Below are 69,498 nucleotides of genomic sequence, written 5' to 3'. Positions count from 1 at the left end.
GCCGACATTTGCTGTGCTGTTGTCGGGGAGACCCGGGCTAAGATTAAAGAAGATATTGACATCACACATCGTCTGGGTCGATATGACGACAAGCAAAGGAGACCGAGGACGACCATCATCCGCTTTGCCAACAGATCATCGCGTGACCTGGTGTGGAAAACGGCCAAAAACTGCAGCTTTCTCACAGAGAACAAGCTGAGATTCACGGAGGATCTTACTGCTACTGACAAAGCACTGCGAGAAAAACTTTGGCCCTTGATCGATGCTGCCAGAAAAGAAGGAAAGAAGGCACACTTTGCTGGGAATCGTGTGATAATAGAGGGGAAGGAGATACGCCCACCGGTGTCTCCACAAGAAATACATTCTGATTCTGCTCAGATGGACACGTCAAGACCTCCTTGATAGTCATCTTGCTGCTGTCTCCGTTTGAAGCTCATCCTGCTGCACCTACACCTGCACCTGCACTCTGCACCTGCTCGGATGGAGATCAGTTCACATCAAGATTTTCCTGATGGATGTTTGTGCTCTTTCTATGCACACACACACTGTTCATGGTACAGTCTCGTTTACAGCACTAGTGCCTGGGAATATAAGGTTATATTTTTATATTTTTGTTATATTGTTCCTGGTTAGTCAGACCTATTGTTTATTAAGGGGTGGAAATTGTTCACTTTGATTACAACACTTCTTTCACTGTCTTTATCAGTTTTTTCTCTCAATGCCAGGGGATTAAGAGAGAATGTTAAGCGTAAAGCTTTATTTTTATTTGCAAAACAGCAGAAATCTGATTTTTGTTTTTTTCAGGAATCACATACGGTGGTTAATGATGCTTCTTTTTGGAAAACTCAGTGGGGAAATAACATATGGTTCTCGCATGGCTCAGAAAGATCAGCAGGGGTCGCTATCTTAAAGAATAACTTTGATGGTGCTATCTTGCACTCAGAAAGCGACCCTGATGGTCGATATGTAATACTAATACTGAACATTGACAGCAACATTCTCCTTCTTGCCAATTTATATGGGTATAACTCAAAACCTGAAAATGACTATTTGTTTGATGCCCTAGATTCTCGTTTTTTACACTGGTTATCAAAATACCCAAATGCTATTTTTCTTGTGGGTGGTGACTTCAACGTTGCTCTGAATGGTTCTATAGATAGGTGGCCTCCAAGTACAAACAATTCCTCAGCTTCTCGTCTGTTACTATTCATGCAAAAATTCCATTTGGTAGATGTATGGAGGAAAAAAAATCCTAACGTTAAACTTTATACATGGAATAATAAGGCTTGCACTTCAATGTCACGCATAGATTATTGGTTAGTTTCTGATTGTTTAGATGAGAATAACCTTTCTGTTAATATAATAACAACTCCTCTAACTGACCATAGAGCTGTGTCGTTATGTATCTCTGTTAAATCTAGCACAATTCACACATGTAGAGGCGCTTATCGGAAACTTAATAATTCTGTTTTGAAACACGATTCAGTAATTAAGAAGGTCCAAACATTGATAAACTTTTTCTGGAACAAGGCTTTAAATGATAAATGCTTTTGCAGAAACTGGGAACTTTTTAAATTTGAGGTAGCTAAGTATTTAAGAGAGTATGGGTCCTTATTATCCAAATCTAGAAAAATTGAGGAGACAAATGTAATTTCTAGAATAACTGCTCTCTCGCAAATTTTACCTGAAAATTTATCAGAAAATGACATACAGGATTTAATCTTACAGCAAAATAAATTAAATGAAATATACAGGATGAAAGCGGAGGGAGCTTTTGTGAGGTCAAGGAGGAAATGGTTGGAGGAAGGGGAACAAAATTCTGCATATTTCTTTCAATTAGAAAGATCTCGTGGTAAAAGCAATTCTATTCGAAAACTCACTATCAATGGAATTACTACTGACGACCCCAAAACAATTGCTAATTACTGTTCCACATTTTATAGAAATTTATATGAGTCACAGTATAGTGAAGCTGATGCTAACAACTTCTTTGGATATCTCACTGAAACAAAATTAATCAAGAATGACCAAAAAAAGCTCTGTGATAGCCCTATAACTCCAGACGAAGTCCTGTTTGCCATTAAACACCTAAAGCTTAATAAATCTCCCGGAGTCGACGGCTTAACTTCTGAGTTTTATATTTCTTTTGCAGAAAAATTAGCCCCCTTCCTCCATGGTGTGTTTATAGAAAGCATTAAAAATCAAACTCTCCCTCCCACTTTATCTCAAGGCCTTTTAACCCTAATTCCAAAACCTGGAAAAGACCCGCTTTGTATTGATAACTGGCGACCAATTTGCCTTCTTAACGGTGACTACAAAATCCTGGCTCAGATTTTTGCCAACAGAATAAAAACTGTGTTGGATTACATTATCGATGAAACCCAAATTGGGTTTATGAGACATAGACATATATCTAATAACATCAGGCTTGTTCTCGACCTTATTGACTACGCCGATCTTTGCAATGATGATAGTTTAATTTTGTTTCTAGATTTCCGCAAGGCATTTGATACAATCGAACACAACTTTATATTTCAGGCCTTGGAAAATTTTGGTTTTGGCCCTTACTTTTGTGCCGCCATTAAGACCATGTATAATAACGCAAATTGTTCAATTAAACTGTATGCAGGCACCTCTCCCAGATTTGATTTAAAGCGCGGAGTCAGACAAGGATGTCCGGTCTCGCCGTACTTGTTTCTGATTTGTGCTCAATTACTCTCTGATTACATTAAGATCAGCCCCTTGAAAGGTATCACAATAGCTGAAAACGATATTATTATTAGTCAGCTGGCTGACGATACCACCTTATTTTTAAAAGATGCTTCACAGGTTTCAGTAGCCATTAATTTAATTCAGATGTTTTCCAATGCCTCTGGGCTCTGTTTAAACGTTAATAAGTGTGAGCTGCTGGCCCTCAAAAATTGTGATGTTTCCTCTATCTCTAACATTCCTGTGAAAGATTCTGTCACTTACCTCGGTATTGTTATTAACAAAAATCAAGACACTAGATGCTCTTTGAACTTCAGCCCTACCATAGGAAAGATACAGAAAAAACTCAACTCTTGGCTACAAAGAGACTTATCCATTAGAGGAAGAATTCTACTAACCAAGGCAGAGGGCATATCCCGATTGACTTATGCAGCTTTATCTCTCGATGTGAATAAACAGACCTCTAGAGCCATTGATAACATACTTTATAATTTTGTGTGGAAAAACAGAATACACTACATTAGAAAATCAGTCTTAATGAACTCCTATGAACATGGTGGCCTGAACTTTCTTGATTTTTTCACCCTTAACAATACTTTCAAAATAAATTGGATTAAACAGTTCCTTAGAAACCCAACTTCCATCTGGAATTTTATTCCCAACTACTTATTCTCAAAACTTGGAGGCCTTAATTTTGTTTTACTTTGCAATTATAAACCTGAAAAAATCCCCTTAAAATTATCTAATTTCCATAAACAAATGCTCCTTTCCTGGTCTTTAATCTATAAACACAACTTCTCCCCCCACAGATACTACATTTGGAACAATAGAGACATATTATATAAACACAAATCATTGTTCTTGGAAAACTGGTTCGTCCATGGAATTTATCTGGTTAAGCAGCTCCTCAATCCAAACGGCACTTTAATGTCATACTCAGAACTCCTAGACAAGTATAGTATTCCTATACCACCAAAAGAATACGCTATAGTTTTTGATGCTATACCTTCTGGTGTCTTAATGCTTCTTAAGAATTCATCTGAACTGTCTTTACCTCCATTGGATCCTGCTGTTACTAGTGTTGGTCAGATATGTTTCTCCTCTAAAAAGAGAAATAACAACTGTGATATACGTGCCTTATTTCAAAGAGAAGTAGTCTCTGTTCCAAATGCAGTCTCTTACTGGAATAACTTAACTTCAGATCTGAACTGGAAGAAAATATGGTGTTTGCCCTCTAAATATCTGATCATCAACAAGGTTAAAGAGGTGACTCTGAAAATGATTCATCGTTTTTATCCTTGCAAAGTTTTTTTACAGAGATACAAAAAGGACATTGATGTGGTCTGCTCATTCTGTAAACTGTCTGCAGAAGATTTATGTCATTTATTTTGGTCTTGTCCCGTCTCGTGTATTTTTTGGCAAGATATCTGCTCATTAATTTCACATCATATTGACTCTGATTTCTCCCTCTCATATGACAATGTATTGTTTGGATTTATTTCTTACACCTCTAACAAAGCAAATAAATACTACATCATCAATTTAATTCTGTTACTTGCAAAATTTCATATTCACAAATCAAAATTCTCTAATCACATACCATCTTTCCCGGCCTTTAAAAGTGAATTCAAACAATACATTTCAACAATCCAATATTCTAAAAATAGTAAAGCCATCCGAACCTCTGAGTTATGCACTAGGTATAAAATATTTTTGAACTGATCTATAATTTCTGTCTGTGACTTCCCCTGGCATCAAGTATTTCTATGTATGTTTTGTTTGTTTTATAATGTTCTGTTGACAATTTGAAATAAAGAAGTGAAAAAAAAAAAATAAAAAATAAAAAAAAAAATAATGAATGGGCGGCCATTTTCGATCCGGTATCCAGTTATCCACCTTATTCCTGGAGCCTCTACTGTAGAATCTGCTGTGGGAGTGACTTCCGGTTAGCCGCCGGAAGTTCCGTAACGCCATTGACTAACCATGGCAGCTGAGCATGAACAGCGGTTTATTTTAAAGCAATTTGCTTTCAATCTAGCAGAGAAGTTACGGTTTTGTTTTCTGACATTTAATGTTTAACATGTTTATCAACCGTAGCATTTACTAAAATGTCCTTGCGGAGCTCGGGTACGTCGTTTTGTGGAGGAAAACCTGCATCATACTTTGTGGCTCGGATCCGACAGACTGCCGGAGGAGAGACGGGAATCCTCAGAGGATTGACAGGAATATCATGAGAATATCAGGTATGATTTCAGGTTAATTTCATGAGAATATCAGGTATGATTTCAGGTTAATGTCATGAGAATATCAGTTATGATTTCAGGTGTATGGAGGACACAGCATTGTAGTATTTGTCCGGTAATGACAACCTTTAGTATTATTTATTATTATTTTCTGTGCAGTTAAAATACAAAGTGTTTTTATGGCACGGACTGCAGGGCAGCATTAGAATAAAAATACAATAGTTTCACTACAGACATGTTGATAAGAAAAAAGTTTTTTGTTAATTAAATTTTAAATCTTAGCTGTGATCAGTACTCAAGTTGTAAAAAAGAAACCAGGGGGGGATGGTGGATTTGATCATATGTGGACAGATAATTTGTGCTGATTACAAATAATATAATATATAACAAATAATAGCAGTGACCAAAACACCTGCAGAAATACTGCAGGAATGACATAGCAGCAGTTAAATGCAGCCTTCTGTAAGCTTTAAATATCCACTGGGCTTACATCAAATACATCAAAACACAACAATAAAAAACACTTTTCTGAACTTATCAATATGACTCTGTCCTTCACAGGATAAGTAACATGGATCACTGCAAAAACTCACAATCTTAACAAGAATATTTGTCTTATTTCTAGTTAAAATGTCTCATTTTAGTAAAAAAAAATCTCATTACACTTAAAACAAGACTCATCACTGGAAAAACAACAATTTTCACCTGTTTCAAGTAGATTTTCACTTAAAATAAGTAGAAAAATCTGCCAGTGCAACAAGATTTTTTTTCTTGTAATAAGAAGATAAATCTTGTCCCACTGGCAGATTTTCTTACTTATTTCAAGTGAAAATTTACCTGAAACAGGTGAAAATTGTCACATTTTTGTGGTGATGACTCTAACCAGAATGTTAAATGTTAATGTTGAAATAGCAGTAAAACCACATTCATTGATGAACTGACATAAGGGATGGAAAGGGGGGATGATTTGGACCGTTTTTATTTCAGGGGGGATGCCATCCCCCTCATCCCCCATCAACTCCAGTACTGGCTGTGATAATGTACCGGTTTTTTCCTAAACTTCTGGAGGGCTTAGGTGATGTGGTTGCAGGTGGGTCTTCCCCCAGGTACATTTGATGAGGGGGCTGGGGGTGTTAGTGGTTAATAATTGTGTACTGTATTGCTCCCTCAGATGAGCCTGACCAGATGGATCAGGAGGAGGAGCTGTGCTCAACACCAAAGCTTCCTGTGATGCCCAAACACAGTGGTCAGACCCAGGGATGGAGGACCACACCTATTCTATTATTTACGTGCTGGAGATGAGGTGATGGGTGACCGTGGTTTCAGTTAGAGACTTGCTGGAGGAGCGTAGGGGGAAGCTAATCATTCCAGCATTCACACGCAAAGGATGCCAGCTGACCAGTGAGGAGGTCACTCACACACGCCGCATTGCTCATGGCCACATTCATGTTGAATAAGGAACCTGGAGGTGTACAAGATTCTTTCTCAAACAGGACCAAATTAACTTTGTGCCCAAAATTGACAAAATGCTCAAGATTTGTGCTGGTTTAGTGAATTAAAGAGCTGAGTTTATTTCAAGTGAAAAGTGAGAAGACATTTAATATTGCACTTAAACATACTTACATATTTCATTCATTTAACATTTTCTGAAAACAATTGAGGTTCAGTTAAACTTACAGTATCTTTAACACATAACTCTCAACAGGTTAAGTGCTGTATGTAGTTTGTAGAGCTGCACTTACATATTTCATTCATTTAACATTTTCTGAAAACAACTGAGGTCCAGCTGCAATTGTTGTTTTTTTTTAGGAAATAAAAGTTCAAATAGTCCTCTGACAGTAAACTGAATCTCTCTCACTTAAGACACAAATGTAATGTGCTTTTGTTAAACAATATTTTTGTGTTAAAATGTTTTGATTCATGTCCCAATATTGTATGTCCTAATATGTCAGGAGGGGATCTTTCAGGTTCTGTTTTTAATAAAACTGAAAACAAAAATGAAGTCTGTTGTATTGTTTTCCCCCTAGCTTTATACAGAGGGGCAGAGCTGAATCTTCTTTGTACCAAATTCATCTACAAATGTTGGAAGTATGTGAAAGTTCTGGAGGTGTTTCATGTGTGTATCTGAAGTCTTTGTCAAATGAAATGTGGAACTCCAGGTGCTCAGTTGGTTTCCAGATAAGCAGCTTGCAGCTCTGCAGCCCCAGGAACATCACTGTCAGCTGGACCTGAAAGAATAAATATAAAAGATGGCTTACAGTTTGTCTTAATGAAGGTTCACAAGTAGCCTACCTGTCACATTAGTTCATAGATTATAAGCAGTACTCGAGTTGTAAAAAAAAAAAAAACCAGGGGGGGATGGTGGATTTGATCATATGGGGACAGATAATTTGTGCTGATTACAAATAATATAATATATTACAAATAATAGCAGTGACCAAAACAGCTGCAGAAATACTGCAGGAATGACATAGCAGCAGTTAAATGCAGCCTTCTGTAAGCTTTAAATATCCACTGGGCTTACATCAAATACATCAAAACACAACAATAAAAAACACTTTTCTGAACTTATCAATATGACTCTGTCCTTCACAGGATAAGTAACATGGATCACTGCAAAAACTCAACATCTTAACAAGAATATTTGTCTTATTTCTAGTTAAAATGTCTCATTTTAGTAAAAAAAAATATCATTACACTTAAAACAAGACTCATCACTGGAAAAAACAACAATTTTCACCTGTTTCAAGTAGATTTTCACTTAAAATAAGTAGAAAAATCTGCCAGTGGAACAAGATGTTATTGCTTGTAATGAGAAGATAAATCTTGTCCCACTGGCAGATTTTTCTACTTATTTCAGGTGAAAATTGTCAAATGTTATTTTTCTGGTGATGACTCTAAATGTTGAAATAGCAGTAAAACCACATTCATTAATGAAATGACATAAGGGATGGAAAGGGGGGATGATTTGGACCGTTTTTATTTTTCATCTCGAGTACTGATAAGTAACAATATTTACCCACCTGGAGGAGTATCCACTTTGCCCATTGGGAAGAATGAGATACTTCTCATCTTCTAAGCATTTCTTCACTTCTTCAGGTCGTCCTCCCATCCCTCAACAGCAGGAGGCAGCGGTAAGATGATATTGTCCCGTTTGAGCTGTGACAGGTGGTGTTTCCACATGTTTTATATCCCCAACGCTCGGAGAAAGAGGGTTAACGCGTTCACTCAGCATGTAAACAAATGCGGTTCTGGCAGCACCGGAAGGAGCTCCCACAATTCGCGCAAAGCCTCATGGGGCGTAGGAATAAGGTGGATAGGCCCAATCCCAAACTCCACCCTAAACCCTCAAGCCCTGAGCCCTCACAGACTTTCAGTGACGTCAGCGTCACGTGATCAAGTGTGAGAGGGTGTGAGGGCTCCAAATGGTATAAATAGGAATGGGACACACTTAGCAGAAACCGGAAACAAGTCAGATAAAAACGTCTGTTTTTTTGGGGGGTTTTTTCAATAAACTTTATTTAAAATTTCAATTTACAAAATTCCTAGTCAGATCAAAATGTTAGGTACCGGTATAAGTTTGGGAATGATCATCCGGATGTTTGAAAACATAGTGGTAGCCTATATAAAGGAGCATAAAATTCAACAAAGAACACAATTTAAACATGCGCACAGAGTACAATATGTATTTCCTTGTTAACATTGTCTTTCTTTCAATCTACCCATACCAGCGCATCCAGTATGCCAGGATCAATCACAGAGTAATTTCTTTTTTGTAAGCGCGTGTAAACTGAGTTAAATATTCCAGCTGTGTTATGACCATCTAATATTACTTTCCATTTTTCAGCATGATGTCATTTCATTTTTGTAAGAGAGCGTATAAATTGATGGTAACCTGAGCTAAATATTACAGTTATATTATTACTATTTACTGCAACGTTTTTGTTCAACTTGCTGAAATTGTTTAAATTTTGTGGTCATAAATAAATTAATAACCAAATAACTGCCTGACTTGTTTGTGTTGGATCTAAAACTATCTTGCTAGTATTTACATGTATGCATTTCTGTTAACATAGGGAATCTTAATTCAAACACTGTACTCAGATTAAAGAAAAGCAAGTCTTGTTTATTCAACACCACCAACTGAGGATTTGTCTAATCCAGTGCTTCTCAATCCTGGTCCTCGTGTTCCCTGTCCTGCATGTTTTAGATGTTTCCCTGCACCAACACACCTGATTCTAATTAAAGGTCCTCATTATCTTGTCACCAAGGTCTGCACAACTCTGTTGATGACACAGGTACTTTTATCACGGTGTGCTGAAGCAGGGAAACATCTAAAACATGCAGGACAGGGGCCCATGAGGAACAGGATTGAAAAACACTGGTCTAATATAAAATGAAAACAAATGAAATTGAACCTCAAATTATGAATGAAAAAATTATGAAGAAAACAACATTTTGTCCTCCATCTTCCCACAAATGTCAATTAACTTAGATAACTGGTCATCCCTCTTCCTTTCCCTCTCCTCCTCCTTTTCATCCAGCTCCCTCAGCCTCTTTTCCTGTCTTTAGTGTTGAAGAAAGTCCAAAACGTCATTTGTCCTTTTTTTGGATTTCTTTCCTCCGTTTGAATGAATGAATGAGTGAATGAAAAACTTTATTTCGAACATGCTCAAAAAAAAGAAAAGAGAAAAAAAAAAAAATATATATATATATATATATATATATATGTATATTTTTTTATTTTTTATATATATATATATATATATATATATATATATATATATATATATATATATATATATATATATATATATATATATGTATATATATATTTAAACCAAAGAACAATAGTTAAATAATATGTTTGTTGGTCGCTCCCTGTTTGTAAAGGAAATAATAGGGCCGTTGAAAAATCATCACGGGACAACAGTTTCTGAATTTAAATCACCAGTGGGATATGTATTTATACTTACAGGTGAACTTTCTTCTCGCTGTCGCACATGGTTCCTTTTCCTCCGCCCCCTGTTTTGTTTACATTCTCCCTGGTAACCTCCTTTCATGTCACAACGCAATGAACTGTGGGTAATTCCCTTTCCCAGAGTGTGCTGGGATGCTGACTTGCGGGAAGGGGGCAGTAAGGGCTGAAAATGGCTGCCGGGAGCCCTCGCGCACTTAACCACTTGAGGAATGGGACAGCCTTAAGCCCTTACGCAAGGTGCGGGAGCGCGCACGTAAGTCTACGAGTCTGCGAGGGTGGAGATTGGGGCCCAATCCCAATCTCCACCCTCGCAGACTCGTAGACTTACGTGCGCGCTCCCGCACCTTGCGTAAGGGCTTAGGGCTGTCCCATTCCTCAAGTGGTCAAGTGCGCAAGGGCTCCCGGCAGCCATTTTCAGCCCTTACTGCCCCCTTCCATGGATGTATTATATAACTGGATACCGGATCGAAAATGGCCGCCCATTCATTTCAATGGAGTTTGCTCACCCAGCGCATCCGCCGAAAAAATTTCTGACTTCCTGGTTTACTTCCTGGTACACGGGCCCATAGAGCATGCGCAGTTGAGTCACCTCCCATGATGCTCTGGGGCCTCCCATCATGCCCCGGGGCAATGTGAACGAGCGCTGCGCGCTCTGGACAAGCGCTGCGCGCTCATGAGTCCTTCAGACCGGTAATGATAGATGTACACAATGAAATTAGGGATTTATAGGGCAAATCAACCGATGCTGTTCTCAAAGTCATGGTTATAGACTATACATGGTTCATTTGTGTGTTTTTTTTAATTAAAGATAAAACGAGTCATTTTTATTTAAGATGAGACACCCCAGGTTAATAGGCTAAAATAGGGTAAAAATGTAAATAGCAGGTATCACCATGAAACTTCCCAAGTTTATTACTTACATTAAGACAAATATTTTTTGTATTACAAGTTTTGTCAAGTATTATGTTTAAATATGTCAAATATTATGTTTAAATGTGGTTAATTTACTGCGTTACACAGAGGCTACGCCGTAGGCTCCGCGGCTCCGCGCACCCTACGGCGTAGGAGCCGCGGACTGCCCACTGCCCACTGCCCTGCGGGCACTGCCCGGCTTCGCAGTGCCCGCGGAGCTGCGGAGGTGCAGCTTCCCTGGGAGCACTGTCATAAAATAAGCTGAGGATTAAGGGTTAAGATGATGTTAAACACATGACATCTAAAACCCCAGGGCACCGTCGCAACAACTACGACACATCTCTCTCCCTGCACGTTTGCTCAAACCTGATGGAGGTCAGTTTTATTGTGAGGTGGGGATCTCACGCCACAAGCTCATTTTGTTAATATTGACCCTCATTTAGTCCCGTGCAGGGCGCTGCCTCCAAATGAAAGAGCAACAGAAGAATACATATTTGAAGTGCGTTAGGTGTGTGTGTGCAGGAGGATCTCAGTGGAAACACCCACACCTGCGCCTCCGCGGAGCCGCAGATGATCTACAGGATCATTAGAATGCTTATGAATGTGGTCGAAAACGCAGATCTTCGGTTATGTGTGGATGCAAATGTTTTTATAAACGGAGGGGGGGAAATATTCGTTTTTAAAAATACCCGGCTACGTGTGGACAGGGTCTTAGACTTGTGTTATTCCTGCCTGATATCTTATTTTCACAAACCATACACCGTTGGCTACAACGGAAATGTTTAAGTACAAGAATGACAAACCATTATTATTCTTGCTATTAAACATTTCTGTTTGGTGCAAATTGGCAATGCAATGTGTTTCTGAGTGATTATTCCGCCGAACGGCTTAGTTTCAGCCATCCTCGTTCCCGAGACACACACGACCGCGCTTTGCGAGTCCACGGCACAGCCGTGACGTCACGCCCAGAAAGAGACTTTTCTTTGACTTTTCTGGCCGTTATAAAACATTTTTGACGGATATAAAGTCCATGACTTAAAAATATAGAATACAAAGATTAGTAATTGGTGGTGATTACAGCTGGAGGTGTCCTGTGAACAGTTTTAGAGGCTTCTCTTTTACTATTGCGGTCTATGGGAAAAAAGCTTTCTGGGCCCCATGGGATTTTTTGTTGCAGTACCGCGGCTGGCCACTGGAAAAAATCGGCGTGCCTGCTGAGCGCGAGACTGGGGGCCTGCCCCCTTCCCGCAAGTCAGCATCCCAGCACACTCTGGGAAAGGGAATTACCCACAGTTCATTGCGTTGTGACATGAAAGGAGGTTACCAGGGAGAATGTAAACAAAACAGGGGGCGGAGGAAAAGGAACCATGTGCGACTGCGAGAAGAAAGTTCACCTGTAAATATAAATACATATCCCACTGGTGATTTAAATTCAGAAACTGTTGTCCCGTGATGATTTTTCAACGGCCCTATTATTTCCTTTACAAACAAGGAGCGACCAACAAACATATTATTTAACTATTGTTCTTTGGTTTATATATATATATATATATATATATATATATATATATATATATATATATATATATATATATATATATATATATATATATATATATATATATATATATATATATATATATATTTCTGTTTTCTTTTTTTTGAGCATGTTCGAAATAAAGTTTTTCATTCACTCATTCATTCAATCGGAGGGAAGAAAACCAAAAAAAAAGGACAAATGACGTTTTGGACTTTCTTCAACACTAAAGACAGGAAAAGAGGCTAAGGGAGCTGGATGAAAAGGAGGAGGAGAGGGAAAGGAAGAGGGATGACCAGTTATCTAAGTTAATTGACATTTGTGGGAAGATGGAGGACAAAATGTTGTTTTCTTCATCATTTTTTCATTCATAATTTGAGGTTCAATTTCATTTGTTTTCATTTTATATTAGACCAGTGTTTTTCAATCCTGGTCCTCGAGTACCACTGTCCTGCATGTTTTAGATGTTTCCCTGCTTCAGCACACCGTGATAAAAGTACCTGTGTCATCAACAGAGCTGTGCAGACCTTGGTGACAAGCTAATGAGGACCTTTAATTAGAATCAGCTGTGTTGGTGCAGGGAAACATCTGAAACATGCAGGACAGTGGCCACGAGGACCAGGATTGAGAAGCACTGGATTAGACAAATCCTCAGTTGAATAAACAAGACTTGTTTTTCTTTGATCTGAGTACAGTGTTTGAATTAAGATTCATTATGTTAACAGAAATGCATACATGTAAATACTAGCAAGATAGTTTTAGATCCAACACAAACAAGTCAGGCAGTAATTTGGTTATTAATTTATTTATGACCACAAAATTTAAACAATTTCAGCAAGTTGAACAAAAACGTTGCAGTAAATAGTGATAATATAACTGAAATATTTAGCTCAGGTTACCATCAATTTATACGCTCTCTTACAAAAATGAAATGACATCATGCTGAAAAATGGAAAGTAATATTAGATGGTCATAACACAGCTGGAATATTTAACTCAGTTTACACGCGCTTACAAAAAATATATCACTGGGCGATTGATCCTGGCATACTGGATGTGCTGGTATGGGTAGATTGAAAGAAAGACAATGTTAACAAGGAAATACATATTGTACTGTGCCCATGTTTAAATTGTGTTCTTTGTTGAATTTTATGCTCCTTTATATAGGCTACCACTTTGTTTTCAAACATCCGTAGGATGATCATTCCCAAACTTATAATACCGGTACGTAACATTTTGATCTGACTAGGAATTTTGTAAATTGCAATTTTAAATAAAGTTTATTGAAAAAAAAACAAAAAAACAGACGTTTTTATCTGACTTGTTTCCGGTTTCTGCTAAGTGTGTCCCATTCCTATTTATACCATTTGGAGCCCTCACACCCTCGCACACTTGATCACGTGACGCTGACGTCACTGAAAGTCTGTGAGGGCTCAGGGTTTGAGGGTTTAGGGTGGAGTTTGGGATTGGGCCTGGGATTGGGCCATATAATACATCCATGGTCAAAGCCCCACCGATCCAAGATGGCGGCCACGCCCGACGTCGGCCATGGATGTATTATAAAGCGTCGGCCCCAATCAGCCCCCCAGTCTCGCGCTCAGAAGGCGCGCCGATTTTTTCCAGTGTCCAGCCGCGGTACTGCAACAAAAAATCCCATGTGGCCCAGAAAGCTTTTTTCCCATAGACCGCAATAGTAAAAGAGAAGCCTCTAAAACTGTTCACAGGACACCTCCAGCTGTAATCACCGGCAATTACTAATCTTTGTATTCTATATTTTTAAGTCATGGACTTTATATCCGTCAAAAATGTTTAATAACGGCCAGAAAAGTCAAAGAAAAGTCTCTTTCTGGGCGTGACGTCACGGCTGACGTCACAGCCGTGTCCGTGCACTCCACGGGTGTATTATATTAATATATATTATTTAATTATATTATATTAATACATTGATATTATATGTAATACTTATATACCGCAACTGTTTTCACTGATCTATTTTTGGCTCTACCTCCTTTGTCATCATCATGTTCACATTAATAATAACTGTTTATCAGAAATCCCATGTTTAAATATCTTATTAAAGCAGTGTTTTTTTCTGTGTGTGTGTGTGTCTTTTTAACAGAGGTGTCAAATGTATTCACATTCATTACTCAGGTAGAAGTATAGAGCTTAAAAATACTCGTGTAGAAGTTGAAGTATCATATCAAGTTTTTTACTCGAGTAAAAGTATAAAAGTACTGGTTTCAAAACCACTTAAAGTATAAAAGTAAAAGTAATGTAGAGGGGAAAAAAGCCATTAAGGACAAAAGCCATTGAAAATGAATGCATCTTAGTATAATGCAAATATATTAAAGAACCATATATGTGTACTATTGAGCATTAACATGTGTTTCAGAGAGCAGGAGATATGATGACTAGTTGCCTATAAGTATTGTAATGGTGCCAAAAGTCAAACTTCAGAGGCATGTTATCATTTATCCTAACCTTTATTGGAATGTACATCCAAGTTTAGTTGCAGGAATCTGAGGGCAACGGATGTAAGAACAAAACTGGACAAGAACATTTGTGCCACAACCACAACCAAATTCACTCTATCCGGATGGAGCAATTGAACTGGATATTTTTTTTTTTAAAGGCCGAAATGAAATAGAGTAACGAGGCTGTTTTTAAAATGTAAGGAGTAAAAAGTACAGATAATTGTGTGAAAATTTAAGGAGTAAAAGTAAAAAGTCGTCTGAAAAATAATTACTCCAGTGAAGTATAGATAACCAAAATGTTTAATTAAGGTAAGGGAGTATTTGTACTTTGTAACTTGACACTTCTGCTTTTTAAGGTTAAGTCGGCCACAGAAGCTACAATGACTGAACTGATTGAGGAAATTTCCAGCGAAAACAATTTGCTAAGTTCAGAAAATTGCATTCCTTTACTATGATACAGTATTTAAATCCAGGAAAAGACAACACTATATCACATTAAGATATCCATCACAGCCAATATCTATTCTCATGTCACAATATTGGTGTAATAGTGATATTTTGCTCAGCCCTATCTGTAAATATATATACTGTATGTATATATATGTGTGTATATATATATATATATATATATATATATATATATATATATATATATATATATATATATATATATATATATATATTGCTGCCAATACACAGCACATACAGTATGACACTATTGAGTTCCCACCCTCTGTGCAAGGGGAACATCCCTGAGTTTTCTCTGAATGGAGAAAACACAATAGGTTGCGAAATATCTAGCTCCCATTGGTCGTTTATATTGTTGAAAGAAAATAGGTTATAGTAGGCTACGTGAAAAGGAGTTCTTTGTATCTGCACTCGATTGCTGTTCCTGCGGAAGACCCGGATGTCTGGCACAGTAAAATTGAAATTGAATTGCAAGAACTGAATTTGAATTGTGAGAACTGAATGTAGATTCAGTTTTTCAATGCAATGATTCAAATTAAACAATACAAATTCAAGTTACCGGTATGTGATTCAGATTCAGTTTTTTGATGAAATTATTCAAGTTGAGCAATTCAAATTCAAATATAAATTATTCAAATTCAGTTTCTAGTGGCACATATTTCTGCCCATATTCCAGACCTCAGCAGCCCACATGCGGAAGTATCCTTGGACACGTAATTACAGTGTGGTATAAAAGTATGTAGTATAAGTATCAGCTGTAGACAGTTTTGATGAATTGTGACTATAAGGGTAAAAATAAGGGGTGCTGCTGTATTTTAACAAACTGAGAATTTGTAGAGTACAGATAAGGTTTAAAATAAAAAAAATAAAAATAAATCACGATAAGTTACCGTTTGTCTGAAAGGGCCCCACAATGTTTTTTGTTGGAAATTGGTGACATATCAATAAAGTTACCGGAAATCCTTTTACACATAAACTCCCCTGTCTATAACACTCACCTTCTTCTTGGAGTTGGGCTCTTCTTCATTTTGCCATTTGGGAGATCTTTTCCCATCTGTGTTCTCTGCAGGTTGGACATTTTTCTGAGAATCTGAATCCTCAGTTTTACTTTCCACGTCTGTTTCCAAAGATTTAGGCTGATTTCCTGTATCAAGATTGAAGACGTGCAGTTAAAAAAAAGGATGGTTTTATCTTGAAATTACTTCTGTTAAGGATTAACCTCCTTTTGCATATTAATTGACACTTTTTAAACAGCAATTTTCCCCAATGAATGGTAGCCTATTGACATTTTATTGCTGGGAATTCATCTGTGCTTTTTATTTAATTGTTTTCTCTCTTTTTGGATACAAAAAAATCTGAGCTTGTTAATGAAGTGACAAGAGTTACAGTAAGTTTGCATTTTATCTGGCAGTCCTTTAAAAAAGTATGTAAACTACTCTCAACACACTCACTGCTGTAACGTGTTCAGATGCTGCCATCTTCAGGTTAAAACTTTTGTGTTTTTAAAAAGTGTTTTTAAAAACAATCTCCTTTTATCGACCCACATTTACTTATTTTACTGATGTTTTTTCCTGTTAGGGAAAATTTTAATTTAGTTTAGTTTATTTTGAACATGTAAGAAAAAAAAAAAAAGAAAAAGGCAAGAAAACAAATCCAGGTGGCATTCCACCACATAAAGAAAAAACACATATTTCAAGTTACATGCTCGAAAAGGAGTGGGAGGAATTATACATTTATTTAATCCCACCCCCTTTCGACAACTAAACATAAATTATATGTCTGTATTTATTTGTTATACTATACACTAATTTGTATAAATATATATAATTTTTACAAAAATAACCTGTTTAATACAAGATGTAAGCTCTATCATAAATATAATATAACTATGATATAAATATAATACGTATATCTAAGTATATAAACATACAAAGACAGCATGACAAAATAGCAGAACACACAGCTGCTAATAATTTAATTATGTATGAAGACGTTTATGTTAAAAACAGATCAAACATGCAGGTAGCTCTTCCTGAACCACTTGATAAAATATCACATTTATTTTATTATACAAATCTGTCCTCTTTACATTTACAGTGCATCTTATGTGAAGCATAGTATCACAAAACAGGTTTCACTTTTAGTGAATGTCATCCTATTTAAAATCCTGCAAGCAACTATATAACATCAGACCAAATGTTTGAACTCCACATAGACTTACCTTGTGTGTTTCCAAATTGTGCAGACAGACTTTTGCCACAGTTACTGCAAAACTTGGCCGTTTTCTCCGCAATAATATGGCTGCAGCCTGAGCACTTCATCTTCAGGCCTCAGTTATGGCTACAAAAGAAGAAGGTATTTTCAATTTATACTCCACACTGAAGGAAATCCTTTCACTTTCTATTTTGCCAGTCATGGTCTTGTGGCATTTGGACTTTGAACAGCTTTGCCACACAAACAGCTCTGTAACACTTTATGATGTCCCAATATAGCAATATTATTCTGTTAGAATGTCAGGGAAACACAGCGGATACACACATACTGTATACACTAACCAAAGAAAGTAAGACCTCCTACTAGCCACCAAAATATTGTTTAAAGAAAACTTGAATCTCTAGTAACACAGAATAACAGCCATGCATAACAATCATCACATAATGTGTTGTCCTAGTGCAATTAAACAATAATAATTATATATATATTTGACGAGAAGTGAAAGTGAAACTTTATATGCTTTGAATCCTTTCATTCAGTGTGGCCAGGGTGTGACCCTGAGTTTTACCGGACAAAAATATTATATAAAACCTCCATCCATCCATCCATCCATCCATCCATCGTCCGCCGCTTATCCGTTCCCAGGTCGCGGGGGCAGCAGCCTCAGCAGAGATGCCCAGACTTCCCTCACCTCAGACACTTCCTCCAGCTCTTCCGAGGGGGAGTCCGAGGCCAGCCGAGAGACATAGTCTCTCCAGCATGTCCTGGGTCTTCCCCAGGGTCTCCTCCCGGAGGGACATGCCTGGAACACCTCCCTAGGGAGGCGTCCTGGAGGCATCCGGTAGAGATGCCCAAGCCACCTCAGCTGACTCCTCTCAATGTGAAGGAGTAGCGGCTCGACTCTGAGCTCCTCCCGGGTGACCGAACTCCTCACCCTATCTCTAAGGGAGCGTCCAGCCACCCTGCGGAGGAAACTCATCTCGGCCGGTTGTATCCGCAATCTCGTCCTTTCAGTCACTACCCAAAGTTCATGACCATAGGTGAGGCTAGGTGCGTAGATTGACCAGTAAATCGAGAGCTTCGCCTTTCAACTCAGCTCATTGTTCACCACGACGTTCCAGTACATCGACCGCATAACTGCGGACGCTGCACCGATCCATCTGTCAATCTCCCGCTCCATCGTTCCCTCACTCGTGAACAAGACCCTGAGATACTTGAACTCCTCCACCTGAGGCAGGACTTCTCCAACGACCCGGAGAAGGCACGCCACCCTTTCCCGGTGGAGTACCATGGCCTCGGTTTTGGAGGTGCCGATTCTCATCCCTGCCGCGTCGCACTCGGCCTCAAACCGCCCCAGCACATGCTGAAGGTCCCGGTCCGATGAAGCCAACAGGACAACGTGGGACCGGTGACAAAGGGCAGCCCTGCCGGAGTCCAACATGCACCGGGAACAAGTCTGACCTACTGCCGGCAATGCGAACCAGACTCCTGCTCCGATCATATAGAGACCGGACAGCCCTTAATAGAGGGCCCCGAACTCCATACTCACCGAGCACCCCCCACAGAATGGCACGAGGGACACGGTCAAATGCCTTCTCCAGATCCACAAAACACATGTAGACTGGTTGGGCAAATTCCCATGAACACTCGAGCACCCTGCGGAGGGTGTAGAGCTGGTCCAGTGTTCCGCGACCGGGACGAAAACCGCATTGTTCCTCCTGAATCCGAGGTTCAACTATCGGCCGTAATCTCCTCTCCAGTACCCTGGCGTAGACTTTCCCGGGGAGGCTGAGAAGTGTGATCCCCCTATAGTTGGAGCACACTCTCCGGTTCCCCTTTTTAAAGAGAGGGACCACCACCCCGGTTTGCCACTCCAGCGGTACTGTCCCCTTTCTCCATGCAATGTCGCAGAGGCATGTCAACCAAGACAGCCCTACGACATCCAGAGATTTGAGGTACTCAGGGCGAATCTCATCCACCCCCGGTGCCCTGCCACTGAGGAGCTTATGAACCACCTCAGTGACCTTGGCTTGGGTGATGGATGAGCACTCCCCAGAGTCCCCACTCCCTGCTTCCTCAGTGGAAGGCATGTCAGTCGGGTTGAGGAGATCCTCGAAGTATTCCTTCCACCGTCCGACGATGTCCCCAGTCGAGCTCCCCACCTGCACCATAAACGGTGCAGGCAGAGTACTGCTTCCCCCTTCTGAGGCGCCGAACGGTCCTGCAGAATTTCCTCCAGGCCGACCGAAAGCCTTCCTCCATGGCCTCCCCGAACTCCTCCCAGACCTTGGATTTTGCCTCCAGGACCTACCGAGCCGCAGCTTGCTTGGCCCGCCGGTACCCATCTACTGCGTCAGGAGTCCCACAGGCTAACATAGCCCGGTAGGACTCCTTCTTCAGTCTGATGGCATCCTGTACTTCCGGTGTCCACCCCCGGGTTCCAGGATTGCCGCCACGAAAGGCACCGGAGACCCTGCGACCACAACTTCGAGCCGCCACATCGACAATGGAGGCAGAGAACATGGTCCACTCGGATTCAATGTCCTCCGCCTCCCCCGGGATCTGAGAGAAGTTCTCTCGGAGGTGGGAGTTGAAGATTTCCCCGACAGAGGGCTCAGCCAGACGTTCCCAACAGACCCTCACAATCCATTTGGGTCTGCCCAGTCTGTCCAGCTTCCTCCCACCTCCTCCCACAACGCCAGCGCATCCAACTCACCACCAGGTGGTGATCAGTTGACAGCTCAGCCCCTCTCTTCACCCGAGTGTCCAAAACATGCGGCCAAAGGTCAGATGAAACGACAACAAAGTTGATCATTGACCTCCGGCCTAGGGCGTCCTGGTGCCACGTGCAGTGATGGACACCCTTATGTTTGAACATGGTGTTCGTTATGGACAAACCATGACTAGCACAGAAGTCCAACAACAAAACACCGCCCGGGTTCAGATCGGGGAGGCCGTTCCTCCCAATCACGCCTCTCCAGGTATCACTGTCATTGCCCATGTGAGCGTTGAAGTCCCCCAGTAGAACAATGGAGTCCCCAGTTGGAACACTATCCAGTACTCCTCCCAGGGACCCCAAGAAGGTCGGGTACTCTGCACTGATGTTCGTCCCATAGGCACAAACAACAGTGAGACACCTTTTCCCGACCCGAAGGCGCAGGGAAGCGACCCTCTCGTTCACCGGGGTGAACTCCAACACATGGCGACGGAGCTGGGGGGCTATAAACAAGCCCACACCAGCTCGCCGCCTCTCACCCTGGGCAACTCCAGAGTAGTGGAGGGTCCAGCCCCTTTCAAGGAGCTGCGTTCCAGAGCCCAAGCTATGTGTGGAGGTGAGCCCGACTATCTCTAGTCGGTATCTCTCAACCTCACGCACAAGCTCCTTCCCCCCCAGCGAGGTGACATTCCACGTCCCCACTGTGAGGGTTTTGGTCTACAGATTGGGTCGTCGAGGCACCCCGCCACGACTGCTACCCAATCCACATGGCACCAGCCTCTCATGGACCTTCCTGCCGGTGGTGGGCCTACGGGAAGGCGGACCCACGTCGCCATTTCGGGCTGAGCCCGGCCGAGTCCCACGGGCAAAGACCCAGCCACCAGGCCCTCACCAGCAAGCCCCAACCCCAGACCTGGCTCCAGAGAGGGGCCCCGGTGACGCCGATCCGGCCGATGTAACGGCCCTTGGTCTTTTCTTATCCATGATTGGCTTGTGAACCGCTCTTAGTCTGGTCCGTCACCCAGGACCTGTTTGCCATGGGAGACCCTACCAGGGGCGTAATGCCCCCGACAGCAGACCGGGATATAAAACCTTTCCCTCCCCTCCCCTCCTTGAACCGCCACCTTACTGTGTTGGAGGGGTTTGTGTGCCCGAGTGATCCTAGGAGCTATATTGTCGGGGGCATTACGCCCCTGGTAGGGTCTCCCATGGTAAACAGGTCCTGGGTGACGGCCTTTTTTGCATAATTTGCGTGACATACCTCAATAAGGCAGAGTTTAAAACCTAATAACCTGGATTGATGGAATGATATCCTCAGCTCATTAATTAACTAACACTGCATTAAAAATGACTAATTGAAGGCTTGGTGAAGCATTTAGTCACCATATACTGTATAGGTTTCCTAACAAACGACTGTATTATGAGTGGCACTGGGAACTAACTTATTCATGTTTCTGCAAGATAGAAAGAAAGAAGGAAAAAAGAGTGGAAAAGCTACAATTTTCGCTTCCGAGTGATACCTCTTTTCAGTAGAAAGAAAAAATCTTTGACATTTTAAACCGATCACATATTAGACGTCGGGACCTATTCCTGCTTTTTTGACAAGAAAAACTAAGAATGAAGGCTTAACATCCACTTGATATTTTCGGTATCACAGAAGTTGCGCTTCACATTTATTATCGACAGCATTTGTTTTACCACTGAATAAACGCCCTTAATGAGACTGAGCAACAAGCAGGCTAACTAGCCTCCCGGTTAACCAGCCCAGCTTACAACAACATGCGAGTGTAACACACAACACTGGAATAAATGACATTATGCCCATTTTATACTGCAAACAAACACATCATATATGATCCATCCCACAAGGAACAAAATAACAATCAAATAAATACATAATGGAAGGCAAATTGAGTTCTTTAGAGGTCCCCATTTTTATACTTGTCAAGAATTGCTTTCTTGTATGTGTTTTTAAACTGTATAAAGTTAGTGCTTTGTTTGATTTCATCATCCAGACCATTCCACAAAGTTACCCCACAGACTGATATGCACTTGCTTTTAAGAGTAGTACGTACACAAGGTTGTTTAAAATGTCATTTTCCTTTTAGATTATATTGTCCTGCTTTATCTTGAAACATTTTTTGAATGTTTTCAGGCAGTGCATTATTTCTTGCTTTGAACATTATTATTGTTGTTCTAATTTTCACTAGGTCCACAAATTTCAAAGTCTGTAATTTAAGGAATAGAGGATTGGTGTGATCGAGATACCTAGCATGATTTTGTATTTAATATCTTACAAAAGCTTATTCATACAGTCGTTTCAAGGTGGAACTGTTGTCTTCATTGTGCATAATTTTAAATGTTTTTTTTTTGTTTTGAACAATTTCAAATTGGAATAATAACCAAAACTTGCTGTAGTAGTGACATAATGTGAACAAGATTGTTGGTGTCCCATCTGAGGCTCCATGTTTCAGCCCATTTATATCTCAGAGAGGCCCCATGTATGGTACAAATGTTGGCTGGGTAGGAAAGCTTTGTACAAGCAGTACCAGTGGGAGGTTTGGACACACCCACTTGTTTGTTTCTGTAAATGGAACAAATAAGTGACCAGTCAAATCACTTTCGACTGGTACTGTATATTAGTATACCATATTAAGTTATCTCAGCTCTAGCTCTCAGTGTTAGATGATTTACTATAATCCGAAAAGACAACGGCATAACACAAGTATCACCACACATCAAAAAAAGCTTTCAAACAGTGTAAATCCATACTACAAATATTACAAAGTCATCCACACTCCTAGTATGTAGCACAGTCCCTTGTAAAAAAAAAAAAAAATAAATAAATACATATTCTGACAAATGCAAGAAGACAGATTTACTTTCATTTTGACTTTGAACTAAAACAGCAGCTCAGCAGTGGCCAATGGCAATACATTACTCTGCCTATACTAAGGCTAATGAATACTGGATTTCCCCCATGGTGAGTAAAATTTGGAAGTTTTACTTATAACATAATTAAGGGAGAGAAAATGTTTTAAAACATACTTTTAATATACAGTATTTTAAGTAAATTAGTTAAAAATTGGAATGAAAAAGAAAAGGTGGCTGGTTTGGAGGGAAGTGGTTACAAGATAGAGCGATACAACCCTATCCTATAGAGGAGGGTGATCTTTGAACTGTTATTGAAACGGTATCATCTAGTATACACACACTCTGTGGTCTATGTCTATGTAAATATGGTGTATGTTCTTGTCCTTGAGAAGTCCCTGTCCTTTTTTGTTGTTGATTCTTGTTGTCTGTGTTTCTATGGGTGCAGCATGGGTTAAAGCCCAACCTGAATTTCCCACTCGTGGGACAATAAAGTGTATCTTATCTTAAAAGACCTGCATGTTTGATTGATATATGGGGCGATAGCATGTGATTGTTTAAAGTTATAAAAGATCAGAGCAAAAGGTCCTTGTGAGAAGGTGATATTCCCCTTAGGTATTATTGGTGGGGTTGGTGTTTGATAACCCACTTTTTCTGACCTGACTTTTTGACGACGATGACGAGTCGGCCAACAGGGCAGAGGTCGGGTCACTGACACAGTGGTGTCGAGAGAACAGCCTGGCCTTAAACGTCAGCAAGACCAAGGAGCTGATCGTGGACTTCAGGAGATCAGAGAGAGAGTACGCACCTGTAATCATAAATGGTGCTGCTGTAGAGCAGGTCAAAGACTTCAAGTTCCTCGGAATCCACATATCGAGGGATGTGAAGTGGGCTACACACACACCACAAAAGTGGTGAAAAAGGCCCAACAACGGCTCTACTGCCTGAGGCGTCTGAGGAATTTCAAAGTGAGCCCCCGCATCCTCAGGGCTTTCTATACAAGCACCATCGAGAGCATCCTGATGAGCGGCACCACGGCCTGGTTTGGAAACTGCACCGCTGCAGAAAAGAAAGCACTGCAGAGGGTGGTGCGAACAGCACAGCGCATCGTGGGAGGGGAGCTTCCACCTCTCCAAGAACTTCATGTGAGACGTTGTGTGGCTAAGGCCCACAACATTATCCGGGACATCCATCACCCCAGCCATAGCCTGTTCCAGCCACTGCCGCACCTACGGCCGGGCAAACGGTACCGGTGCAAAGAGCAGCACCACCAGATACAGTTTTTATCTGTCAGCAAATAGATTACTGAACAAGACCTAGTTCTTGTGAAAGACTGAACTGAAGATTTTTATATCATACATAGAAGCCCAAGACTATTTATTTGTTTTCTATCCTTTTATTCCACATACTGTTTTTATGCTTTTATTCATGCACTATGCACTTTGTTTGTATGTCTATCTTTTAACTGCAAATGATGAGCCTGCACAAACAAGTTTTTTACCCATGTTACTGAGTAATATGATGTGACAATAAAGTTTGATTTGATTTGATTTGATTTGATTTGATTTGATTTGATTTGATTTGATTTGATTTGATTTGATTTGATTTTATGGACTGTCTGGTTTGCAATAAAAATACTTTTTGCGTATGTCGGGGACAACATCATCACCGCCATTGCCATGTATGAAGGACTGTGGATGCCGTGCGCCTTCCAGAGCACCGGTCAGATCCAGTGCAAGGTGTACGACTCGATCCTGCAGCTCAACGCTGCCCTGCAAGTGTTACACCTACAAGTGTATCTGCACAATTGTTGTATTGGTTTTATTTTAATTTTGAGTTTTAGCCATGTAAAAAGCCTATTTCAGTTGTATTTTGTGTTCAAATTATAGTAGGAGCAGCTACTTAGTTACGCCACCAGGGGGCATTAAGAAGCGCTGGATACGCCTTGGGCGTTGCGCAAAGTGGTATCACTGGTATATGGACCACGGAGGCTACCGTACTTCAGACGCTTGCAGCCTGCAACGTAATTCTCCTGTCTATATTTTCCCCTGTAAAATACAGGTTAGTAAAACGTGCAAAAGCATCACAACTAATGTCAAAGGACTCATAAGCCTTTATGTTTTTGTTTGATCTAAGAAACATGCAGAAATCATAAAAATATTGGTTTATTTTGAAACTTAGAAAGTGTACACGTGTTTTACCATTCACAGTTAGCATACGCTTTTGTGGCAGATGAGAGTATTTGGTAATAAAACAAATCATTTCATTTTTTTTAGAAAACATAATTTCATTCCTTTTCAGAGTATTATAAAAGTTTTTTTGTTATTTCTGCTAAGTTGCTCCGGTTATTACTGTGAAGAATATTTAAAGTGTAAGTGTTTGGGGTAATTGTGCGTCAATCCAGTGGTAATACCTCAGGGCTCCAGTAGGGGGAATAGCACTCCTCTTCCTCACTTAATACAATCGAGTGAAGGCAAGAGCTGTGTCTGTCTTTTGTACCTCTTCCCTCACTACTTTTCCCTATTTAAAGGAGCTTGGGGCTGCTTTTAAGAAATGAGACTCTCTATCGCCACCCTCACCACGGCGGCCGTTGGCGGTACTGCAGCCAACAGTGAAGCCGGCACAGGAGAACGGGGAGAACGTGCATGCAGCGTCATGTGACGTCACATCCGCAGCCCAGCGCGGGAAAATCGGGACCGACTTGCAGCACATTTTGCAAATAAAAAAAACAGCCTCAAGCTCCTTTAAGGTAATTACTGTACAAAAAGCACTATAAACTTAGCAACACGTTCTTGATGATTTCTATTCTGTCATTGTTGTTGATTTTAAGTGAAGCAAGTGAATTGAGTTATTTTATATTGTTTAAGTTATTGGCTAACTCCGTCATCGTGGGAGGCTAAGCTAAATGCTACTATTGTCTCACCACATGGCGTCTGACTGTTTTATTTTTTACGTTTTTAACACTGTTTTACGGATTTCACGGATCCCATTGACTTTGCATAGTACTATATCCGTGGTGCTCCCATTAAAACCTCAATAAAACACTGCTAAAACAGCGGTAAAAACGTGCTTTTACAAACTGACAGTAAAAAACAGTACCTTGCGCGACAAAAATGCATAATTTAGCCACTATAACAAAGAATAATAAATAATAATAATGTCATAATCCGTTTATATATCACGACCACGGATCCCATTGACTTTGCATAGTACTATATCCGTGGTGCTCCCATTAAAACCTCAATAAAACACTGCTAAAACAGCGTTAAAAACATGCTTTTACAAACTAACAGTAACAAACAGTACCTTGCGCGACAAAAATGCATAATTTAGCCACTATAACAAAGAATAATATATAAATAATAATAATGGCATAATCTGTGTATATATCACGACCACGGATCCCATTGACTTTGCATGGTACAATATCCGTGGTGCTCACACGGAATTATACCACTTTCCGTGTTGGTACCACGGAAAATAGTGGTGAGAGGTCGTGGGCATTTCACGGATTTTTGTGAGATCAGGTTGCCCTAATAATAATAATGATAATAATAAAAATTCCTACAGATACAATAGGGCCTTCGCACTGTAAGTGCTCGTGCCCTAAATAAATAAAATCAACAAAATAGGAAATTAAAAATAAACAAATAAAAAATTGCATGTACATATGAGAACACATGCCAGCATATGCTTCCAAGAAAATAAGAAAGAAGGAAAAAGACAAATAATAAAATAATTCTGAACACAATAAGGAAGCACATCTAATATACATGTAGACAGCATAATAATGACTTCAGTCAAATAATGTAGAAGGCACTTATTAAGAAATAACAGGTCACAAACATGTCAGATGCAAGGAGGATTATTCACACACACAAAAACAACACTTCCCATCCCACCCCCCACCCACCTCCCTTTTATGGCTCTCTATTACCTTTCATTCATATACCTACACAGTCTATATACACCTACACATCCACACACAAATGTATCATAAATCTACATAGTGCAATAATAATGATGATCCAATAATATTATCCGTGCAGTACAGAGTCTAAAGATGGATTTTTTTTCTAAAGATGGAGGGTTTTTTTTTAACTCTGAAGGCTTGCTGATTGGGTAACGTACTGCGTCACGCATCGCGTCACTTCCTGGTGTTGCGGTCTGTTGCTGCTGCACGGCGTGCAGGCTCAGATCTCTCCCGACTTTTTATCTAAAACTTAGACTGTTTTCTGGTAAAATAGCACTATATCTGGTACATTTCTGTCTTTATTTCAACACTCGCTCATTTTCTCTTCCGTAACTTTCACTGTCACCAATCACCGATACATTTTCTGTCCGTTAGCCTCCGTTAGCATCCTAGCATGGCCTGTCCGGCTCCCACCGCTTCACCTCTTCGTTGCTCAGTGTGTGAAATGTTTAGTTATTCCTCTGCCTCCTTTAGTGAAGACGGTAAGTGCTTAAAGTGTAGCTTATTTGCAGGGCTGGAGGCGAGGCTCAGTCAGTTAGAGGTCCGGTTCGGCCAACTAAACCATAGTCCGAGAGCCTCCTCAGCTAACCAGGCTAAGCTAGCGGCGGACCGGCCCTTAGCAGCTGAGCGTAGCCGCTCCCCTGCAGCTCCCGAGCAGCCGGCCAGTCAGGCCAGTCAGAACCGCTGGGTGACGGTTGGAGGAAGTGTAGTCTTAAAGGGCTCACAGAACACCACCACCCGCTTCATGTGTCTAACCGTTTTTCCCCACTCAGCGACACATCTGTTGAGAAACCGACCCTGGTGATTGGAGACTCTATTGTGAGACATGTGAGGCCGACTCCAGAGACCTTAGTTAGGTGCATCCCGGGGGCCAGAGCGGGCGACATAGAAGCAAATTTGAAGCTACTGGCAAAGGGTAATCGTAAATATGGTAAAGTTATCATCAATGTCGGAGCTAACGACTCCCGTCTTCGCCAGTCGGAAGTAACTAAAATGAATATTGTCTCGGTGTGTAACTACGCCAAAACCATGTCGGACTCCGTAGGTTTTTCTGGTCCCCTCCCCAATCTGACCAGCGATGACATGTTTAGTCGCATGCTCTCGCTCCGCCGCTGGTTGTCTCAGTGGTGTTCAGAAAACGACGTGGATTTTATTGACAACTGGGAGACATTCTGGGGAAAGCCCGGTCTGATTAGAAGGGACGGCATTCATCCCACCCGGGATGGTGCAGCTCTTATGTCTAGAAATCTGGCCAATGTTATTAGACACTCCCCCTGACAATGCAGGGTCCAGGCCAGGATGCAGAGCTGTAGTTTAACACACTTCTCTGCTGCTTCTCGAGGACCAACGCCTGCCAACAAAACTGTAGGATTGCATTATGTAATTAGCGACTCTAAAACTGTAGGATTACATGATATTGGCGACTCTGGCCAGGTGCCTAACAAAATAGAAGTGGTTGCAGTTCCCCGCCCTCCAAAAGTTCACCAGGTGCAGCGTTATAGAGGCGTTAACCAAGATAACCTTGTAAAAATTAAAACCAATGTACATTTGGTACCAATTACAGACCGAAAAATTAGATGCGGACTACTAAATATACGATCATTAAGCTCTAAGTCTCTGTTAGTAAATGATATAATTACAGAGAGCAGGAGTGATATTTTCTGCTTAACAGAAACATGGTTACAGGAGGAAGAGTATGTTAGTTTGAATGAATCAACTCCACCCGGCTACTTTAATCATCACATTCCTAGAAGCACGGGCCGAGGCGGAGGAGTCGCAGCAATTTATAACTCCGGTCTCCAAACAAAAATTGAACCTAAGTGCAACTATAATACATTTGAAAGCCTCATGCTTGGTCTGAAATTTCCGAGCTGGAAATCAGAGAAGCCAGTTGTGTTAGTGGTAGTGTATCGGCCCCCTGCTGGTGCTTATCTAGAGTTTTTGTCTGAATTTTCAGATTTCCTTTCTGGATTATTGATCAGCACAGATAAATTCATCATAGTGGGTGATTTTAACATTCATATGGATGTTGAAAGCGATAATCTTAAATTAGCCTTCGATTCTCTTCTAGAATCAATGGGTATCTCACAAAAAGTGGATAAACCGACGCACTGTTTTAATCATACTCTCGATCTCGTTCTCACCTACGGTGTTGAAACTGATGGTCTGTTGGTGTCACCTGTAAACTCCCTTTTATCCGACCATTACTTAATAACGTTTGAATTTAATTTTGTTGATGTTGAAATGCAAAATAGGAGGTATTATTTTAGCAGATGTTTGTCTGATGAAGTTATTGTTAAATTTAGGGAGGCCATTGCTTATCTTACGACAGTGCGAAATAGTGATGTAGTCGAGGCCAGTGACCTGGGTTCTACCTCTGCAGATGTTGATTTCCTTGCTAGTAACACTGCTGATTTGTTGCATTCAGCTTTAGATGAAGTTGCTCCTTTGAAAAGGAGGGTTTCTAGCCACAGGAGCTTAACTCCCTGGTATAATTCAGATATCCGCATGTTGAAACAAAACGTGCGTAAAATGGAAAGGAAGTGGTACTCTTGTAGGTCTGTAGACTCTTATCGTGAATGGAAAGATATTCTAATAGTATATAAAAAAGCCATTCGCAAAGCCAGAACAGCTTATTATTCAACGTTGATAGAGGATAACAAAAGTAACCCACGTTTTCTGTTCAGCACTGTAGCCAGGCTGACAAAGAGTCACAACTCTGTTGAGCCGTGCATTCCTGCAGCTCTCAGTAGTGAGGACTTTATGAGCTTCTTCAACAGTAAAATCGCGAGAATTAGAGAAGAAATCAACCAGCCGGTTGTAGGTGTTTCTTCAGCTTTAGCGACTTCCCTACGCTCTGACTTATCTCTAGACTGTTTTGATCCTATAGACCTCCCTGAGCTGACCTCACTCGTCAATAGAGCTAAGTCAACCACATGTATGTTAGACCCCATCCCGACTCGACTATTCAAACATATTTTTTCTCTTATTGGTACGACAATACTGGACCAAATTAACCTATCCCTAAGTTTAGGATATGTACCACAGGTTTTCAAAGTCGCAGTAATTAAACCTTTACTTAAAAAACCTTCTCTTGACCCAGACACCTTAGCTAATTATAGACCAATTTCCAACCTTCCATTTGTGTCTAAAATTCTGGAAAAGGCAGTTTCAAGCCAGTTATGTGACTATTTGTATAGAAATGATCTGTTTGAAGTCTTTCAGTCAGGGTTCAGAATGCATCATAGCACAGAGACAGCACTGGTTCGAGTCACGAATCACCTCCTTATGGCCTCAGATAAGGGATTAGTGTCCATACTGGTTCTACTGGACCTCAGTGCTGCTTTTGACACTATAGATCATGGCATTTTACTGCACAGGTTAGAGCATGTTGTTGGGATTAAAGGGACAGCTCTATGTTGGTTTAAATCATACCTATCTGACAGGTTCCAGTTTGTTCATGTACATGAGGTTTCTTCAGAACAGTCAAGGGTCTGTTATGGTGTTCCGCAGGGTTCAGTGCTAGGGCCAATCTTGTTCAGTTTATACATGCAGCCGTTGGGAAGTATAATCCAGAATCACGGCATACACTTTCATTGTTATGCTGATGATACGCAGCTCTACTTGTCTATGAAGCCGGATGAAATAGAACCGTTAGTTAAACTTCAGGCATGTCTTAGGGACATCAAGGACTGGATGTCCAGAAATTTCCTGCTTCTAAATTCAGATAAAACAGAGGTTATCATTGTTGGTCCAGAGCATCTTAGGAAGGGATTAGATGGTGTTGCGATGGCTTCCAGTGCAACTGTGAGAAACCTTGGTGTTATTTTCGATCAGGATTTGTCGTTTAAACCATATGTCAATCAGGTTTGTAAAATAGCCTTTTTCCATCTCCGTAATATTGCAAAGATTAGGAAAATCCTCTCGCAGAGTGATGCAGAAAAACTAGTTCATGCGTTTGTATCTTCTAGACTAGATTACTGTAATGTGTTGTTAGCAGGATGTCCAAGTAATTTGCTGAATAGGCTCCAGCTGATCCAAAATGCAGCAGCACGAGTACTGACAGGAATTAGCAGGAGAGACCACGTTTCTCCAGTGTTAGCGTCGCTCCATTGGTTACCCGTAAAATTCAGAATCCAATTTAAAATTTTATTACTTGCGTATAAAGCCCAAAACGGCTTAGCTCCGCATCATTTGCAAGACCTGATAGTGCCTTATGTTCCTGTCAGAGCTCTCCGTTCTCAGAGTGCAGGTTTACTCGTAGTTCCTAGAGTATCTAAATGTAGATTTGGAGGGCGGGCGTTCTGCTATCAGGCACCACTACTATGGAACCAACTTCAAATCTGGGTTAAGGAGGCTGACACCACCTCCACCTTTAAAACTAAACTTAAAACATTTCTGTTTAGTAAAGCCTATAGTTAGTGTTTAGTAAACCTCTAGCTGGTGTTGGTAAATCTCTAGGTAGTGTAAACTTTAGTGTGTCAGAGTCGCTCCTGTAGTTTCTTGTGCTGGCCCCCCCTTCTCCTCCCTTTTCTCTCTTTTGTCCATGTTGCAGCATCCTTTGCCGGACACCGGAACCTGCAGGTGGTCGTGGGTGGCTTGTAGCTTGCATTACGGAGCACAAGTCTTTCCCTGACCCTGCACCCCAACCTGGGACTTGCTGATTGGGCCGGAGCTTCGGGAGCTGCGTGCTGGCCTGCGGTCCCCACCCCTGGTCATCCCGTTGCTGGCCCCCCTTCTCCTCCCTTTTCTCTCTCTGCAGGTGGTCGTGGGTGGCTTGTAGCTTGCATTACGGAGCACAAGTCTTTCCCTGACCCTGCACCCCAACCTGGGACTTGCTGATTGGGCCCGGAGCTTCGGGAGCTGCGTGCTGGCCTGCGGTCCCCACCCCTGGTAATCCCGTTGCTGCTTCCACCTGCCTGCTGTGCTGTTGCCGTCCCTGACCCACCAGTCTGGCCCTCGGCAGGAGGGTCCCCCCTTATGAGCCTGGTCCTGCTCAAGGTTTCTTCCCTCCTAAAGGGGAGTTTTTCCTTGCCACTGTTTGGCTTAAGGTTTTTCTCCCACTAGGGGAGTTTTTACCTGCCATTGTTTATGTAATAACTGCTCGGGGGTCATGTTCTGGGTATGGGTCTCTGGAAAGCGTCTAGAGACAACTCTGTTGTATTAGACGCTATATAAATAAAATTGAATTGAATTGAAATTGAATTGATTTGGTCCAGGAAGAGTCATCTCACGTGGTCATGTCCAGAGAAGGCAGAAGATCCATAAAGGGCCCCCAAATTTTCTGGAAGGTTCCAGGTTTCTTTCTTACATTGTATAATATCTTTTCAGGTGTACAGTAAGACACTAGCTCATTAATCCAGTGCCTCAGCGATGTACAAGCTTCTGATTTCCAATTAATTAGGATGCATTTCTTCACTGCTGTGCTGGCAATTGTCCACATTAACAGACCTTGTATCCCCCAAAATCCAAAGTTTTGGGTTCTGCTCAATTTGGCATCCTGTTATCCTAGAAGTTAATGCAATAATGTCTTCCCAAAGTTTTCCTATCACTGGGCAGCTCCAAAACATGTGCAAGAGATCGCCTTCTGCCACTTTACACCTCTGACATCTTGAAGAAATGCTGTTGTCAAATGTATGCAATCTGTGAGGGGTGTAGTATGTTCTGTGCAATAAATTGAATTGTATTTGCCTATGTTTTGTTGATATTAACACAGTCTGTACCTGCTCCAGTAAAGAATGCCAGTCCTCCTCCTCATAAACACAGCACATGTCTTTTTCCCACTTTCCTTTTTTAGATGTCTTATCATAAACAGGTAGATTGCCATTGATTATAGCGTATATAGAAGATATTAGTCCTTGTGTTGTTTTGCGTTGCTTGTGATATAGATGATTTTCAAAAGGGGTTTCTTCTGGAATGTCTGGGAAAATGTCTTTGGAATTCTCTTTGACCCATTCTCTAATTTGCAGGAATTTAAACTTAAAGGGAAAGTTCGTTTTTTTACAACCTGGACCAGCATTTTTTATGGTCGTATACTCACCCAGGCAAGTTTGGTGTCATTTGGAGTCCTTCAGAAGATATTAGGGCACTAGCGGAGCAGGCGGGGGGGGCGGCCGCCCCGGGCCCACTGCTCCGGGGGGGCCCACTCCGAAGAGGGAAAAAAAAAGTGTTCTGAATAAAATAAGGAAAGTTGGACAGTATAACACTTGCTTTATTTATATTATATTATATTATATATTATATTATATGTATAAGTTTATTTCTTGGTAAACTACTTCACATCCCAGATGTGTGCAGAAAAGTGATGGTAGTCACATGCAAGAAGAGACCTGAACCTGCCAGAAATTCCTTTAGCTCCTTTCCTTCTCCTCTCACCATCTTTGTGGTCCATGGCTCTCAACAGATCGCAACTCTAAACATTCAAGAAATAGTACAGGAACAGATGACTTTTATCCAGTTTTAATCAGAAGGGTGTGTGTAGACCTTTTATTTCCACCACACATGACATTCACAGTAAACAGAACAGGCTGTCAGTATCACTCACCTTTCCTTTGGGCTGGCCTCTTCTTCTTTTTCAGATCTTTTGCTTTCTTTTTGTTATACACCTTTTATACACTTGTGTATTCACGTGTATTCTACAAGCAATATCAAAATGTAGCGCCCTATATGACATCTTTAACTTTAGTTGTTTATATAGTTAATTTGGTTCCAAAAGAACAATCCCAAATCTTGATTAAGCTAAGCTGAGATGTTTTACTGATCTGTATAGATGAATTGAGAAAGAAGAAACATATATTACAATAGCAACAATCTCTTGGTAGAAACTAAGATGGGATCTGACCCTTATGTCGACCTATTCTGCATCCATCCATTTCAATGCAGAAATCTTTGTTTAATCAATAATGAAAACATAAGCAAAGGCATGTTGCTATCAGTATCACAGATGGGATAAAGCAGGTTAGTTGTAGGCTTTTTTTCTCCAGAGATATTGTAGCATTTTTAATTTTAAAGATTATTAAAGTTCTGTCTGTCTCATCTCTCCTTACACTTGGGGTTGAAGATGCTTGTTTAGTTATTAAAAGGTTGTTAATACGTGTCTAAAGGCAGTAAACCGTATTGCTAAAATGAGTATAGGCTTTTACTTACACAACGTGTGTACAAACTAAGATAACTGTATTGCCCACATCTCTTCTTCTTTAAATGTTATACATGAATATTTTTATAATCTAGCAAGGCAAAGGATTATGTGTATGGTGACATTTGTACTATTGTGGCAACATAAGACCCAAACTGTGCCTTAGAAAGGACAAAGTAAAAAAAAAATTAAATAAAATAATTAACTAAAAACAAGTCCAAGAACAAATGAAGAACAAAATGTCCCAGTCTGGAGCTCAGTTCATAGTGGAACAAATTACCACTTTATTTTGCATGGCAGCTGGATTGATTTAAGATTTGTGAGATCATGATCGCAGGAGATTTCATCATATCATACCCCAAAACACAAGTTTGGTAGCAAAACACAAAGTTTGGATCAATTGTATCCGATAATGGCATCTACAGGGATTTAAATGCATTATTCATCTGTTAGTGACGTTTACTTCACTGATAGAGATGCCATATCCTATCACCTACTTGGGTCATATTCATTTTTATTCTGCATGGCCTTTTCTATCAATGCTATGAAGGATTTCTCAGAAGGTTCAGTTAAACTGCCTGGATCATCAGATAAGGAAGGTACACGTTCAGCATATGAAATATGTAACGGTACAAACAAATAATTGTCAAAAGGTCAGAACTGAGAAACAACCGACATGAAAAAATGCCACATTTGTGTTACTGAGTGAGAACAAAGCAAAGCTGGAAAAAGCATACATGATTTATTGATATCCGCATACATTACCATCCACCGACAAAAAAAAGAATAAATGTATAAATGAAAGTATGTTTTACTATGACATAATCTTAAGAATAGTTACAAAAAAAGAAACAAAGTCAAAAACCTGGAATGCAGAACAGCAAATATAAAAATGGAATAAAGGCACAAAAACAAATGAGATCTGACAGAATAGCAGAAGGAGAAATGCTCAGTAAACACTGATTTAAGATGCAAATGACAAAAATGATTGAGAAACATTATTCTTGAGAGCTTAATAGAGCAGTCTCATTTGTCAACACCACATCTAATCCACATTTCGTACCTGAGCAAAAACAGATTTTTTTTGTTTGTTTTTCAATTCACATTGTGAGTAAAGAAGTGCAAGCCAAATACAAATCAACAGCACATAACCTTTGTACGTGTTGATTCTTATAGAAAACAATAAGACAAAACATCAAACATTCACATTTTTTTTCCGATTAACTACACGCTTATTCTGTGGCACTCAGACCTTTTAAAGGCACATGTCTTCAGCATAAATACGTGCAAATACATGATACGTCAGTCGTGCAGTTCAAGACAAACTGTATCCGAGGGTTTGAATCACAGGAAATAACGAAGGCAGACAAAAGAGCTATTTTTGTGTTTGGTCTTCATTGTCTCTGCCCACGTTCCTTCTTGAAGGTGACTATGAACTTCCAGGCTTCTACGTAGTGGGACAGGCAGATCTTCTCTGGGAAGAGCTCCTCCACGTCTGGGGGGACGTCCACGTCTTTCTGGTCCATGTAAGGCATCAGCGTTTCCTTTAAGCTTTAGGAAACAGATCAGTCATTTTAAATCTCATGTCATATTTTCTTTGGTGACTTAAAAAAAAGTGCATCATAAATGTTGTTTCAAATGTAAAATAGGTTCACAGGTACAAAAACTTTGTCCATAAGCCAAATTAAAAACATATTTACATAAGAGGGCATTCTCTTAGAACCCACCAATACTGACAAAGCAGTTAGATCCAGTCAAGAGTGGCTCATTTTGGGAGATTTGTTAATTGTGAGCAACACTGACAGATTGTCATATCAAGTTTTCTTCAGTGCAACAAAATAAATCACACATATGCAACTCTGTTGTTGTTGTTGTTGTTGTTATTTCTTAGCAGGAGTCATGATACGTTAAACACTTTAGGTTGCAAATAATTTATCTCCTTTGTCAGGCTTCAGTCACTTGGTAATTATATGTAGCAATACCACTTCTGCCCACATGGGGGCCCACAGCTCTGCAATGGGGCCAAAAAGCCTCTGATAATAATATGCTGATGAATGGGGACCATGTGGCACATCCAGTAATACTACATTTCCCTACTTAAGATCCATTCATTGAGTTTTAATATACTATAATAAAATGCTGCCCCCATGTGGTCAAAAATAGTACCTTTCAATCGAGCAGAGTGGCTGTACACCTTAAGAAAAATAATAAAGAGAATATTATTTTTACCCCCAGTTGGGTCTGTAGGTATCAGGAGCGTTGGGCGTTTTGAGGACCAGCACCAGGAACTCGTGCATCTCCAGCAGGAAACTGTCAGCACTGTTTTTAGAGAAGAAATCAATCAGCAGCCGCTGATCTTCATCACTCAGAGGCTCTTTGTACTTCTCTGAAACTCCCACAAATGGATCCTGATGAACACAAAAATGCATGGATTAGTAAAAAATTATCAACTACAACAAATAATACTGACACTGTCATGTGCATTGTTAAACGTGTATACTGGTCGTTCTGAGTGATGGACTTACTCTCTTGAGACAGAGCATATTTTCTGATTTGAGTGAGGCCAGTAGCTGCCACAGCGCCACACAATGCTTTACACAACACATGCTCAAGGCCTGTGGACAAAACAGGACAGACATTGAGCTTGATCACATAAACAAGAATCACAAATTAAGACCCTGCTCATTCATCATCATTATTATATTGCAACACTTCACGTCAGAGAACAAAACAAAGTTCCACTTAGCAGCACATTTGGACAGTTTTCTCTATGAAATGTAACCATTCTGTCTAGACTGCAGATCTGGGGAGGAGAACACAACCGGTGTGTCAGATAGGCCGACCTTGACGATATGCTGAGCCATCTGGTTTCCCATCTGCAGCACCTCCTCCAGGTAGCTGGACAGCTGCATCTCAGGCTCTCCCCCAGTCATGGCAAGGAAGCCCAGGGCCACTTCCAGCGTGGACAGGGCTTCACACACCTCGCTGTAGGACTGCAGCTCTCCAGCCACAGAAACCAGGGTGAGAGTCTGCAGAGGCTCCTGTTGTTCAGACACAGATTATAGACACTGGTGAGGAGGAGTCTCACGTGAATGATGACAACAATGACTCAACTATGTTTAATCACAACTTACTTGTCTCACTTTTTCTTTTACATCCCTGAGGATAATCTCATAGTTGCGGTCATGTCTATTCACTAGTGTCGGAATGCCCTGTGATGAGAGAGGAACAAGTGTTTTAATCATTTTGCATCAATTTTCAAAAAGGTTTCTGGGATTTTATTTTACTCACGTTCAGAGTAATGAGAGGTTTTCCCAGGAGGAAGCGGGAGATGATCTGCTGCTGGATCCTGGGTAAATCGTACTCATAAAGGGTCTCCTGGCCCTTCTTGATGCTGTACTGGACGTTTGACAGAACCAGGGGCATCACATCTCGCTCAATCTCATAACGAATCACATGCAGGTCAGTCAGATCTGCAGGGCTCACTTTGTAGCTGTGAAATAAGGAAACAGAAACTTCAGCCCAAAGATGGAGCGTTGATGCAGAAAAAGCTTTTTTTCTTTATGTTCTATCATTTTCTCATCATCTTATAAACAGATTCTATGCATCTGCAGAGGAGGTTTATCAACCGTCTTCCTGGACCTAAACAAGTGAAAGTGTGGCATGAGCGCCCCCACCTGGTCTCCTCTCCGGTGAGCCTGTCTACAGAGTAAACAAGGTCGTTGTGCAGAGTTATTAGGTAGCTGACGAGGGCCGTGGAGCACAGGCCTGGACCTTGTCGCCGTGGTAACAGCACCCTGAAGTCACTGTTCATGTCCAGGTCCTTCTGGCAGAACTCATCTGGGATTTTAATTTCACCTGGACAATGTTTTAATTCATGTTAGAACCTTAAATTAGATAGTTCAGTGTAACAGAGAGTTTACAGCTGGTGTTTGTTTACCGTTTGTTGCCAGAGACCCTCTGAGCCGATTCCACGCTGATAAGAAGATTTTTATGTATTTCTTATACCAGGCTTTAAGGGAAGCTGTACACAAAGAAAAGTTAAACATTTTTTAAGCGCACAGATGTCACCAAGAGAAAACAGTCACACTCCACGTGACACTACAGCATATCTACTATGATCAATGACAGTGATTTTCTGTCTAAATAACTCTTCCTCAGCAAGCTGGTCTCTGAACTGTTGCATGGAAGCTGAGGAAGAGAACATTATAAGTTTCACGTGTGTATTTTTTTTCTGTGGATTTTGCAGTTGAGAAGACAAAGATCCCTTGGTGTAGATGATGTCACGACCTTCTGCCTGCCAGAGGAGAAACTGAGCGATCGTGTCATACGGCAGCTCAGTGGTATTTTGAAACTTCTTGATCAGATCCTTCTGGAGTGCGAGGATGTCAGGCAGGTGCTTCACCAGTCTCACGTCAGCTTCCTAAAATATTTTTAAAGTAAAAAAATATTTATATTTAGTGTTAGACAAAGTACACAAACTAACTACCAAAGTACATATAATACAAGTTAAATGTTACTCAAAGTCAAGGAAAAGTTGCTCAGTAAAATTATGACGTTATTTAAACTTGTACTTAAAGCAGCACAATGTAACTTTCAGCTTTTGTTGAGTTTGGCGGCTCCTTTGGACAAAATCGGTAGTACTTTACCAGAAAGAACACTAGATTTCCCATGAGCACCAGCGCGTACAGCTGGAAAACTCCTGTCCCCGTCACTGCATTTGTTTTGATGAGAGAAGACGGGGCGGACTTTCAAAACTACTTTTCTGTTTTCAGCGGTTGTTTGCAGGATGGATAGCGAAAAGGTAATACATCTATTTTTGGCTAAACAATATAATATGATGATGTTGAAAAACACAAAGTTCAACTTGGTTTTATTAAGTTGTTTCAGCGAGATAATGCGCCCTATATGCTCTTGAAAGAATCTCGTGTTCGTTTGTCTGGTGAATCAAGAAAGACTAGTGGAAAGAATTACAGGTTAACAACTTTTTAATCATGTCAAGCACAAGGTTTTTCCGGCCGGAGGAGACTTGTCTCCAGCCGGGGTACACTTCTGTCAGACCGCGTGAGTCGGAGAGAAATGCACCACGTTTTCATGAGTCCAGTTGACTTTATACTCTAAAAGGGGGGTGTTCTCTGCAAGTGAATTTCATTGGTGGAGGGAACGGAAAAAGACCCCCAAAAGGTGTCACTTCTATCTCCTTTGTTATTTCTCTCACCTGGGGTGCCACCCCAGGACGCAGATAAGACCACCCAATGCTAAACATCTGTTTCTCTCCATTGTCTTTTCTTAACAAATGGTATGTATTTGAACTACCTGACATCTGCATCTAAAGCAAGCAGTCGAGCCGTCTACCGAGGCTGAATCCGTGATTACATGAAGGCAGCTGCCCTATAGCTGAACTGCTAAATAGGAGATTACTTTGCATATATAGAGAAAACCCCCAGTGTTAGACTCTTCGACCTCTTGACGATTTTCATGAAATCCTAACACTCTGCACCTTTTTCCTGTCACGTTTTTTAGAGGGACTTCGTCATAAATTAGTAGTCCAACATACTTACTGACAAAATAAAAAAAATACTTTATAACCGGTGAATAACTGAATGCCCATTCCTTATATTTTGGACATCAGCCCTGCACAATTTTACAGTTCTCAGGAAAAATACTAGAACCCAAGACGAATCCCCTGTATGTGAAAACATCCATCCATCCATCCATTATCTATACCCGCTTTATCCCTTGCGGGGTCACGGGGGTCTGCTGGAGTCTATCCCAGTTCATTTCAGGTGAGAGGCAGGGGTTACACCCTGGACAGGTCGCCAGTCCATCACAGGGCCACATATAAACACACAAACCATGCTCACAACGACACTCACGCTCACACCTACGGGCAATTTAGAATCATCAATTAACCTACTATGTATGTTTTTGGACTGTGGGAGGAAGCCGGAGTACCCGGAGAGAACCCACGCAAGCACGGGGAGAACATGCAAACTCCACACAGAAAGGCCCCTACCGGGCCTGGGAGTCGAACCGGGGACCTTCTTGCTGTGAGGCAACAGTGCTAACTAAGCTAACTAAGACCCCGTCCACACGTAGCCGGATATCTGCGGATATCTGCTAAACCGGAGATATTTTCCTACGTTTGGACCTGTCATCCACACGAAAACGCAAATAAACGAAGGTTTAAAAAAACTCCGGGTAAAGTGAAGATTTTTGAAAACTCTGTTGTAGATGCGTGTAGACACACACAACCGGAGTTTTGCGTTTTCGAACGTCACATTATGCGCCAAAACAACAACAAATCTGCTCTGACGTGCGACTTTTGTTTACTACAGAACTACAGATGATCCAGCATCTGTTCTCCAAGCTATTTATTAAATAAATGGTCTCTGGTCTTGACCACCGCTTACTGCGTTACATCGACACAGAGGCTACACCGTAGGGTACGCTGCGACGCGCACCCTACGGTGTAGGGCCTGCGGAGCCGCGGAGGTGCAGCTTCCCCGGGAGCCGCAGATGATCTACAGGTTAGAATGCTTATGAATGTGGTCGAAAACGCAGATCTTCGGTTATGTGTGGAAGGGTTTTTTTTTTTTAAACGATGTAATGTGGATGCAAACTTTTTATAAACGGAGGGGGGAAATATTCGGTTTTAAAAATACCCGGCTACGTGTGGACGGGGTCTAAGCCACCGTGCTGCCCTGTGAAAACATTCTAATTTTCATTCTTATTGAACATAGAACTCTACATTTACATTTGTATCATAACAATTCTGTCTCTTGTTTTATCCCCATAAATCCCCATCGGTCAGACGTCCCTCCTCGTCTTTCATCTCACGCCAGCGAGTGAACGCCGCGCCAATGTTTATTCTTGTCCGGGCATTTTTTTTAATTTTTTTTTTTGTCCGGGCATTTAGCTCTCCCGATTTCTTTTTTCGCCTCCAATAAAACTTTTATTTTCTTCGGTTTTTCCGCTGCTTCCACCATGATACCAGCTTCTGCTGAGCTCTGCGCTCCACGCAGTTGACTTACCCTGAGATCGGAAACTCTGAGTTTTCGATTCCAGAACAGCGGATATGAGTTAGTTCAATCAAATCTGGGTATGTTAACCTTGAGTTAAGCACGTGCATGAGGAAAATAAAAAGCACACACACACACACATATATATTCATACATGCACACATACACACACATAGCCACACAGACATGTACACACACGCACGTACGCACACACACACACACACACACACACACACACACACACACACACACACACACACACACACACACACACACACACACACACACACACACACACACACACACACACACACACACACACACACACACACACACACAGATAAACACACTGGCTTGTTCACCTGCATGCTTGCTCTGTAGTTTTTGGCGTTAGTTAGTCGCGGTAGCTTAGTTTAGACTGTGATCAGATCTCGAGATTTGGGTCGATTCCTGCTCGTGTTTTGGTCGGCAGGTTTTGTGTTTTGTTTGTGGTTTTTGTTGCAGATTTGCCTCCGATTTGACGTGTGCCTCCGTGTGTTCCTGCTTCCTGGGTTAGCAGTGGATGTAACACCCCCACCCCAAAAAAAAAAAAAAAAAAAACCTCACTGGGTTTGTATGTGTATATAGATGTTTGTGTATTAAATATAGTTATAATGCACATATATATGCCATAGGTTTTTACCGGCATGGTATCAACCATTAATATGTGTGCAAACAAGGTAAAAAAAAAAAAATAGAATTGTTAATAAGTGCGTATGATTCTAGGCTTGCCATCCGTCCCTTGAAATACTTAATTGTTACGTAATTGGGAATTAAAAGATGCGTTCCGTATTGAACCAATGCGGAACGCAGTTTATTCCGTATTTCACAATTGTCCCATGCACATCTGTCACACACGCACACACACTCGCACATACATGAACAACGAACTAACAATAATAAACAAAATAAAGGACAGGATATATTAAAGACAGCAACATGTGTTTGTGCGCTCTCTGCCTGCCCTGCAGACGGCCCGCCCCTTTGCGCTCCGTTGCCTAGTTAAGCCTAAATTATGGTTCAGCGTTAAATCGATGCAGAGCCTACGCCGTAGGTTACGCGGCAATGCGCACCGTACGGTGTGCGTTGCCGCGTAACCTACGGCGTAGGCTCTGCATTGGTCTAAAGGCTGAGTTATGGTTCTGCGTCAAAACGACGTCGTGCCTACGGCGTGTGGTACGCGTCGACGTGTACCACACGCCGTCACTGACGCCGTCACGGACGCCGTCACGGACGCCGTCACGGACGCCGTCACGGACGCCGTCACTGACGTGCACCTCCCAAAAATTGTAACTACGCGTCGAGGCGACGCAGACCACACGCAGACGGAGAGGGCTGTGATTGGTTCGCTTGGTAGCAATGCATTTCCGTTTTCCGGTTTGAAGCAGTCGTGAACTTTCAGTGCTCTTTTCTTCGTGTATGTGTGATTTTTTTTGTTTTGTCTTTTTGCACAATAGTTGTCCTTATGTCTTTGATTCACTGTGACCGGAAAAAGTCAGATAAACCATTCAAGAAAAAATCGCGAATTAGCGGTCACGGGGGGTATTGGACCGCGGAGAAATGGAGTGACGGAGAAGTCCAAAAGGGTTCACGACGGCGTCACGGTGACGGCGAACGCAAGGTGTCGTTTTGACGCAGAACCATAACTCAGGCTTAACGCGGAACCATAAATCAGCCTTTACCTTTCACTGCTGCCCACTGCACCGCCACACGCGGCTTTAAAAAAAAGACAAGTCAATATGTCTACAGAGGCTCCAGACACTCCACCTCGTCCTAAAAGAGGAAACAGAGGTCTCCCGGAGGTGTGTAAGACAGCATGCTGCAGGAACCTCCACAAACGTAATATAACATCCCAGAGGAGCCAGGCATCTGTTGCACAGTTCTTCATACTTGAAAAATCCCCTGAGCTTGATATGGTGTGATATGGGACATATATTATGCTCTTATTTATTGGTCATAATATACAGGTGAAGGTCGGAAAATTAGAATATATTGCTAAACTTAATTTGTTTCAGTAAATTCAACTAAAGGTGAAACAAATATATTATTTCCCACTACATGCAAAGTGAGATATTTCAAGCCTTTATTTGTTATAATTTTGATGACTATGGCTCACAGCTTATGAAAACCCCAAATAAAAAATCTCAAAAAATGTGAATATTTTATGAAATCAATAAATAATTAAATAATCAAAATTATAACAAATAAATGCTTAAAATACTGTGCTTTGCTCAGTGGAGCTCATGAAGTGAGCTCCTCATCACTGAACTTTGAGCAGATCAGAGTTCCATACCACAGTTCTGAAAGACAAGGAGCTGCTTCTTTTGTCGTTTTGTCATTTAATTTAGGTGTGGTTCTGTTTAACTGGCCGATGCAGGCAAACTTTGTTTAATTTACGATGACCATGCTTAGGTTCAGGCTGTCTGTACAGTCATGAAAGTTCAATGCTATTAAAGCATTTTGTTTTTTCATATAAAATATATACATTTCTATGCATTTTAGACGTTTTGGGGATGTCCCTTTTTTTTGGCGCTCGCGAAAATCGCTGAAATCGGGACGTCCCTTATTTCTATTTCTGAAAGGTGGCAACCCTACATATTTGATATATTCAGTATACATACATATTCAGTGGCCATTCCAATGTATAGTGGCTTTATCCCGATTAACAGTTGAGTTCTGCTCAGCCAACAGAAAGAATTTGCTCTGAACTGAGAGCACGCCCGCGGTTTGTAATGTTGGATATATATGGCTGGAGAATGTCGTTCAGATAAATAATAGAGTGTGACGAAAAACGGTAACGTTCTGTAAGGTACTCATCAGGGAATAAAAGTATATCTAATCTTGGTCTAAACATCCTCTCCTGACGTAAGGCATTGCAAATTAATTCGGCTTCGATGTCAATTGGATTCCGGAGGAAAGGACACCCCATGTCGGATAGCTGCTTCAGGCTCAGCAGGAGGGAGGAGACAGAGAGAAACTCAGGGTTTATTGAAGAAAACCTGCTAGCGAGCAGGTTAGGTTCACAGGGTCAGTTGCCATAGTAACTGACTCAGAGTTTGAGTTACATCGCTAAACCTGAAAATATTTTCTCCTGATTAAGTTAATTAAAAAAATAAACGTTAAACTGTGGCTCTCGTGGCCTTTCCATGCAGCAGTGTCAATAGAAGAGAAATAGTGCTGCTAAGGCACTCGGCTAAAGTAGAGAAACATGAACACTTATGAAAATGCAGTGGAGTCAAAGGTACAATACTTTTTTTAAATGTGATGGAGCGACAGCAGTAAAGTCATGTTTGAAATGGAAAAAAAGTACTCTATGGCCCTCAGTTAGGTTAAAACATTAATGCCAAACCATAATATGTGTTCTCTTGCAAGCTGAGAATTGTAAATAGGATATAGCTTTGCATTGTTGAAAATTGAATGTATTTTTGTATTCTTTTTCTCCTTTCTTTCGTTTTCTTTTACTAAAAGCCTAACTAGGGACAGGAGATGGAAACTAGCAATAGCTATAATCTCTGTATGCAGAACATCAGTCACATTGGCTTGTTTGTAATGAGTGAATGTGATCACATGTAAACCTGCATTGTCCCTATTAAATAAAATAAATTAAATTAAATTAAATATGTCAATAATGTTTTTTGATGTACTTTATCCAAACATACACATTTAATCATTTAAAGTGTTCTTACCTCCTGCAGAAATCTCCACAGCACAGGAAGGGCGTATTTGCCGTCATTCTGCTCCACAATGTGAGTGATACTCAGCAGAGACACTTTCTCTCTGCAGCTCCACACGGCAGAACAATGGATCAGAGAGTTCGGATGAAGTGAGTTTAAGAAGAGACGAGGATCATCAAACACAAGCTTCACAACTGGATTAGCAGAGAGGCGAGAGTCTCCACGAATGAATGTATTCACTTCCTTAAGCTGTCTCTCCAAGTTCTGTGGAAGACAAGGATGCAGAAGAAATGTTTAACAGATTTGTCAAAAACTAAACAAAATTAGACTGTAAAATGAAAGCGCTTTATATTATTTTATTTACGACCTTTAGTTGAGGTGTGATGATGCTGTTGCTCATGTCTACCTCCCATGCATTTCTGGCCTCTTTGGTGGAGAGCAGATTGGCGTGAGGAGCAGGCCCTGAAAAGACAAAACCATTTTATTTATATCAGCCCTAACAGAGTAAATAACAATAATCTTGTTCCTTTTTTTTTTTTACTTATAAGCCACACACCAATTGCAAAACGGTAGTGTATAACTCCTCTGAGATTAAAAATCTACTTTAGTTGAAACTACATGATATTACATCTTATTGGAACAGTGTTTAAGGTGTTGTAGTGACATCTTGTAGTTGTTTTCTTACACTGGTTTGGCTGTTGGGGTCCCAGGAGGCTGCCGATGAGCAGATGAACTGCACTGATTGTGTCATCAGTCCCTTTACCCAGAGACCTGGCCAGATGTTCCACATCTTTTTCCAGATGTGCAAGAAGAAATTCTCCAGGATCAGCAACTTCAGGTTTGATGATTGCAGAAATAAACTGATAGAAAAAAAGAAAGAAGATTCATATTTTCTATAACAGTACCCCCATATGAATGAAAAATCTTCATCAAAGAAAATCTAAATAAACTATCATAGTGTGACTGGACAGAATTAACTTTATAAAAGGTGCTGGTTTTAACAAACTACATGTACCTGCAAGTGGCTGCAGGTACCGAGCAGCATGGCCATGTGAGTGAGCATGCGGATAACAGTGAAGGGAACTGGGGAAATGCTCTTTGTGTCCAGCATATCTGGGTTGTCTCTGCGTTGTGGGTCACCAAGGATGTGGCCGCTCTGAGTGCGGTCACCTCTATTAGGGTCAGAAAATTCAAAATAAAAAAGATTAACTTATGTCACTTCTATAGGTTTACATGTTTTCTGCATTTGTAAACAACTTACTGCATGAGCATGCCCTGAAATCCCTGGACAGCCCTGTTGTAGTTTCCTCCAATCACAGCACCACAATCTACACAATGACTCGTTTCCATGGGCTTGCCACTCTGCAGAAATAGACATTTTGAATGAAAACAATATTTAGAATTTTTGAAGCTTTTTTACTGCCTCATAATGAATCAACCTGAGCATAACAAACCTCGCCAACGGTGCAGGGATGGCCATTTGGACAAACTGTAATAAGTTTTAAATGAAATGTTACATTAAAGCTGTTCAGCATGGCAGCATAACATTTAAAAGTAAAATATATCAAATATTAGAGCTAAATATTTGATTACTTACGGTACCACCGCACTTGGCCCAGAACTTGTTGAGCTACTGCAATCATGTCCTCAGGCATGGTGGGCAAGAAAGCTGCCTGTACCAACAGATAAATAGTGTTTTATACATTTATTTGACAGTATAAACTCAGTTATCACTATCCACAGCTGTCACACATACTAGCATGTTTGCAGGAGCCATCGCCAACTGCTGCAGGGGTGCTAAGATCCCCTGGGCTCCACAGAGCAGGACAGCAGCTAAGTGAACAGTTATTTCCACTGATGCACTCTTGCTGCCAGAGAGCCGAGAATGAAGAGTCAAAGGCCCCAGTTCGTTGGTCACCAGAGCCCGGGCAAAGGCCTTCACCTCTGGGCTGGCAAGGACTCTGGATGTCTGGATGTAGGACGTCAGAGCTTCCAGTAGCTGTTAGATCAGATATAGTTCAGATATACATACAGTACATAACACGCACGCACGCACGCACGCACGCACGCACGCACGCACGCACGCACGCACGCACGCACGCACGCACGCACGCACGCACGCACGCACGCACGCACGCACGCACGCACGCACGCACGCACGCACACACACAGGATCTATGAGGGGACATACACTATACATACACAGGTGCACTTATAAAAGTGTCCGGTTTGTATATAAAAATTATTGGCATAAAGGGGGATAAATACAAATTTCTAATAAGTTAGAACACTCCGGAGAAAAAGTTGGCAGTCATTCGAGTTGGTGGCCCTGCCAACATGTGAAAACACTACAATCAATTCAAATTACAGAAGTCATCTCTGGAATCCATTTAACTTTCTCAACATATGTTAAGTAACTAACCGAATAGTATTAACCACTCATTTTCAGATAGCTAATTTTTCACGTCGCTAAATGTGGCCTCTTTATCAGCCCTGTTCCTGAACAAAATGTACATGAGATTGCATGAACCATCACTGCTCTGCTTTATCAGTTCCAGTGACCTGATCTAAGAGTTCCCGGTCTTCTGGATCGACAGGCTTAGATTGTAACTGAAGCACCTACCTCAGGCTTTGGATGGAAGCTAGCATTAGCTTGTCTGTAGAGAGTGGTGACTTCTCTGAACAGCGCCAACAGAAGGTAAACTGTTTTATTCTGTGGCGGACATCTGCATGTCTATGAAGAAAAGATAACTGGGTCAACAAGCACACAAATGAAGGGTCTTGACATGATGCTCCGTTACTAGAGAGACGTTATGTCACGTTACCTCACAAGTTTCTTCAAGTCCGTCTGCTTTGCCATCCATGATTACTTTTGCAACAGCCTCTCTGACAGTTTTGTAGTCTTCACCGTACACAAGATACTGGTCTATCAGGGTCGTTTCTTCATTCTGGGTGAAGTGGAGATTGAACCAGAATATTAGACTGCAAGCACAACCTCTAAAAACTGCAATATTGCTTTCGTTTGATTACTAACATGTTGGACAAGTTCTTCAGGGAAGAGCCAACGCATCTGATCCTCTTTGAGGAGTTTCAGGACAAACTCCACTCCATGTTGGCTGCAGATCTTTCGGATCAAATAAACACGATACCAGTCATTTCCACTCCGCCTGCAAAGGTTCCCCACAGTCTCCAGGAAAGCTCTGGTTCCAGTCTGACCCTCCTGTGAGCCTGGTTTAAAAATTATAAAGAGCAGAAAGAAAATATGGTAATTATTTAATTCTGAAAGTGAAAGACATTTAATAGGTGTTGAAGTACAACAAGATGGTATGATAAATTAATGTATTATTGCATTCATTCACATACACACATACACACATACCTGCTGTTCTCAGTTTTTCCACAAATATCCTTGCAGTCAGATCCAGGTCCATGCGAACTCTGGCCACCTGCTGCAAACACTCTACAGTTGCATTTGTAGCAGATGTGTCATGTGTTTGCAGGAAGTCAGTCAAGAAGGCATTTTCATCCTGCACATATGCCTGCTTATCTGCAATGGACCTAAACTGCAACCTCTCAAACATGGAGTCCTGGATAAATGACAAAGTAAGAATGTTAATAAGCTGCATGGCAGCACAACATCCAATCACAGCTTTGGAAAAATGTTGTACTAGAGGGCTGCATTGAGATTGGGTTCCGTGGGACCCAACGTAAATCTTGCGGGAGGGGGCGGTTTGAACTTTGCTGCGGGCGGGAGTGGGCGGCTAAAAAAAAACACTCCGGGATTGGGGTGTAGTCTAGCGACAAGATGCAAATCAATGATGTGGAAAAGAACCTCAAACAAGGTCTTTACAAAACAAACACAAAGCAAGCCAAGTCAGATAGTTGGAGTCTGTGGGCGCATCTTTCAAGAGAGAGGCACGGGATTGGGACGCAGTCTGTCAGCAACATTCTCTCCCTCCACAGCAATATAATGGTCAAGCGATTAATTTGTTAAATTAATTTGTTTCATTCGTTAACGTTGTTTATTTTATGTTATTTATTAGTGTTATTTGAGCCACTCGCAGCCTACTCTCGTTGCTATAACCTCAATCACATAATTGATTTGTGCGCGAAAGGCGAAATAGCTTGTGCGATGATGACAATGATGGATTTGCATCTAACTTTCGGTCACGTTGTCTATATACTGTCAATTATCCATCAAGCTCCACAGTGATCATCCATCCATCCATCCATCCATCCATCCATCCATCCATCCATCCATCCATCCATCCATCCATCCATCCATCCATCCATCCATCCATCCATCCATCCATCCATCCATCCATCCATCCATCCATCCATCCATCCATCCATCCATCCATCCATCCATCCATCCATCCATCCATCCATCCATCGTCCGCTGCTTATCCGTTCCCGGGTCGCGGGGGCAGCAGTCTCAGCAGAGATGCCCAGACTTCCTTCACCCCAGACACTTCCTCCAGACTCTTCCGAGGGGAGTCCGAGACGTTCCCAGGCCAGCCGAGAGACATAGTCTCTCCAGCGTGTCCTGGGTCTTCCCTGGGGTCTCCTCCCGGTGGGACATGCCTGGAACACCTCCCTAGGGAGGCGTCCAGGAGGCATCCGGTACAGATGCCCAAGCCACCTCAGCTGACTCCTCTCAATGTGAAGGAGCAGCGGCTCGACACCGAGCTCCTCCCAGATGACCGAACTCCTCACCCTATCTCTAAGGGAGCGTCCAGCCAGCCTGCGGAGGAAACTCATCTCGGCCGCTTGTATCCGCGATCTCATCCTTTCGGTCACTACCCAAAGTTCATGACCATAGGTGAGGGTAGGGGCGTAGATTGACTGGTAAATCGAGAGCTTCGCCTTTCGACTCAGCTCCTTCTTCACCACGACGGTCCGGTACATCGACCGCATAACTGCGGACGCTGCACCGATCCGTCTGTCAATCTCCCGCTCCATCGTTCCCTCACTCGTGAACAAGATCCCGAGATACTTGAACTCCTCCACCTGAGGCAGGACTTCTCCACCCACCCGGAGAAGGCACGCCACCCTTTCCCGGTGGAGAACCATGGCCTCGGTTTTGGGGGTGCTGATTCTCATCCCTGCCTCGTCGCACTCTGCCTCAAACCGCCCCAGCACATGCTGGAGGTCCCGGTCCGATGAACCCAACAGGACAACGTCATCGGCAAAAAGCAGAGATTAAATCCTGAGGTTCCCAAACCGGATCCCCTTCGGCCCCTGGCTGCGCCTAGAAATCCTGTCCATAAAAATTATGAACAGGACCGGTGACAAAGGGCAGCCCTGCCGGAGTCCAAAATGCACCGGGAGCAAGTCTGATCTACTGCTGGCAATGCGAACCAAACTCCTGCTCCGATCATACAGAGACCGGACAGCCCTTAGTAGAGGGCCCCGGACTCCATACTCACTCAGTACGTTTACATGCAGCAGTTCAATCGGGTTACTGATCGTATAAGACATCGTTCGGACTTTTAAACTGCATGTAAACACCTGAACCCGATCTAGTTCAGACCTATGTCGGACATTTAGTAATTGGGTTGTAGAACCTAGATAACCCATTCGCAATCGGGTTGTTAACGCCATGTATACGGGGACATTGGAAGTTGCAGTCTGCGCATGCTGGAGAATTTACTCTGGGGGGGGGGTTCACTCTGGCCAGTTATCTGATCTCTGAACAGCATGTATACTCAGACAAGTGATCCGATCTTCTGCATGTCTGATACGATCAGAAATTCGATCTCTTTGCTGCATGTAAACGTACTGACTGAGCGCCCCCCACAGAATGGCACGAGGGACACGGTCAAATGCCTTCTCCAGATCCACAAAACACATGTAGACTGGTTGGGCAAATTCCCATGAACCCTCAGGCACCCCGCGGAGGGTATAGAGCTGGTCCAGTGTTCCACGGCCGGGACGAAAACCGCATTGTTCCTACTGAATCCGAGGTTCAACTACCGGCCATATTCTCCTCTCCAGTACCCCGGCGTAGACTTTCCCGGGGAGGCTGAGAAGTGTGATCCCCCTGTAGTTGGAATACACTCTGCGGTCCCCCTTTTTAAAAAGAGGGACCACCCCCCCGGTTTGCCACTCCAGCGGTACTGTCCCCTTCCTCCATGCAATGTCGCAGAGGCGTGTCAACCAAGACAGCCCTACGACATCCAGAGACTTGCGGTACTCAGGGCGGATCTCATCCACCCCCGGTGCCCGGCCACCGAGGAGCTTACGAACTACCTCAGTGACCTTGGCTTGGGTGATGGATGAGCACATCCCAGAGTCCCCACTCTCTGCTTCCTCAGTGGAAGGCATGTCAGTCGGGTTGAGGAGATCCTCGAAGTATTCCTTCCACCGTTCGATGATGTCCCCAGTCGAGGTCAACAGCCCCCCACCAGCACCATAAACGGTGCCGGCAGAGTTTCCTTGAGGCCGACCGAAAGTCTTCCTCAATGGCCTCCCCGAACTCCTCCCAGACCCGGGTTTTTGCCCCCAGGACCTCCCGAGCCGCGGCTCGCTTGGCCTGCCGGTACCTATCTACTGCGTCAGGAGTCCCACAGGCCAACATATCCCGGTAGGACTCCTTCTTCAGTCTGATGGCATCCTGTACTTCCGGTGTCCACCACCGGGTTCTAGGATTGCCGCCACGACAGGCACCGGAGACCTTGCGTCCACAACTTTGAGCCGCCGCGCTGACAATGGAGGCAGAGAACATGGTCCACTCGGACTCAATTTCCCCCGCCTCCCCCGGGATCTGAGAGAAGCTCTCTCAGTGATGAGAGTTGAAGACTTCCCTGACAGAGGGCTCAGCCAGACGTTCCCAACAGACCCTCACAATCCGTTTGGGTCTGCCCGGTCTGTTCAGCCTCCTCCTCCGCCAGCGCATCCAACTCACCACCAGGTGATCAGTTGACAGCTCAGCCCCTCTCTTCACCCGAGTGTCCAAGACATGTGGCCGAAGGCCACATGAAACGACAACAAAGTCGATCATTGACCTCAGTGATCATGTTAACATTAAATCAGATAGATTTGTCCAGAACATTTCTCTTGCGGGATGGGAGAAGACACAAAATCACTGCATCTCTGTTATTGTTCGGGCATGAATACTCAGAGTTTTGCAGATGCGGGCGGGAGTGGATATAAACACTGGGGGAGCGGGCAGGAGTGTAACACACACGTTGCTGGTGCGGGTGGTTAGAAATTCAGCGGGAGCGGGATGAAGAAAACAGCCCTGTGCAGGGCTCTAATTTGTACCTCCAGGCAGTTTATGTACAAGCAGTAGAGTTCAGTCTTGTCTTTTTCCTCCAAGATGATGCTTGTCTGAACTTCCATGAGATGCTGCTGCAGATATTCTTTAACATCATCAAAGCTTCAAAAGGAGAGATACATAAAAATATGAGGAAAAGCCACCAAAAATATTGGAAGCATAGATAGACAGAACTAATGCAAGGTGTAACTGCAGCACCTCACCTGTACTTCAGCAAGAGTTTGAGGACCACTGAGCGAACCACTGGGTTTCTATCCACAGAGTCATCAAAAGGAGAGATCACTTTTGTCAGCATTTGTGTATTACCTGAGGGAAAAAGAAGATGTTCATAGCGTACAAAACATAATTGTTTTATACACAAGCATAGTTCCATGTCCATTACCGTGTAAGTAGACAGTAATACAGTACCTTTGAAGAGGGGCACATTGTTGGCCTCCACCATGAGGAAGGACAACAAATGACAAATGACAGCTGGACTGGGAGGAGAGTTGTCCTTGAAGCACACAGTGGACACTAAGTCTATGAAGAAGGCGTTGCACTGCTTCCTGAACTGAGCTTGTTGGGTGACTTGAATCCTACACAAATCAAGAAACATTTGTAAATGTGCATGACAGGTCCAGCATCCCCGCCTTTCCTTTTTTTGGGTCTTTTTAAACCATCACCAGCTCTAAATTGCATCCCTCCTAAGCTTTTCTTCTTGGAATGTGCAATAGACCTGACATGCAAATCATTTAAGATTTCTTTAATGAAATATAAGTTAAAGTAGAATTCATTCTCCATCCTTTTTTTAAAACAATTATTACAGCTTAAGTAGCATTTTACATAAAGTTTTTTGTTCTTTTTTACATTCATATTCTAAAAGGTTATCTGTCCCTCTTCACCTCTCTCCCAACGTTTTCTTTGAGTATTGCTGACATCAAATTCTAAATTTCTTTTCAGTTTCTTGAAACATGTCTAATAAATCAACAAAAATCTGTTGTTTCAGCTATGGAGCCAACGGCTCAAGTGGGAATGCCATAGCAACCATTGTTCACACCACACTAAGGCATTTGGAACACCAGAAGCGCTAGATGAGGATGCTTCTCTTTGACTAAAGCTTGGTGTTTTATGCAATCATCCTGGAGAGTAGGAATGAGATGGTATTGTTGGACATCAGGAGGAAACTTAATGTAATCCTGGCCCCTCTCTGCATGATTGGCGTGTGAAAATGGAGCATTTCTTTAAATTCCATGTTTCTGGGAACCTATTACCACAGCAATAATCTGAAGACTCCAACACAGACTATGCTTCCTGAGGGTGCTCAGGAGGAACAGTGTGGAGAGATGATGGCGGCACGCTACAGACAAAACATCAAGAGCATCATCACTCACTGCATCTGACTGCACCGCTGCAGACAAAAAGGCTCTGCAGGAAAGATCACCAACAGGCTCCTCTAGTAGACCTTACCACATTGCCAAGTCACAAAACCCAAAACACAGAGACCATTTTTTACCCGACTGCCATCAGTAGACTAAACAAATGATAAATAAACTAATGTACACTACATCATACTTTGCACCAGGCACTTTAATGCACCTTTTTATTAAATATTTATGGGATAAATCTTGTGCCAGTAGGAAGTGAATTTGAGTTGTTTATATCTGAATCATTCGATTTGAACCTGAATTGATTGATTTGAATAATTGCTTTTAAAATCGGAATCTAAATGCAGCTCCTTAATTCTTTCTCATTTTTCAGTTTCACTTCTCTCCAGCCAAATCAATTTTTTCTATTCAATTTTTTGTGCCACACATCCAGGCCCTTATTAAGTTATTTAATATTTTTATTTGGGGATTGCAATTTGTAGACGACCCTGAAGCAAAAAATATTTATTTTAACATTCCCTTATTTATTTATCCTTTATATTGTAATTCTCCTGACTTTTGAGTTCTTGTTGTGCAGTCACAGTAGCGTGCTTACTAATTTTGTTGCATTTCCAAATGCAGTCATGGTGTTATAGCAAAAGAGGTTTGTTATTATAAAATACAGGTAAAGGTGTGTTTGTGTGGAAAAATCGGATTTCTTTGCTATCTTTATCTTTATTATTATTTATTAAATTATTTTTTTATCTTGCACCGATATACATGTAGTTACCTACCGTATGTCATCTGAAGGAATCATGTGTAAGTCATCGTCGACTGGCTGCATGCAGAGAGGACAATACATCTGACCAGGGACCAGCCACTGCTTGATACAGACTAGACAGAAGATGTGTTCACAAGGCAGGCGAAGGGGGTCTTGGGGGTCTGTCACACACACTGGACACAGCCATGAACCAGACCTACTGTAGGTAAGAATGAAAAAAACGCCAACAGAATTATTTGATCATTTTGATTTTGCTATTTAATGGGACATATTAAAGTGAATATGGCATCCTTTTTCATGTTTCCAAAAAGTTCAAATCAATTCTTGCCTTGCCTTGACACACCGGCTTAAAACCAGATGTGTAGATGATGTTGTATTACTATAATAATAATAATAATAATTCATTTTATTTACAGGCGCATTTCAGGTCACCCAAGGTCACCTTACCTCCGGGAGGTGATTTGTTAATTTCGAGTTAAACAGACCACTTCAGACTCAAACACACACTGAATGCTACCTGTGTGTTCTTAAACGACCAAGTTTCTATCTGGCGGATTTTGAGAACAAACCATGAAGCCTCCAACCAGCAAATCCACTATCTCAAAGTCGTCCCACAGTGCTGCTGCTAATGCTACTGCTGTGGCCACTGCTACCGCTTCAGGTGATGAGACTGAGCCAGGAGAAGACATGCTGACGGCCAGCGCGTTCACCAGTGCCCAGGCTTCCCTGAAGAGACCTGAATTTGCTCCAAAATAGAAGTGGCTGTGGTTGTGAGAAAGTGAGCAACCCCTCCCCTTCTCACCATCACCGGACTTTTTTTTGATGTGTGTGGCAGAGTGGAGGATTGGGCTTGGTCTGCGGGGGAGCAGCACACAGGTGTGCCTGGTTCTGCTGATTGTGGCACACCTGTGTCCAATCAACCTCTCCACCCTGCCTGGGTTTTTAAACAGCAGCTGCATACCAGAAGGGGGTCTGCTGAATGGAGGAAGCTTGTTGAGAGGCTATGCCCCATTGTGCCTTTTTTTTTTAGAATAGTGATTTTGCCCTCCGCCTGTATGTGTTTTTTTTAACATGAAATAAAAAGCCTTATTTTTTTTGGCATTCTACGCTCTGCAAGGTTTTTTTTACACCTCATCACCCAGCTCCAGTTTTGCCTTGTCCCCTTGTACGTGGGGAGGCCGCTCTGGTTCCTCACATTTGGTGTCAGGAGTGGGATCTTTGGCGCCACCTGAAAAACTGGAGAGGAGAGGTGGTAAGCGAGGCCGTGGGTTTGGAGGAGTCTGGGAGACCCGGTGACCAGGAGTCTGGGAGACCGCGGCTTGTAACCGGCAGGATGCGGTCGGCAACCGGGAGGAAGCGTCCTCGGCAACCGGGAGGAAGCGTCCTCGGCAACCGGGAGGAAGCGTCCTCGGCAACCGGGGGGAAGCGTCTTCGGCAACCGGGAGGAAGCGGCCGGCAACCGGAGGAAGTGGCTGATTTCCTGTCTCGCAATGGGGTTGGCGAGACTCCAGAGGGGGAGGGAAGTGTGAGAAAGTGAGCAACCCCTCCCCTTCTCACCATCACCGGACTTTTTTTTTTAATGTGTGTGGCAGAGTGGAGGATTGGGCGTGGTCTGCGGGGGAGCAGCACACAGGTGTGCCTGGTTCTGCTGATTGTGGCACACCTGTGTCCAATCAACCTCTCCACCCTGCCTGGGTTTATAAACAGCAGCTGCATACCAGAAGGGGGTCTGCTGAATGGAGGAAGCTTGTTGAGAGGCTATGCCTTTTTTTTTTTTTTTTTTTTTTTTTTTAAAGAATAGTGATTTTGCCCTCCGCCTGTATGTGTGTTTTTTTTTTTTACATGAAATAAAAAGCCTTATTTTTTTTGGCATTCTACGCTCTGCAAGGTTTTTTTTACACCTCATCACCCAGCTCCAGTTTTGCCTTGTCCCCTTGTACGTGGGGAGGCCGCTCTGGTTCCTCACAGTGGTATACAGGCAGATATTGCTGCTGTCAGAAAGGACTTAACTTCTTCGGTGGTGGCCCTGCAGAGATCCGTGGATGCACAAGATGACCGCTTAAAGGAGGTTGAAAGATCCACGACAACAACGAGCGACTCGGTGACAACTCTGGAAACAGCTGTGGCTAAGCTCCAGTCGGATGTCAGAGACCTCCAATCTAAATGTGAAGATCTTGAGAGCAGATCTCAGAAGAACAACATCAGGCTCGTGGGCATCCCAGAGGAGTTTGAGGGCGCATCGCCGACTGAATTTATCTCCAGCCTCCTGCAAAAAGTGCTCCGCATGGAGGAGAAGCCTCTACTTGACAGAGCCCACAGGACACTGCAACGTTTGTCATCAGGGTTCACTACTTCCACATCCGTGAGCTCATCCTCCGTCAAGCCCGCCAGGTGAAATCTCCCACAACGGGCGGCCGATTCACATCTTCCCCGATCTCACTGCCAGTGAGGCCAAACGACGGGCGGCTTTCGGAGACGTGAGGAGGCGGCTCCGTGACATCCAGGGTGCCTGCTTTGGCTTCCGTTACCCAGCGTGGTTCCGCATCACTCTACTGGGGATGTCCGAACGGTCATTCACCAACACTCAACTGGCCATGAACTTCGTGATTTCCAGTGCACCTGGCACCGCTGGCGGAGCTGCGTCTGGTGATCGAGGGACTTAGCAGACAGAGCTGACCGGCAGATAATGAGTTTGATGTGAAGCTGATGTAGCTCATTTGGGACTATTGAACTAATTTTGCGATAGTTATCCCACGTTTATCTGAGCACAGTTTTCATCTAATTTTTCAATGAGAAATTTTTTCATTTATTTACTACTACTTACTGCTTTGATAGCATATTGTTTAAGCTGTCTGCTTTATGCAGGAGTGGTGTGTTGCACTGTTCGTTTCATATCTGCACAGTGGTGTAAAGTAACGAAGTACAAGTACTTCGTTATTGTACTTAAGTAAGATTTTTGAGAATTTGTACTTTTATTGCTACTTTCATTTTTCTGTACTTTTACTTCGTTACTTTTTTCTTTTATTCACTCTGCTAAATGTATCATTAAGGCTTTCATTTCTAGTTGAATTACGCGCTGTCATACAGTAGTTTGTCTTTCATCCATGTGTGTACACTGGCCATTTAGTTTTTATTCAGCAGATTTTTTTTTTCTTTTTCTCTTTTCCCTTCCTCAATTCATTTTGATTCATATATCTTGGCAAGGCTGTCAGCCTTGGTTGGATTATTGTGTACTGCAATCGTTTTCCTCACTTCTTTGCAAACAAATAACATAGATCCTTGACATGCAAGCTGTTTCTTTTTGCTTTCACTTAATCTCGACGAATGTGTGTTTAATTAATGGATGTTCTGGCATCCACCTCAGCTTGCTTTTATGTTTTATATATTTTCACCTTTTGGACAGTAGTAAGTTAGTGTACATAGTTTAGGTTATCTAGGGGGTATACAATAGCTGCACCATGTTCTGGGAGCAACCCAGTCTCACATAAAAACGTACCCTGCCTACGTTGGTCCAAAGTGCAAAAACGTAGAGGGGTTACAATAATAGCCCTTGAATTGCAGCAAGAGAAACTCTCTCCCGTGACGCAGCTCTGTTGAGAATTACGCTGGCTGAAATAAATCATTTAGGAAGATGTTGGTTTAATAGATGAAATCTAACAGTTGTAGCTACGCCTGTTAAGAAATTTGCTCCGAAATTTAGAGATTTCTGTCTGCCGGCTCCGGAGTTTGGGTCCGCGTTAAATCGACGCAGAGCCTACGGCGTAGGGTACGGCGTACGGCGCGCATCTGATTGGTTCTTTCCCCCCTGCCAATCCTCTGGTCTTCTGACCAATCCGTGCCATTCGGTGTGCAAAAAACAGATTGGTCAGAGTTTTTACAGGATTAAAGCTGTCAGAGAGGTCGGATTTTTTTCTTTCCTTTTTCTACTCTCAGGATGGAAGGACCATTTCACCCAGTATAACAATAAATGTTTTTGAATACGATTACAGACTATACCTTTAAGTCTTTACCTTTCTCTGCTGCAGGTTGTATCAACTCAGTGCAGATCAATATTCTTCCTAAATTCACATATCTATTTCAATGTGTTCCAATATTCATTCCCAAATCATTTTTCCGCAGGCTTGACGCTATTATTTCCTCTTTCATTTGGAATGGCGGACCCCCCCGAATTAGGAAAACTGTTTTACAGCATCCAAAATGTAAAGGAGGCATGGCTGCGCCAAACTTTTTAGCGTATTACTGGGCATCCAATATCCGTCCGATTGTGCATTGGCTGTATGTTATTAGAGCGCCCACCGACTCTTAGAGGTCTCATATCCACTCTATACAGTAAGCTTTCTCAGGTGCAGTGCTCCTCCTATCTCTCCTTAAAAGGAGACTGGGAATCTGACATTGGTGATGTTATTACAGAGGAGCTCTGGCAGTCCATTTTACAGAGAGTCCATACGTCATCTATCTGCGTCAGGCATGGCTTAATGCAGTGCAAAATCATACATCGGACCCATTGGACTAGACTAAAGATGTCAAAATTCTTTCCAGATGTGAGTTCAACTTGCAATCGCTGCAGGTTAATGCCCGCCACTCATGCACACATGTTCTGGTCATGTGTTGAACTTGAAGAATTTTGGTCTCTTATTTTTAGAACAATTTCTGATTGCCTTAATAAATTAATTTTTCCGTGCCCATCTATAGCCATCTGCGGCATTCCCCCAGATACAATTAATTGTACTTTCAAAGGCAGAAGCTGACTACGTTGCTTTCGCCACTCTGCTCGCCAGGCGATTCATTTTATTCAAATGGAAGGAGGCACACCCGCCCACCTTTACTCACTGGAAAAGGGATTTACTCTATTTTTTGAAGCTAGAGAAAATAAAGCATTCCATGCTAAAACTTTTTCTAGATTGTGGAACCCTTTCCTGAAACACATTAAAGAAAATATTCAATTGTCTGCAGTCCCATAATCATTTTATGCTGTCCACCAATTTAAAAACCACCATGCTTCATTTCTTCTGATCCCCATACGTAATGTGTGACAGTGCCTATGTGTTTTTTTTTTTTTTTTTTCTTTCTTTCTTTCTTGTTTGTTTTGCTGTTGTTTTTTTTACTTTACATTTTGCTGAGGGTATCACTTGCTTCATTGTACATACCAGGTTTTCTATTGCAGTTCATGCATGATCTGCCTCCACCTAGTGGTTGACCACAATCTTGTTTTTAGGGCCCAAGGACCTACAGTGCGAAGGCCCTATTGTATCTGTAGGAATTCTTATTATTATTTTCCTTCTGACGAAAGGAGGGCCTTTTTGCCCCCCTAAACGTGCCCCAAAAGTCACCAAATTTTGCACGCAAGCCAGGCCTGGCGAAAAATGTGATATTTAATGGTTTGCATTAATGGGCGTGGCAAAATGGCTCTACAGCGCCCCCTAGAAAACTTGTGCTTCAAGCCCCACAATACGGTTTGACGTACATGCACGAAAATCGTTACACACCGGTATCATGTCGCAACTTAAAGAAAAAGTCTCTTGGCGCCATGGCCGAACCGAACAGGAAGTCGGCCATTTTGAATTAATTGTGTCATTTTGGCAAAATTTATGCCATTTCTTAAGCCGCTTCAGAGCCCGAACCGTAACGTGCACCCAAGTGTGTTATACATCAAAATATGCATCTCCATCCTGCGACGACACGCATTACTTTTCTCTTTGAAAAGCGTTACCCCCCTTCATCTGATTGGTCCATATTTGATAGTTCCCCAAAAGTCACCAAATTTTGGACGCAAGCCAGACCTGGCGATAAATTTGATATTTCATGGTTTGCATTAATGGGCGTGGCCTAATGGCTCAACAGCGCCCCCTAGAAAACTTTTCTCTGCCATAACTTTTGAACGGGTTGTGATAAAGACATGTGGGTGGTGTCATCGGACTCGGTATTGAGTCCTTGACCTTCATTGGCCTGAATTAGCCCCGCCCCTTCTTCTGATTGGTTTTCCATATTTTCTGTTATAAATTTTGAATGGTTTGACATAGAGTTGTGGGTGGTGTCCTCGAACTCGGTTTTGAGTACTTGACCTTCATTGGTGCAAATTAGCCCCGCACCTTCTTCTGATTGGTTGATATTTCATAGCTCCTATTTTCAGCCACAACTTTTGAATGGTTTGAGATAAAGAGTCGTGGGTAGTGTCATCGGACTCAGTTTTGAGTCCTTGACCTTAATTGGTGCAAATTGCACGCGCGAGGGCCCATTCACCGCTGCTTGCTGCCAGCTTTGTTTCTTGTACATGTCTTTATAAAAAACTGAAAATCTTAACAAAGTTTAGGCCAGTTAGGGCAGTGACTTTTATGTTATTACGGTAGATGAGAGCCAGCCCCCCCCCCCCTCCCAGTTGTGCGGAGTTTACTAAAATAGGAAAAGCCATGTGGGGTGGTTGCATTAAGCTGGGTGAAATCATTAGGCTGTTGCCACGTCTCTGAGGCAGAAAATGTTCAAAGTTTTGTCAGTGATGAGATTGGAAATGAGAAGGGCCTTATTGGTGAGAGATCTGATATTGAGCAGACAGATTTTGAGGCAGGTGAGTATGCAGCTGCTTTGGGTAGGGGAGAGTGAACACTCTGATTGACAGGATTGATGTGGCAGACTGTGCGTGGGAGGGGGGCGTGGCTCTGTGGACCAGGGAGATCGGTGTGCAGGCCACGGTGGAGAAATGTAGGAGGGGCTTTTTTTATATTTAATTATTGCTTTGAAAGTGGCATGGGAACGGGGAGGTCTGACAGTCATAATAGTCTCAATTGGGAGACCGACAGCAAGGGGTGTACTAACAGCGGGAGCCTGTAGGGCACAGGTGTCCAACTGAATCCCAGAAGGGCTGGCGTCCTGCATGTTTTAGATGTTTCAGTGCTTTAACACACCTGATTCTAATTAATCATCGTCACCAGCTTGTTATCAAAGTCTGGATAGTTCTGTTGATGACACAGTCACTTGTATCATGGTGCAATGAAGCAGGAAAACATCTAAAACCTGCAGGGACACCGGCCCTCCAGGACTGGAGTCCGACACCCCTGCTGTAGGGGAAGTTATTCACAGAGGGAGGGTGGAGAAGAAGATGGCGCTGGGGGGGTTGACGGCAAAGGGTGTAGTAACATCAGGGGCCTGTAGGGGGAGTGATTCACAGAAGGAGGGAGGAGATGACCTCAATGACCTCCATCCATCCATCCATTTCCTGGGTCTGCCTCAGAGCCTCCACCCAGTTGAACATGCCTCTATAAGCAGGTGTCCAGGAGGCATCCTCATCAGATAAACCACCTCAACTGGCTCCTCAGAGTGGAGGAGCAGAGACAAACTTCCAGATGACAGAACTTCTCTCCCTATCTGGTCCAGCTGAAACTCATTTCAGTAGCTTGCATTTGCGTTGTAAAATCGCCAACGCACACAGTTCATGACTACAGGTGAGGATTCAAACATAAATCAGAAACTAAACAAATAGCCCTGACTTCTGGCCCAACTCTCTCTGGACTGGTCTGTTGTGGTGAAGAGAGAGTTGGGCCAAAAGACAGGGCTAGTTGTTCACGTTACTGCAGACGACAAACTAATGTTGTCCTGAATGAATCATCTTAGGGAATTTAACACATGTGTACTAAAAATGTTTTTTTCTGTATGATGCAGTAGTGATAAAGCAAAATATCATTATATATGGAGAGAATATGTTTTATTACATTTAGAAGTTTAAAAAAAAGTTGAGGTCATGTTTAGACTTACAGGTAACGCAATGTTGGACATGTTCTATCAGGGTGTAATGTTGATTTTTACCTGAAGATTATTTCCACAGCTCCATCTTTGCAGGATTTCAGCAAACCAATTACTGCCTCAAAGGTCTGCTGAGTTTTGAGGTCAGAATCTTTCTCCAGGATCTTGATAAAGCAAAAAAATACATGTCAGTCTAAATGGAGAAATTATTTTGTAGTCAGTGTCATGCTATACAAAGAATACAGACACACCTGGCCAAGGCGTCGTGTATGCTCCAAAACTACAGGTGTCAGTTTCCCCTCCAACACCTCAATTCCCAGGAGCATGTGCTCCACAAACAGAGAGAGACAAAATATGCGATTCCAGCCAGATCTAGGAGACGCAACCAATTATTTTTCATTTCAGTACAACAAAAGCCCGTAGACCTTAGAAAATATAAAAATATTTTGATTTATGCATGACTTACTGAACCCTCTTGACAATCATCTTGCTCCTCTCTCCGTAGTTTCTCACGCTGTCCTCTGAACAGATCAGCTCTATGGGAACCTGGAGTTTTTTCACCTGCCTGAGCCAGGCTTGTCTTTGAGCATCTGTGTCCAGAACTCTGGGCTCAAGGTGCTCCAAACATGCAAAAGCAGCATACACATCGACAGCCTTGAAGACAAGTAGAAAATAATAACTATACACTACAAGTCAATGTGTTGGGGAGTTTTTTCTTTTCTTTAGTGAAATGTGATGTGTTTTCCTTAAGACTATAACAGTGTATTGAAATAATGTAACTGCTTCACATGTCCTAATTGCATAATTTATTTCATAAAAGCACCCCAACCTGCCCCAGCCTTAAAGGGAAAGTTTCATTTTTTACAACCTGGACCTTATTTCTGGCATTTTTTATGGTCGTATACTCACCCAGAAAAGTTTGGTGTCATTTGGAGTCTTTCGGAAGATATTAGGAGTTTTGTGCGAGCCGCTTATCCTTATAATGGTAGCGAATGGGGGCACAGCGGGACACAGACGATGCAGCGTCTAAATAACACATTATTGCCGCGAAACTCGTTCATTTCTTTTGCCCACTCTTGCTACATCTTAGTCCCCAGGTTTTTATTCAGTTAAACACATAATAACTCACTAACAACAAGGAAATCAGTTTGTAAACAAGACCTCTGACCTGCATGACGTCATCTCTGTGCACGCATCCCAGACACAGCTCTGTGTACAGCTGGAGTTCGCTACTGTTAGTTTACTGTTAGTTATTTGAAACATGTCTGAATATTTGTCAAATTCTGAGGTTGTGGACGACGACTTTGAATATGATGGACGTCCTTACCGTTTTCTAGTCTAAGTTACCGCTTTATTATTATTATGTGTTTAACTGAATAAAAACCTGGGGACTAAGATGTAGCAAGAGTGGGCAAAAGAAATGAACGAGTTTCGCGGCAATAATGTGTTATTTAGACGCTGCATCGTCTGTGTCCCGCTGTGCCCCCATTCGCTACCATTATAAGGATAAGCGGCTCGCACAAAACTCCTAATATCTTCCGAAGGACTCCAAATGACACCAAACTTTTCTGGGTGAGTATACGACCATAAAAAATGCCAGAAATAAGGTCCAGGTTGTAAAAAACGAAACTTTCCCTTTAAGGAGTGATCTGACTGGTGTCATATTTCATATTACGTCTTTTTGTCTAACTATTGTCAGTTCCTGGCCCTGAATGTCATACGTTAACAAAAAACATGTCAGTAACGTCATTAAGACCTCAGGAAAGTGCGTCAAAAATATGAATGAACCAAGGCTCACCATTTCGACACTATCGCTGGCGTGTTTATTTCCCAGCAGGTCTTTGGTCACCTGAGGTTGCAGACACATCATTCTTGAGAGGTTCTGCAGCCGGTTTTTGAACTCATGATATGCAGAATGGACCCACGGAAGAGATATCACCGTTTCGGTGTCATTTCGCTTCAATCGCAGCTCACTGACACAACAATTCAAGGCGCCACGGAGGAGCTAGAAAAGCAGACATTTGTTATTATGTACATCTATACAACCTTCATAAAGAGTCAGAAGAAAATTTGAGGGCCTCAGTTTTTATTAGAAAAACCACCTGAAGATCTTCCTGACAGGTCACACTCATTGACATAGAGATGAAATCCTGAAGGTAGCGTTGATAAAACTCTGTCTGCATATCTGGATCTGCTTTCTCAATGAAGTGTCCCAGCGGAGTCTTCCAGAAGAACTGAACAAACTCTTGCTGAGTTTGTCCTTACAGATATATAAATGAATTTGTATAAACATAAATGTAAAATACCCAAGCAGCAAAACAGCATTCAGTGAACATATGATTATTTGGCCGTACCTTCATGTTGGAGCGCATGAACCAAGAGTTCCTCCAGATGGTCCTTAATTCTCCAGCTGAACGGCATGCTGCAGCCCATTTTCCCGTCTTGGATCATGTGAGTCTGAACAAGGATTGTTCTCGTCTCAGAGCTGTAAACAATCACATGCAAAAGTAAACATGTTATTTATGTAAGACTTTGTTTTCTTAAATATAAAGCAGTATTAGTAAGACTTACTTGCGGTCTATTGCTTGGTGTGAGATATTCAGCAACTTTTCATTGCTAAACATATCCAACCAGAGTCTCTTCACAGATTCACAGCAGTTTCTATCAAGCAGGAGGTTCATGTTTTGTTCCTGGTCGATGATTGAAATTAGATGGGCCAAGATTGGTACAACCACAGCCTGAAGATGTTTCCACAGTGTGTTCCTGTGATGAATTAAAACAAATGTACAACTAAAAATAAAAAAAACGTATTAACCAACCAGAAGTTTGGTGCAATATTTCATATGCTATGTTTATAGGCAACAAGCTATTTCAAATATTGTCTTTATATTTTTAGTTGTCAAACTGTATTCAAGTTTCCAAGACTATTTCTTATTCAGTTTTTCTTGGTTTCTGTCATTTTCTCTTCTGTCATTTCTTTCTCGAGTGTCTGGGACTGTGAGAGTGAGACAATATCAAAAAGTTGCTGCATGTAAATTTACACTACCCACCTCAAACTGCCTCCCTCTTGTAAGGCATCAATGTTTGAGGCCTCCTTGAAGACCCAGTAGCTCTTCATGGATGAGAATGAGTTTCCATCATGACTCTCCAACAGTGAGTGCAGATGCTTTTTCATCGTTTGTAGAAATTCACCTGACCACACACAAATGAAAAGATGATCCCAGTAACTGCTGTAACAGATGAAAAAAGAAGTTAAAGGGGGAGATTGCTCCTACTCGTTATTTCATTATCATCAGTTAGGAGAGTCAGTAGGATCAAAACTCTCCGAGTACTGCGGGAGACACTTTCCTCTTGGTCCCTCAGCATGCCCACTGCACTCTGCACACAGCTCCGCAGCAGCGCTGTGGTGTCCAAAACGTTTTCTGAATCATGCTAAAAGAAGACACACAAGCTCAAATACAAATTTTAGCAATCCAGTAAAAAAAAAAAAAGACTGCATTGTAGGGAAGGGGATGCACTTGCATTCATCTTTTTTTCTCTTAGATTATGTTGTGTGGAGATAAGGAAGCAAATGTCTCTTATGTTGTTTATTTTCTTTATTGGGCTGATTACCTTTTTGTCAATAGCTGATGATAATGAGAGCGAGGATAGCTCCACTGAGCCGTAATTGTCCTTCACAGTCTTCAGCCATTTCAGATGGCACGAACTGTCACGCTAAAAGAGAAAATACTCCTTTTAGTCCTTTTGATATTTCATACAGATGTGGGTTATCCAACTACTTTTATTTAATGATAATGGCCGGGTTTCCCAGATCAGTTAAGTAGTTCTTAACAGCGAAAGACTTCTTTCAAACCTTCTTAAGGAGCCTGTGAAAGAAAATCGCGTTTCCCAGAGTCGCTCTTAGCTTAAGTATGTCTTTCATTAAGAAGGAAATGAAAGATGCTGCTGACCCAGTCTTTACAACCATCTTAGTGAACAAAGACTCACAGATCCAGCCGTGTCAGGCAAAACAATATTACACCAAGCAATGAGATATTAAAACAATGCACCCCGCACAAGTTTTGATCTATTTTATACTTTACTTTTATATTGTTTAGCATTTATTGGTGACAGCAAAGGGGGGAAAAAAAAGAAAAATAAGGAATAACAAGTGTGTTCCTGTATATGCTTTATGCATTACGCACAAATAAAACGATCATCATGAATATCATTTATTTGATGATTTGGCTGCTATACATCATGTTCTCGCTGCAAATCAACCGCGTCACCGTGCGCGAAGCAGAACTGTTTTTATGAACGCATTCGTGCGTCAGCACTTCAGTCCCCTGGACGTGTGTCGGACCGCGCTGTCCAGGCAGCCGGGACACCGATCCTCCTGCGCCGCGCCCGAGCGCATCTATGTGATGACAGGGAAGCAGCAGCTGATCAACGGGATCCTTTGATGAATCGTTCATTACAGTCTCAAATATAATCAATGGTGTCGGTTTATATTAAAGAATATTTTTGCCCAGAAGAAAAAAGAGCGAAGACAACGACCCATAACTATTTTCTTCTCTTGAAAAAACCCACCTGCGGGATGCAGCAGCATCAGAAGAGCAGGAATACGTGCGTGGCGGGGATGATCTCTGCAATCTGAAGCCCTCTATAATTGTAAAAAGAATTTCACTTATCACGGGTTCTTTTTGGAACATAACCCCTGCGGAAAACCAGGGATTGCTGTAATTCCACGTTGCGATTTGCGAAACTCGCCTTCTCTTGGCTCATGTTTTTGAATGCACACACATGCCCACCCCGTTTCCTCCCGGTTTCTGCGTGTGGGGAAAAAAAGCCTCACTGTAGCCAGAAATAACGGAGTAACGCACCGTTTGGATGAAAAAGGGTCATTGAATTATATTTATCATCTTAATTTTTCATTATAACGCACAGGCAGCAGTGAATTAGTGCGTTAGGCAGCAGTGCTGCGTGTGAAAATGCGCTGATAGTGATCGGTGATCGATTTGCCTGGCATCGATTGATTTGGTTTCAGAACCGGACAGCTGCTCCAAAGAGCTTCTGAAAGAGCGAAACTAAAGAACGGTGTTAAGAAGTCATCTGGGAAACACCCATATCTTAGGGTTCTCTCTTAGTTCAAACCTTCTTTGAACCTCTCTTAAATCCTTAAGAGAGGTTGGATCTGGGAAACCCGGCCAATGTTGTTCATTAACCAATTGAAATTAGTCATTTTAAGGAAATGTACTGTCTTTCAACAAAAATTAAAGACATGACTATGTTGCATTACGTTTCAATTTAACTTAAACCTCTGAACTTTTATTTGATGCTACAGTATATTAGTTGCCAGGAAGACTGTAGAGTTAAAGATTTAACAGTAAAGTTTTAACAGTAATCCTAATGTTTGTGAGATGTCCTACCAGTTTCTTTGGTAGGTTTCCGTCGTTCTCAAAAGCTCTCCAGAGCTTCTTGAGCACTTCTTTAAAGGCAGTAAAACCAGAGTCGGGTTTCAGCTCGTAAAGCACTGAAGAGTAGCCCAGGACGGCATCATGGAAGCAAGCCACTCGATCCACATCCATGTCATTCTCCCCCGCAGAAATGGAGGCCAGGTCAACAAACACCTTCAACTCATTAATATCTAGAAATTGCATTTGGAGAAACTGTTAAGAATATTTTCTACAAAATGAATTTAAGTATGCTGATGTTTCTCAGGACATCTATACTTCACCTTCAAGGGCGTCCTTCACCCACTTTACAAAGTGTCGTCTGAGTGCCAGCTCCTCCAGACACTGTCTGCGGGATTCTGTAATGTCCACCAGAACCATCTTTGCCTGCATCAAATTGTTATCTATTCGACTCAGTGGCTCTTTTTGAAAGTCTGCATGGATCTGAGAAGAGAGTCAAAGCTAAGGTTAAATAGTCTGTTTCTTTTTTATTCAAAGTAATATCTGTACTTTGATATTTTATCAGTTCCCATCTTCAAAACATGGCCACTTACAACTTCTGTGAGTGTTTCCAAAACTCCAAAGTCACCTTGAAGACCAAGCGTCTCTTTGACCTTCATGATAACTTCAGCTGAGGCCACAGCCAGATGAAGCTCATGATACTGTTCAATCTGTTCGACTCTGCCGTGGATCCACTGCTTCTCAACTGATTTATCAACTTTGCACATGATGTCCAGTTCCTGTTTTAGATCATCATACTTGCCTTTGTAGGCTCCAAAAAGCTGATTGACCTCTTCAAGCGCTATACTGCCATCCTTCAGACGAGTGTAGATGTCTTTGTACTCATCAAAGCAAGCCAAGAAAATATTGTCATGAATCACTTCAGGTGTTACCATGAAGTCCTCTTGCTGCTCAACAGACTCCTCATCCTCCATTTCTTCAGCTGCCAGGTCTCTTGCATGTTCATCCCAACATAATTTGAATATATAACTCTCTCTGAAAGTGTACAACACTTCCGCCATATCTTTGATATCTTTACTGAGGTTGAAGTAAGTCACAATACCAGCTTTTTCTGAAGGCATCTGGTCAAATGGATGAACCTCCATGAAATGGTCCAAGGGCATCATCTCAATGTTGACCTGTTTTTTGTTCTCCAAGTCAGCAACATCAACTATCATGGAAAGTAAGAAAGTCTGTGTTAAATTTGCTTCAACAAATCAAAGTGACTGACTCCACTGACATGGTGACCATACCTGTCACATGTTCCTCAAGTTTGTGACACATTGTTAAGATGACATCCACAAGCTCCACTTCATGGTACACAGATCTCACTTCATCTTGTCTGCACTGCAGCAGCCTCTTTATTTTGGACATGTCCCTGTATTGTCCAGTCTCAGAGAGGCACTCTGGTAACATCAAAACACACAAACATCTCAGGATCTTGAGGACTATTATGATCTGACACTTAATTTCTGGAAAGTAATTCTTTAAGGAAATCCTGTGATTACCTATCTTCAGCAGATCTAAGAAGGCCTGCTGTCTCTGCAGAATGTTGTTCAGGACGCTGATCTTAATGTGTCCTTGAAGCAGCTGATTGGTGATGGCTTTGAACGATGATATAGCTTCAGCAATTCTGTCTCCGGCATCGTTAGAGAGCTTCTCAGTGAGCTTTTTGTCTTTGTCTGTAAAGGGAGAATTTAAAGTTCAATGTTTTTTGCTAAAATGACAGCAATGATTCCAGTTAATGATTTATCTCATAGATCCTGATTTAAGCCACGGTTCTTCATGAGCATTTCTTTTATATATATTGCATTGTATGTACATAAGTTACTCATTTTTGTTTGCCATCCCATCATACAAAACCTTTTTAGTTCTGCTATACCATCCATTCAGCCATCCATTTTCTATACCCCCTTAATCCTATACAGGGTGATAGGGCTTTGCTGGAGTCTATCCCAGCTC

At 42.0% G+C, this 69,498-nt stretch overlaps 1 protein-coding gene and 1 long non-coding RNA gene across 2 annotated transcripts; both read right to left on the bottom strand.

Moving 5' to 3' along the window:
• Positions 1-16,321: 16,321 nt before the first annotated feature.
• LOC133422506 (uncharacterized) lies at positions 16,322-17,664 on the bottom strand. Its single transcript, XR_009770746.1, has 2 exons — positions 17,545-17,664; positions 16,322-16,467 (listed from the first exon to the last, which is right to left on the bottom strand). It is a non-coding gene; the product is annotated as an uncharacterized LOC133422506 (long non-coding RNA).
• Positions 17,665-34,960: 17,296 nt separating this feature from the next.
• On the bottom strand, positions 34,961-68,952 carry LOC133421540 (E3 ubiquitin-protein ligase rnf213-alpha-like). Its single transcript, XM_061711195.1, has 39 exons — positions 68,790-68,952; positions 68,091-68,707; positions 67,821-67,980; positions 67,513-67,730; positions 65,717-65,818; positions 65,380-65,536; positions 65,155-65,296; positions 64,676-64,867; positions 64,459-64,589; positions 64,207-64,364; positions 63,903-64,109; positions 62,571-62,758; positions 62,356-62,476; positions 62,168-62,268; positions 54,384-54,566; positions 52,655-52,821; positions 52,450-52,552; positions 52,234-52,348; positions 48,347-48,554; positions 48,002-48,195; positions 47,793-47,915; positions 47,591-47,701; positions 46,724-46,966; positions 46,565-46,640; positions 46,422-46,456; positions 46,229-46,329; positions 45,983-46,139; positions 45,653-45,827; positions 45,335-45,429; positions 44,980-45,231; positions 38,523-38,655; positions 38,173-38,256; positions 37,910-38,090; positions 37,524-37,725; positions 37,367-37,444; positions 37,076-37,273; positions 36,758-36,847; positions 36,462-36,640; positions 34,961-35,783 (listed from the first exon to the last, which is right to left on the bottom strand). The coding sequence occupies exons 1-39, from the start codon at positions 68,950-68,952 to the stop codon at positions 35,627-35,629; spliced, it is 6,297 nt and encodes a 2,098-aa protein (XP_061567179.1). The 3' UTR covers positions 34,961-35,626.
• Between the last annotated feature and the right edge of the window lie 546 nt (positions 68,953-69,498).

Source organism: Cololabis saira, chromosome 21 (assembly GCF_033807715.1).
Source record: "Cololabis saira isolate AMF1-May2022 chromosome 21, fColSai1.1, whole genome shotgun sequence".
Taxonomy (NCBI): Eukaryota; Metazoa; Chordata; class Actinopteri; order Beloniformes; family Belonidae; genus Cololabis; species Cololabis saira.
Note: the sequence above shows the minus strand (reverse complement) of the source record. Positions and strands in the feature narration are given on the sequence as shown.

Bases quoted from the DNA above. Each gene is read 5' to 3' on its own strand.
- LOC133421540 (XM_061711195.1), bottom strand. From the start codon at position 68,952: ATGTTACCAGAGTGCCTCTCTGAGACTGGACAATACAGGGACATGTCC. The intron at 64,365-64,458 runs GTACGGCCAAAT...TATATCTGTAAG, and splicing joins TCATGCGCTCCAACATGAAG to GACAAACTCAGCAAGAGTTT. The intron at 62,477-62,570 runs GTAAGTCATGCA...TGCGTCTCCTAG, and splicing joins ATGATTGTCAAGAGGGTTCA to ATCTGGCTGGAATCGCATAT.